Below are 70,407 nucleotides of genomic sequence, written 5' to 3' on the forward strand. Positions count from 1 at the left end.
AGTAGAAGTAGTGGTTGTTGTACGAGGAACAGTGCTAGTACTAGAGCTGCCTTGATTTTTGGTGGTTGTAGGAGTAGAAGTAGTGGTTGTTGTACGAGGAACAGTGCTAGTACTAGAGCTGGAGGCAGTGGAAGTAGTAAGAATTTTTTTCGTGGTAGTGGTGGTAGTTGTAGTAGGAGTGGTTGTGGTAGTAGGGGTCTGGGTGGATATTAGGACGGAACTAGATCCACACTGTTCAACACCATCAATTTTAAATGATACTATGTCTCTATTCCCTCCCTCGTTATAATGCACTGTGTAACCAGTATAGTACTTGCCACCATTTAAACACCACGGTTCGTAGTCATTTGTGAATTGCCAAATTTTTGAATTTAAAACATTTTGCACATCAAATCTACATTGATAAATATTTAATGGTTGTGTCAATGCTGAAGCAAATTCTATTGTGATTATGGCTGTACTTGGGTTAGTTGACGGTCTAGTAAACCTCAATTCACCGTTATGACCTGCAACACAACAAAAAAGGTTAGGAAAAAATATTTTAAAAAATACTTTTGCTAATCAAAAAAAAATCAAAAGACGTCAAAAGACGTCATGAAAAAATATTGGTCGTTTTTAAGTAAAGAGTGTTATTTTTTTTAAGAGTTTTAAATTTCTTAAGAGTGTTCTGCTTTAAACTTCATAAGAGAATTCTGCTTCTGATACCTGTTTGAACTTTATCACTTAAAAAACAGAGCACGAGGTTGTTTTTTTTAAATTTGTTAAAAAGTTGTTGAGGTGTTGGAAATTTAAGGAGTAAACGAGGCTTTAAATAAATTTTTTTCACCTGTTATCCACGTGTAAACTACAGTATTTACGTTTGAACAATCTAGACATTCACTTTTATCTAAAAACGCTCCGACGAAAAGGACCTTCAACAACAGATATTGAAGCATGATGGGAGCTGACAAATTTACTCAGCTTTTAGTTTCTTTAAGGTAAATGAGCTTAGAGTAAAATTTCTGATACCTCTTTTATAACGATGGCTTTTTAACACCAGTCAGTAGAAAACTAAAGAGATATAATGCTATATATCAACATTTTGTTGAAAGTTTTCATTGACAAAAGAAACTTGATATGTTTTTGTTAACAAAATCAATAGAACGGGATAACGATGGAGAAAAACATAAAATAATGGTTTTATTTTAAAACTATTAAAGTAATCTGCGCAACAGAGTTCAAAAAACCATTTTAAATATACGATAATCAAAAGTATTAAGCTTGTAAAATGGCTAATAAAGTGTCCGGATGTACAAAGTATTAATGAAGTGTCCAAATTCCACGATATGCAAAGGAGATATTTCGACATAACGGATGGTTCAACAGTATACTTATGAGAAACTCCTTTATTCATTTAAAATTGTTCTAGCTTAAATAATAAAGGTTTTTTAAATTCCTTTTAAGAAACTTGTTTTACATTTATTTTATTAAATAAAAAAGAGTTGATGCTTCTGTTATTCAAGAAATGGTTAAACAAAAATGGAATTGGAAATTGTTCAAATATTCAATGAATGCAATGGCTTCTTTTTTGAACATAGAATTCTAGAATTTCAATTTCAAGTTAACTTGTTGATGAAAAAAGAAAATATAATGGAACTAGTATGGAGAGCTATTTGATGGAAAATCCGCCTCATTTCTTGTGGTAAAAAAAATCATATGCCAAAAGATTTATTAAATGATTACAACCCATTATTTGCAGAAAAATAGTAAGTAGTAGAAAATTATAAAAAGCAAAAAAATTCTTTTACGAAACCAAAAATTAATAAAGAAATGCAAAATTTAATTTACAAAAAGACATTTGGGACGTGGCTTTGTAAATGACATAAAGAAGTAATGATGTCCTTTAGACAGCCTAAGCTCTGGAAATCTTTTGTAAATGCTGCGGTTTGGTTTTCAAAAATATCATCGAGTTCAGGTTGCAATAAAACATCATCAGTATGTCAGTAATTAATGAAAACACTATTTTAGAAACCCGCAAGGGACTTCCCCTCCCTCGTAAATATCGATAGGAGGGAGTATATTCATATACCTAGTGGTATGTGAAAAATAAGTACAGGTTATTGCTGCAAACTCTTAATGATATTTCCACTCTCCTTACCTCTATAATTTTTTTTGGGATCGTGAAAAAGATTTTCTCACTTATTTAAAATTTGGTTTTTGTAAATACAATACCTTTACTTGATTTTTTTTTACTTTATAAATACTTATGAGCTTATATTTTTAATTAAATATATTTATAAACAAATATATTTATTTATGAGCTTATATATTTATCAGAAATAAAAAAAGAAATTTGAAAAGGAATTTTTTTTTAAAATTTCCTGTCATAAACTAGAATAAAAACTTATTTGAAAAATAAAATTTAAAACAAAATAAAACTTTACCTAAAATTTTAGAATAATATTTTAAATAATAAAGACATTTTTGATTATTTCAAACAATGATCTAAAAGTTTAAGGGAAGTTTTATTTTGAAATTGAATTTTTAGAGGATCCTAGAAGAACGTTTAACATAAAAAAATTACAATAATCATTATTAACGATTGTCAATAATTAAGAAATGAAATTAGCGATGCTAACGTAAAACTTGTCTTTTTTGTAAACTTTTTTAAACCTAAATTTTTTTTCTCTTTAACTTCATTTTTAGCTTTCTGATTACATTATGCATTTGGCAAGTTTAAAAGCTTTATCTATTTTGAATTATAAATAATAAATAAACTGCTACTGTCTCGCTTCAAATCTCCATATATATATATATATATATATATATATATATATATATATATATATATATATATATATATATATATATATATATATATATATATATATATGTTTTTTTGTTTTAATATATATATATATATTAAAACAAAAAAACAAAAACGAAAAAAAAAGAACAAAAAACAAAAAAAACATTTAAAGCTTTGATTTTAACTCAACATCCTGCACAACTAACAATCGCACACAGCAAAATACAAACCTGGATTTGATAAAGCAACACAACTTTATTTACAATCGCGGAAGCGTCACAATTTTTATTACTTAAACAGCATTGGCTATAGATCAATATGATTCCACTATTGTTGTGAAAAGTATATTTTTCTTTGATCGCCAATGAAAACATAAAAACTATTTTTACATTTTTTACTAAAAATTGTTTTGTAGTGGAGGGAATTAAAGGCAATTTTTATAGCCAACTTGAATCTTGTTTATTTTAATTGGATTACATACCTTAAGATATATCATTTTAAGAATGGTTTCAACACCCTCTGAAGCTTATTTAGCTCAAAATATGTCAGGTATTTTAATGCTTTCAATACCTGGACTTGAGAATTACTTTCTTAAAAAACTCATTAAATTTTTGGCACCGAAAACTTATTTTTAAAAAAATAGATTTTTTGATATCGTTTGGGTTTTGCGGAAAAATATCTTTTTATTTCTGCGGTATTAACAGATTTACTTCAAAAACTCAACTAGAAATAAGATGATGAATCCAAAATTAATGAACAAATTCATTAATATAAATTTCTTGGAGTTTACAAACACGGACCATTAAATGATTAACAGCAAATATGTTTTAAAATGTTTTAAGATAAAAAGAAAATAAAATTTCATTTTTCAATATGTTAAGTGTAAACAAAACTTTGGGGAGAAAATATAAATTTAAATTAATTTTTATTTGAACTTTTTTCACTTTATTGCTAGAGATTAAAAAACAATTTTAAAAACAGGTTATAAAAAACATTTTAGCTGGATATACCAACGTATAACAACATACAAAATATGTGTGTGTGTATATATGTATGTATGTATATATAATTTCCTTCTGTATGTTTGCTTAAGTTGTCGGATAGTTCGAGGTTTATCTAAGGACACAATCAGGTGATCGTGGAGGCCTTAAAAAATCGGAATTTCGAGAAATTATTCCAATCTTGAAACATCGCAGTGGCTCAAGCTGTATGTGGAGTTGCAACATCTTACTGCCACCAATATCCTGCTATCTCAGGCTGAACAAAATTTACCAATATTTCTATTTAGCCGCTATTGCAAGTCTAATGATTGTATAAATTGCAACAAATGAACTTTGTATGAATACATGTTCAAACCTCTTTGAATCAGCTGCATTTTCTGTGTTCTTAGACATACGTACTGAGACCTCGTCCAGGTCGAGTCCTATCAGCAACAGAACTCTTTTCTTGAAAACGCTTCACCAAGTTAATTATTGTAGGCTCAGTAGGAGAATGCCTAAAATTGAAATTGCTCATAAAGTCAGTCTGTTAGAATAAGTGTTTATCTTAGAAATAAAATTATCTTCACACTTTCTTCGGTTGTAACTTTATTAATGGTTAAATTTCCAAAGATTTTATCCTGAAAAGAAAAAAGAAATTATTTCATAACAAAAAAGAGATTGTCTTATGCGCCACGCTGTATATATATGGGTTTTAGTTCTTTGACATCTACATAAAATCATATTTACGTGAATTACATAAAATATTTCTTTTTTTAACTTAGAGGTCTTTAAAGAACCCTACATCTGTAGAAAAAAGACGGAAAATATTAGGGGCGACTGAAAAAATTTTCCCTCTACTCTGTCTAAGGGATTCCAGGAGCCACTGAATGTTAATGCCTGGTTATGAAACTTTTAAGGCCATAACATTAATAAGAAAAATGGTAAAGGACATCTTAGAGTTTTTCTCCTACAATAGTGAAGTTAGAGATTTGACCAGACCTGCCTAAAATCACTTCTGGTTCTTAAACCACGAAAAAGTAAATCCATCAATTTAATTTTATAAAACTTAAAAACAAAATACTGAACCTACTAAAAGAGATTACTCATAGGAAGACAATATATAAAAGAATAAGCTATTTACTTTTTCTGGCACACATTTATGAGGGTTTATTTTCTGACTAGAGATGACAGGCAAGACTTTGTATTAAAACAATACAAAGTAGCTGAAGTAGCTTACAAAAGTAGCTGAAGCAACATCATTTGTAATTACTGCTTTCTGTAAAGTTTATAGTTTTCAAAATATAAAAGGGCTAAATGCCCTTTTGTCATTATATCTAAAATTCCAAATTTGTTTAGTTTGTAGTTATCTACTAGGAAAAGTCATCACAGTTTGTTGTAACCAAATTTCAACCACAAAGTTAAATAGTATTTACAAAAGTAGTTAAATTTTCTAATGTCTAAATCAAGACAACCTAATATGCACATGTTTAAAATTAAACTTAAAACCTCTAAGGAAAACCCTCCAGTTAAAAAAAACCTCAAATAAAAAAATGAAAGAGATTGATAGAATCAGCTGAATTGAAATCAATGTTGGACATTTTCTAATGTTTTACTAACAATTTACATATATAACTTGAACCTTTTTTTAAAAAAATATATTCAACTTGATACTTGAACATGTATAACTTTGCACCTGAGGCAGTTGAAAACTTTCCTATTTCCTTGGAAATTCCAGTTAGATCAAATTTAAAGAACTGTTTCCTCTTTTCAACTATCAATTCAAATTTAACATCAAACAAACTTAATTCATCTGCTGGACAGTTTACAACCATTTTAACATTTTCAACCACTTTTGTGATGCATTTTTTTCTGCACATACAGTATTAAGATCAAAAGTGACATTATATATGGCATTGTATGCAGGTTGCATTATCATAGTAGTGGAAACTTGCTAACTTATTCATAACCTTGTCTGATTTCTCAGAAAGTACAATTCTTTTGTTTACAGAAAATGGTTATTCACAAATCTTTTGCACTGACAATACTTTCTAAAATATTTCATTTGCTTAACATTCAGGGCCTAACTCATGCCTCTTTGCAAAGTTTTTAAAGTGCCAAATTCATATAAAAGGTTAAATCAACATCCACAATAGGTTCTTCTGATTGAATAGCTCGATGTTCACATCTCAGCTTTCTAGAGCTTGTTAAATGTAGTGATGCACTTTTAATATTGTGTTCGACTCTGAAAGGTTTAGATAGGCATTATTTGTAGAATTCTATTTATCTTGAGTAAAATGTTTCTGTTTAATACAGAATCTGTTTGCACTTTGTTGTGGGTTTTTTTTTTTCCTGCTTTTTTTTAGTTAATGCCATTACTACCCACCTAAAAGAAAACAAATACATAACTAAAAGCCACATATGTAGTGAGACGTTTGCAAATTTCTCATATTGGAGAGTAACAAACCTTAGCTAGCTGCAAACCTAATGAAATATTAGCCATTTTGAGTGAAAAAGTTGACAAATAAAGGTATATTTGCACTTCAAAGTGTTAAAGATCATTTGTGTCAATTTCAGAAGAATATTTGGGTAAAAATCAAAATTACCTGAAACTGATAGGGGATTGCAATGACTAACTAAAATTATTAGATGTAAAATATATCAAATTTTATGTAAGAAAGATTGAGAAAAGTATATATTTTCTTTAACAAAATATTATAGTGAGGGTTTTAAAGTAATATTTTTATATAACTTTCCTACCTTGCTTCTTTGTTAAGCAAATATCAGAAAAAAGAAAATTCCGAAAAGTTTTCATAATAATGAATTCCACTTAGCTTATGAAAGCCTCGATATTTCCTGACTTTTTCAGCTTAATTTCACTGAGTTCAAGTTATCCGATTTAAATAGTCAATTAGGCGAAAAATGCGTGTCGAGTGTTAAAAACTTCGAGTTAAACAGTATTCAATTAATTGCATTTATAAAAAGATTCTTATGCATTAATATAAATATGTTTGAATACGAGTTCTAATTATATAGCATTCGAGTAAAGCGGATATAATATTACGTAACTGATGAGTATGTTTATAATCATCTGAGGAATTTATGTTAAAGCTCAATCTTAAGAAAAGTTCTTATGTTTTTAAATGGCTGTTTACATTTTAACATCAAAATAAAAATTACATTCTGAAACATGAAAATATTAAAAATAAGCAATGCAACATTCGAACATAAAAATAAATTAAAACTTTGACGTAATAAAGCTGCAAGCACCAAAAAGGCTGATTTAAGGTTCATTCAAGCGTATTATAAAGTTTTAATAATAAAAAAAAGCTGAATAATAAAATTGCTAAATGACATACCTTATATTTCTCTTTATTTCTAGTTATTGGAAACTCGTAGAAGGCTAAACTAAAAAGAAGTCTTTTAAAATGTTTTTAAAATGCTTATATTCAAAGGCAAATATTTTAAAAGACCAATATTGTCGTCTTTATAATTATCTTTTAATTAAAATTTATTTTTCATAGAATACACATCAATCGAGTTTATCTAGTTAACTTAGCTTAATTTATTTAAGTTTTAGTTTTGAAGAGGGAACGAACCCAGCAAGCACACAACGTTGAAACAACGTTGAAATAACGTTGATCAACGTCGATCAACGTTATTTTAAAGTTGTTTCAACGTTGTGTGCTTGCTGGGAAGAAATCTATAATATATGAAATAGATTTTTAAAGTTACATATTCTTTTTAACTATAAGAAAGCAACAAGTTGCTCTTGTGGTGCATCTTTTTGTGTTATTTTCATAGAAGTTTTTTTTTAAAAACGAGAAGGAACTAATCAGTGCCGGTTTTAGCACTACCAGCGCCCTGGGCGAGATTTCCACGGCGCCCCTAGCTCAATTGAACCCCATACAAAAAAAGGCTAAATTTCGCCCCTTTATATTCGGCGCCCTGGGCCATCGCCCAACCAGGCCCTACCCTAACGCCGCCACTGGAACTAATCTCAGTTTGCAATTATACATGAAAGTATATTTTTTGATTGTTAATTAGATATTTAGTACATTTATGATAAGCATGGGAATTTCGGCCTTCGAAATCGACGAAATTAAACGAAATTCGTGTTTCAATTTCGGATCGAAATTGAGAACGAAATTTCGATTTTTTGGATTGTTTAATTTCGCGAAAAAATTTCGTATAATTTCGGGTCATTGAAAGTAACGAAATTGACACGAAATTAAACATAAGTTTTAATTTCGAAATTCGTGAATTTGTAATGTTTAAAAATTTCGTCTTTCGAAATTCAATATAAATTTCGATACGAAATTGAAACACGAATTTCGTTTAATTTCGTCGATTTTGAAGGCCGAAATTCCCATGCTTAATTTATGAGGATATCATAAGTCTTGCTTTATAAATCATATTTTAGAACACTTTGATGTTAGTATCATTTACATAGACTTTCCAAGAGAGATTTTCTTCAATGAGTACCCCAAGTTATGCTCATGCCATGTGACTTTTAAATTATATATAATTCATTACATTTAGAGGGAAGAAAGGGGTTGGAGTGTGGGTTGGAGAGTCGGTGGGGGTGGATGCATATTTATATCTGGGAGAAATATATATATATATATATATGTTAATAAAAAACATCAAATAATACGAATTCTCTAAATACAAATATTAATTTATGATGAAATTTTCGCTGGATTATGGTTACCAGCATCATCAGCTCGATAAATTATTTTAAATAATTTATCGAGCTGATGATGCTGGTAACCATAATCCAGCGAAAATTTCATCATAAATGAATATTTGTATTTAGAGAATTCGTATTATTTGATGTTTTTTATTAACATAACATACACTCTTATACAAGATGTCAACATTCAAATCATATATATATATATATATATATATATATATATATATATATATATATATATATATATATATATATATATATATATATATAAAACAGTGATGAAAACAATCAAAGACTTCAGTTAGATTTTTATATGCTACTTTTTTTAAAAAAAACTAAAAGCAATTTAAGCGACTACTCAATTTTTAAAATTCGCTCAAAAATGACAAAGATTCGCCTTTGTAAAGTTTTATCTTTAAGACTCGTGCAACTAAGACTTTCTTAATTAAATGTTCTGACATTCATAATCAGTTTGAGAAAAAGCATGGTATCCTCATTAGCTATAAATTGAAAAAATTTATTAGGATTTCTTGAAATGTTGACTTGTACGGAGAGGTCAAAAATGTCTTGGTTTGGATGAAACAGATCTGGTCAAATACAAAATGAAGACATAATCTAATTTAAACTCTGATGCTGCAAAAATTTGTTAAAAAACTGTGACTTTCAGAAAAAAAATCTTCGTGCACCCATTTTGACCAGTTAAACTTTTTTTTATAAAGAATACCTTATCAAAGGTAGCTAACACTAAAAGGTTGAGGTTTAAAACTTTGTTTTAAGCTGTGGACAATGTGATTAAATTTGTTTTTTATGAAACCTTCAACCACTATATTGAATAAAAATAGCTATTGAATATGTATGTGAGTATAACATGTAGAGTGATCGAGCTATTTTTGATAAAAAACATTAGTTCTTCGATCCTAAATACTTAAAGACTTAGGTACACTAAATCACATACATATGTGATATGTATGTGATTTTGTATATTTAAGTAATTTTTTTTTTTAATTTGATAGCATGATACTTTTTGGTAGTTTTTTGTCATTCTATAGCAAAAAACTTTAAGTGCCAAGATTTTAAAATAAAAAGGAAGAATGAGGGTGGGGGGGGGGGGCAATTTCTCCCTCTCTTCAGGGAATTAGTATGAATACTTCAAATAAGTATAATTGAACTAATCAGTAATAGCAACTAAGATTTCGCTGACATCCTTTTATTTTCCAATGTTTTTTTAAAACAAATAAATTAAACAATGAGAGCAAAAAAGAGATATAAAAAAAGAGGTATAAAAAAAGAGATATAAAAAAGAGGTATAAAAAAGAGGTATAAAAAAAGGGGTATAAAGCGCTTCTTGTTTCTTGTGAAGGAAAAGAAAAAGGAAGTCTGAGTTTAAATATTGAGATTGATCTCAAATAAATATGATTTCCTCATTCATTAAATGCAGAATGTCGCGAAATCAGCAAAATCTTTTTTGTATATTTGTCAGAGGATATGCTTGCAAAATTCTTACTCAGTTGACTTCCGAAAAAAATTCGTTAAAGTTATTTTGCAAATTAATGAAAGACGTTGATTTTTAGCTTTTCATGAGTTCATAGCATAAGAAATTATAGAAATAATTTTACTTCAGTATAATATTTATAATTTAAAAGTTAATGATTTAAAACTCTGGTATCTATTGGAACTTAAATTTAGTTTATATATAGTTAAGAACTAAGCATAGTTGATACAAAAAAGTTAGTTTGAGAGACAGAGTCAGACAGAGAAATGTAAAAACAAACAAAAAGGGAAACAGAGAGAAAATATCTATTGGAGCCGCTATTTACAGCTTTACGAATGGTAACAACTCAGTGGAGATCGAAAAAACGAAATAAGCGATAAGTATTTTGTAAATTTACGTAGCAGTATCTATTAGTTACATTTTTATCTTGTTAGCTATAAACTTAAATGTCATCTTGTTAACAGCTTAATTCCATTTCTTTAAGAGTAATATAATCTAAATCCATTCTTATTTTTTTTACATGTTTTTAGAAGACGAAACACTTCAAAAAAAAACCTCGACTCCAAAAATGTTAAAGTCTTTAAAATGACGTTGACGTGTAATTAAACAAATTAACGTTTTAATCTTAAAGTTTTTTCAATAAATTGTTGAAGTTTTTAAAATTTCTTTTTTAGTTCATTATATGATGGATTCTTAAAGTTGTATAAGAGCAATAATAGGTATCTACAAAATCGATCAAGCTTAATTAAAAAATACTCTTAAAAACGTAAAATTAATTTCACCAAACGCGCTTATCTATAGTTCTTGAGTTTTTACGTTCAAGAAATCAATTAAACGATATTGGTTTTTGGATTAAATTTTTTACAAAAAAACTTTGTTTCGCAGACCTGTTAAAACATTGAGGCTTCAAAGCACAATAAAAGCTTAGTGGAAGAGAAAAGCTGAATGGTGGTCAGACGCTTGAATGGTGGTCTTTCCTTTTGAACATTTTGTTAAAAACGCAGAAAAGAGTAAATAATTCAAACTAAACGTAAATTGAGTTACGTTGATGGGCTTCGTGTTTGTTGATAATCAGGTTACATGGCTAATTCCACATCTTTGATATGCTATGTTACATTTGGCTCGTATATCGGTTTTTGTTTTTTTTTATCGTAACCTTTTTCGCGCAAATTTCGTTTTTTGTTCTTTTGGTTTTAGTTAAACGGTTTGTTATACGATGTCGCTCAGAGCCAATTTGTTGATTTTCAGGATGCGTTCCTAAGGACTCGTTATCTATTTCCGACTAATAAGAGCGTGCTTGTGTGCATTTGAAAAACGATCCAAAACGATCCAAAACGACCCAAAACGATCTTATCTTTTGATTTTTTAGAAATACGTATATTGAGTGTGTTCAATGATTTAAAATAAGTTTAAAAACAATATTTCATACTCTTTCATTTCTTTACTACTTTTATCAGCAAATTCTGCTAAGCTTAAATATTCCAAGATGATTTTAAAGTTCTTATTTGTCATTAAAATCTAACAATTCGATATATAAATCTTTTATGGAAACGCTGTGTCGGTCATTAAAACTGCTTCCGTCATAATCTGATACCGCCAAACCATATTGCTCTCATTTGAAGCAGTCATTTCTCTGGTAAAATCTTGTCGAATGATTTCAATGGGAAGTTTTTATTTAGGTTTTTATAATAAAAAAAAAAGCTTTTTTTTTTATTATTTGTTTGTTTTTTTAACCTTTCAAAAAGTTCTCCGCTATAAAATTTGGTTTATGAACCTTAAAGATTGTTATGATTTTTTTTTTTTTGAGTCTGTTTGAAAAAAAAGCTGAATCTTATTCCCGTTATTTGCCATTCAGTACATAAAATATTTACTTTACATTTGTGGCAAAGTCAATCGGAATTTTTGAACTCAAGGTGTGATAAACAGCAAAAGTGACGTCATTATGGTAGGCAATCTTTCAAGCGAAAACATTAATTAAATTACCGTCTTTAATCCACAATAAAGTTCTGCCATTGTTTATTTGCAACTGCACTTATATAGAGCTCACAATTAGTTGGGCTTTATTTTGCACTCATTATTTGCAGTATTCTATCTTAATTCGATTAGAAGTGATAGATATATCAATGTTCGTTTATTTAATACAGATCAGTCATTGATAGCGTTCTTAAGTGGTTGCAACTGGTCAGATATTTGTGAAGCGCGTGCTAAGTATTTTGTTATCAGATTTCATCTTGGCTGGTAATTTTTTTAGTAAATGTTGCAGAACTAATTATGAAAGAGCTTTGCATTTTGATGGTTCTTGCAATATATTTAACTTTTATTGATACGTGTTCCCCTCCGAGATCACGATTTGGAGATTTCTCGCTGAAGAAGTTGAGCTTGGTCAAAAGAGCACAACAGGCCGATATGGTAGTAGTTGGAACGGTTATTGGAGTTTTTCATGATCGTGTTCGAAGTTCAGTTAAAGCCAAAATTGCTGTCCACATTCAGTTGAAAGGGAATCACACCTTATCAAATGTCATCGAAGTTTTCGGTTTCGGGAAAGACACAGAAAAGTTTGGAGCGTTTTATACAAGTGCGCACCTCGATTGTACAGACACAAACGTAGCGCTGTACGGAAGTTATATCTTCTTTTTAAAACTCAATCGGCATAAACTATATCATGTGCAAGAGCTAGGGTACCAGTCTGCCGTGACTGAAATTTCTTGTGAAAAACAATTTTCAAGTAAAATACAACGAGTGTTTTCGGAATTCCGGACACAGAACTCGAAGGAACTTCGTTGTTATGACTCAAAAAATGCCAGAACTTATTATGGCACAAAATGTACTAGAGAAAAAGTGTTATCAAAACTCTTATATGAATTCACTTACGGCCTAATAAACCCGAGGACCATATACTGCAATTTGCAAGGTAAAAGGTACTTAAAGAGCTTACCAACAGTAACAACATTTTCAAATAATAAATTGCGTGATGAAGCTATACTTAAGTTATCGACTTATTCGACAACAAATATAGACTATAAAAAATCAGAACGTAAGAATGAAACACCGACGGCACCTCGCCAGGCTGTAGGACGTTATACTGTAAAAACAGACTTACTATTTACGCAAATGAAGAAATTAGTAGTACCAGAGGACTTACAAAAACTGAGTTTAGAACGATAGATACACTACTTTAAAACCTTGTATCATATATTCTTTGGAAAGTGTTCGACTCATTGCCCTCTTGTTGTTTATTGTTTTGTAAAAATTTCTATTATAATTTGATAACAATTTTTATATTTATAACAATTTTAAAATATATAAAACTTTAAATATTTATGTTCAGTTTAATGTTAATAATAATTTTAATATTTAAAAAAGGAATTTTGTTTGTTTGCAACCTAAGAAAAAGAAAGTTTAGACTAAATAAAAATAAAAAGCATGAAAAGACTAAAAATTATGGACAAAAAATTATATATAATTAAATATATATGATTAAAAAAACGTCGCTTGTAAAAAGAGAATGTTTGCGCGGCAGATTATCAAATTATTTTCAACGACGATCAGGACTAATTCTCTTCGTTCACTTTTCCTTTGATCTCCCCACTTATTTGTTGTAAGAGATTTTTACTGAATGAAACTTGTAAATAGATTACTAACTAATTTTATATTTCATGAAAAAAACGACAAATTTATTAAACTTTAATGAAATTATTTTCTGAAGATGAAAAAAAAAACCCCAAAAAATAGTTCAAAATGAAAATTTTTCTCAAAAAATTTCTTCAAAAAAACCTCGATAAAAAAAAAAGGGAAATAAATAATAAAACAATATACTGACTTGCAACACACGCACGCTTCGGTAAATATATACACTCGCACCTACTCGCGCGCACGCGTTCTTGTAAACTAACAGTCAGAGCCAAACGGGCTCTGACTGTTAGTTTATAAGAGCGTGTGCGAAAAAAATTTTTGCATTTACTTTCAAATTTTTTCTAAATTAATACCAAGTTGAAATCGCTTTAAAAGAGGATATTTCTTGCTTGGTATGGTTTCAGTAGTATGGTTTCGTTTGAGATCGAAAAAGCATTTCAATCCTCTGAGGGATTGCACGACAATGAATTATTCTCTTTTTAAAAGAGCGCCATTTTCTCTATTTTAACAAAGCGCTATTTTTCTAATGACTTTTTTAAAAACTTGGAGTTACTTTTCACTAACTGTGCATGTGAGTGCAAATTGGCATTAAAAGCAACACCGAATTAGCAAATGATTGGCACCGATTTTTAAAATGTGAGTGTACTCTTGAATATCTTAATTATTTCCAAAAATATCTAAAAAAAAGTTAATCGGTTTAAATTTCTAATCCTTGGAGCATTTCTTCTACTACTTCGAAGTGTACACGTCATCAGCTCACATACAAAACTTCTTCCTGTGCTACATCGGATTCGAACAAATTAAAGCTCGATTTACATCTTGGATTACTACTTAATTCCCATTTTATTCCATAAAGATCGCAGACAAGTGTCTGTTGTATTTTATATAGGCGCGCGTTTGCTACATGTGGTTTTTAAGCGATTAAATAATCCTCTGAACATAATTGAGTTTATTAAAAATTATCTCTTTCTAAGCCTTCTGCGAGTGCAACCATTTTAGAAATCCAATTCGATTGGCACCACCGAGATTTAGTTGCGCAGCTCAAACCAACATAAAATACTTTCAAAAACACCGAATATTTATTGCTAAATTTTTTTCAATAAAATCCCCTGGCTTCTTTTCAATAAAACAGTATGAAGCAATTACTTTAACATGAATACAGTCTGCGGAAACTATTGAATACAGTCTGCGCAAACTACTGAATACAGTCTGCGCAAACTATTGCCCTTCTAACAAGTGGCAGTATCGTTTTGTAGAAAAATGATTTTTTTTTTTTTTTCTTATTTGGTAAACCAATCTTTTCACTGAAGTTATGCTTTTATGGGTAAAGAAATAAAGTTTTATCTAAGAACAAAGTCGTTTTTACAAAATCTTCGACCAAAATCGTTTGTCAAGGAGCATCTTTATTGCTTTGGCAACACTGCAGTTACAAATAGTTGCTATAACAACAGTGTAATTTTTAAATCTTAATGTTGTAGTTCGTAACTTTTCGTAACTTAAGCCAAAAAAGAAGTTTGATTTCATTTCAAGTGTTTACTCGCTACTCCAAACAAAACTTTCTCCGCCCTTACAACTTTATTTCAAGTGTTTACTCGCTACTCCAAATAAAACTTTCTCCGCCCTTGCAACGTAATATTGACATTCCATGATAATTGACTTTCCAATAATCATTAGTTAGCTAATTTGTGAGATAATTTACCACAATCACGTCTGAAGATGAAATAGAATTTTGAAATAGTTAAATTGTTTCAAGGTTTTAGGGACAGCAACATCTCTGAAATTAATTACCGTTATCGCGCTAAACAAGAGCTGCAATTGCGTATTGTTTAAAAGTTAATTAGGCAAGAGTTACCAAAATCTTGTGCTTAAGGAATTTTTTTAATATATTTATAAATAATTTATATATTTATAATTACTTTATCGTACTTGAGAGTTCTTAAAATGGCACCTATGTGTTCTCAAAGTTGTATCAGCACGTTCATAAAGTTGTAATTTTTTTTTTTTTTTTTTTCAAATCTGTTCAATTAATTGAAACGAAGGTAATTTTTATAAATATTACAAAGAATATTTTACAATGTCAACTTTTCTGTTGTTTCTTGTTTTTTTTTATCCTATTTCCGGGAAGTACTCTTGTTGCATCATTTTTTACAGGGGGTTTTGTTTAATCATTATTCGATAAATATTTTTCATTAAGTGTTTTGGCCGAACTTTACTCGGACTGCTAGAAAGTACTGTTGCTTGCAAGCTACTCATTTCTTGGGTGTAGACAATTTTGGATTCGAAGATATTTTTGAAATAAGAACTCTGAAATAAAATAAGTTGTTTCTGATTTAAACGGTGTCTTGAATTCAATGACGGTCTAACGATATTGGATCTACGAAGTTTTATTTGAATTGAATTCTTATCAAGTTCATCTTTGTCGTTTTTGTTTTAAGGGAATACTTCTTCCGGTTTATTTGTTGATAAAGGACTTGAAGCAAAGTCAGGATCATGATAGAATAATTGATTAACTGGCTTGTAAAACCGACAGTTGCGACTTTCTTTTCCTTCAATCTTCATATTGTGTATTGACGTCGTTATTCATCATTTTTGCTAGTCAAGTATTCGGTCGATGTAAACTTGCATCAGACCAAAGTTTTACCAACCGTAAAAATGTAGTTTACTAATTTTGCATCCTGGTATAAAAAAAATTCTTAATTAAAAAAAAAAAAAAGAGGATTTGGAATATTTATTGACGGATTATTTTATAACTTGGAGGAGGTTGGGGGTAATTGTTCAAGGGTTCAAAGGTTGTATTGACCGTCCTCAGTAAATTATATTATGCAATAATTCTCAGCATAATGTTCTATTAATGTGTAGTGGTGGTCAGCTTACTTTTTTTATTCCTTACGTTGATAAAATTACTAATAATATTTTCTTATTCTCCTTGAAGTGTCTTATACTGTATATGTACAATCGCTTTTATCAACTACTCTTCTTTTGGTCTTCTTCTTAAAACGAATATCTCTTTTTTCTTTTTCTTAATTAGAAACGACAAAAACTTGCGCTTACTTTTCTTTAACTAAATTTTTTCTCTGGTTTCTGTTGAGCTCTGCTTTTTCTATTCATCAAAAAGTTTTCATCATTTTTTTTTTTTTCTTTACCCACAAAAGCTTCTTGCTCATCCATAAAGTTTTTTGTTCATCCGAAAAACTGTTTTAACTTTATTTTTGAAGCTTTTATAGTTCTCTATTATTACTTGCTTTTCTTGCTAAACCTAACTATTATTTATTTACTTGATAGGTAAATAAGTCTTCGTGTGTCCGTGTGGTACGTCTTTTCCTAATCACTGTTTTTAATTTTATTCTCCCTTCTCACAATATGATCAACAAACTCATCTTTCACAGGCTGGGATAATGGTTTCAGGATTTCATTTCTTTTTGATGAATGATATCTTCGAGATGTCTTCTCTCGAGGATACCTTTAAGCGTTTGATACTGTAAATTTTATTTCTTTTGCTTTCACATTTTTTACATTCTTTTTTTTTTTTATTCTTCTTTTAGACTTTCCCATACTTTCTAGAGATTACTAACACACATTCTTTTTCCCGTGTTAGTTTTTACTTATTCATCAAAAATGAAGACAACAAATTTATAAAATAGTGGTGCAAGTTTTAAAATAATCGTAAAAAAAAATGAAAATTCACTTTTCTTATTTCATAAATTCGATTTAAGAAATTAGACACGAGAACATGATGCTTATTCAAAAAGAAACACAGCTTAATTGATAAATAAAAGTAAATTTATATAGTGAAATACTATCAAATTTTAGCATCCAGTTAATATTAGGTAAATGTATTCAAAATTTATATCAAACATTACTTTTTTTTAAACATCAACCTGCTTTTAACAAATTGATATAAAGTTCAAAAAATTGATTATAAAGTTCAAAGTTCATGCATTAGGTGTTTTTATATTAGTAAAAAATATGAAACTTACGATAATTTGTGAAGAGATTTTACGAATAGCAAAATGGGCAGAACAGTTTTATTACTCAACATGGATTTCAATTTCGATATCTGAACAACGTCCTGGACTTTGGTTGAACACCATTTTAAGCTAACTGAACAACGTCTTGGACTTTGGTTGAACACAATGTTTAGCTATCTGAACAACGTGCTGGACTTTGGTTTAAGACAATGTTGAGAGCCAAAAGAAAATTTCTGATAGAGTTTACGTCTCGCTGACGAGCTCATAAACTTAATGGAAGAACTGGACGCTAACTTCGAAATAAATCTTTAAGCACGTACATCCGATAAATAATACAACAGCAACATTGGTACAACAAAGCAGTATTTTAACCTATTTTTAAATTTCTGATGAATGGGCTTAATTTAGAAAATGTGGCCATAACGAGATCCAAAAAAATGGGAAGCACACAAGAAATTTTTTTGTGTTTTGAGTCATTAAAATTTTTAAGAAACGGTTCAAAAGCTTTTACGCTTGGAAGATTTTATAATGAGACATTTGATAAGAATTTGTGAGACATTTGATAGGAATTTTTTTTGAACCTCCAGGGAGTAAAAAGCTTAAATTTTACTGGATAAACTTTTTTTATATCTTTTAAAATTTCCTTGATTTTCAAATCAGGTATTTGGCATATCTGATCAACTAGCCAAATTTGTAATCAACAAATTGTTAACGAATGAAAACACGGAAAAATTAGTTGTTTACTAGTAGTTTTTCTCCTCAAATATTCGATAAAATGAAATATTTTTAAAACTGCTAAAAAATTGAAAAATTGTTTTTTTTTTGTTTAATTTCCTCGAGTAAAATATTTCTTAGTTTATTGGATTTTATTTGATTAAATATATTGACCTTTTCTTAATCTACGCTCCATTCTACCGTTAACTTTTCTATATCTACGCTCTGACCTACCGTTAACTTTTCTATATCTACTTTCCGACCTACCATTATATTTTCTATATATACGTTCCGACCTACCGTCAACTTTTCGACAAACAAATTTAAATTTATGAAACTTTAAAAGACATTTTGCTGCAAAAAGACAGAAATGAAAGAGGAGGTTTTACTCGGACGTCTTTCGCAGACATTCGTTCAATGCGACAGAAATTTTTCAATCGCTGGCATTAAGGCAATGCCGCATTGAGCAGATAACGTATTTTAATGAGTTTTGTAACTTTCGTTTTATATTATATTTAGGCTCTGAATACAAACATTAAAAAAAATATGTAAAAAGGTTGTTTAAAACACCTCACATTTTGTTGTGTCAGCATTACCTCGTTTCGAGAAACTTCAAAAGTGTTACGAAATTCTTTGAATATCAAAAACGTTTTGAAATATATTGATATGTTAAAACTAATAAAATAGTTCCGTTGTTTATATGTAGTTCATGAAGCGTCGTTTTAACTATCTGCTTCAAAACCCCGGGAAGCTATACTCCCATGGTTTGCTGATAACAACTCTCTAAAGATTTGTTGTTATTTACAAAGATCACTACTTAATGGGCATGGATGAGCACCCCGTTCACGTAAATAGTATTTTTTCATCAACAACTTATAACTGCATGCCGAAGGTTGCGGGTTTATTTCCACCCAACTGTGAAACTCATTAACGCCTATATTAATTTAAAACCTACTTTTTCAAGGAAGCTACAAATTTTTATTTTAAACCAATCACTGTTTTTTTTTTTGTTTTTCATAGAAATTATAGAAAAATATCTGTATACATTTTTAGTTTGGAAGGCTTTTTTTACACCGTAAAAATATATTGTATATGCATCAAATTTTTATAGATGCGGACATCTTTTGTATTTCTTGTATTACTTGCATTGTGGTGCGTGTCTGTAGAGAGCAAAAAAAAGGCACCTGCTGTTACTTCCACCGGTGATTCGGCCACAATTAAGAAAGTTGCAGGAAAGAAACCAATTAAAACTGGTAAATAACTTCTTTTAATTGAAGAGAGAGCAATTTCATTTGAAGCTAGTTTTACAAAAACAACTAAAAATAATTGTAAAATTATTGAAATTTAACTTGCAATATCAGGGCATAATGTTTCCTAATCTTTCGTTCGGTCCCAAATTTCTGCTCAATAAAAAGCCAGTATTTAGAATGAGTTTTGTACAATTTTTTATTAGGATTTCTTTGTTGTTGATTGGAAGTTTAATATATCTTTTTTGATTAATCGCTGCTAATTGTTCTTTGCAAAATATTCTTTACTAATTATAATTTTTTAACATGGAGTTGAAGAAACTGAAACAATAGAAGGTTCAGCAGCATCGGGAGATGAACCATCAGAGACAACTGTGCCAACAACCAAAGAAAATGTCCCAGAAACGAAGAACACACTAACATCTATTATAAACAAAGTTGCAGATATAAAGCAAGACAAAACAAGTCAAAAAGCAGTATGGAAGACAAAGCTTCAGAAAAAGATGAATTCAGAAAAAGGCAAGAAGGACAAAAAAAAGAAAAACCCAAAGAAGACAGCCACCACCGCCTAAATTCAGATAAATTTATAGGAAGCAATGTTATTTATAGACTAAAGTTATAAAATTTGCACAATGAATTTTATTTATTAGCACTGCTTTCTAATGTCTCTTTTCATTTTTTGCATCTTTATTCCTGGATTAAAAAAAGTCAGCTCCCTGTGTCACCAAATTGTGCTGCATCTTTAATTTTAAGTTTATCCACTTTTTTCGGTCAGATGCTCAAAAGTGCAATTTTGTCTATTGCTTTTTTTTTTACTTTTTAAAACCTTAAAAAGTAAACATACAATGTTTCATGAAATACTACAAATTTTTACCAATTCACATTTACAAAAATTTTACACTTTTACTGAAAATAAAACCAAGTTGTTCACTTTGTAGAAAAATTGTCTTACAAACTTAAAAATTTTTAAAAATTTTCTTAGATTTAGTAAAGTTACAAAAAACAGCATAAAAAATAAAGATGATATATATATATATATATATATATATATATATATATATATATATATATATATATATATATATATATATATATATATATATATATATATATAATAACAAGAATTATCCACAATTTATTTTGGGAACTGGGCTGGAGTCTGAGAAACGAATTTTTTTTTTTTTTTATTAAAATGAAACATTAAGATAAGCATATCAGATAGGTTAGAAATAGCTTTGAATTAAAATACTATGAAAAACTTATTATCTGTCCTTTTTCACTTGTTTATTTATTTGCCCACAATCTCTCTACTCACCCACCACTCCCACCTACACACCCCACACAAACGCACACCTTTCCTTGTGAACAACTAAAAACAAGTTTAAAAGTGAACTGAAGAAAAAATTTTTATATAAAAACAATAACATGTTTGAAGTTGAATGATCGAGTCTTTGATATAAACGAGCAAAACATTAAGTGTGATGAGAACAGCAATAAAAAATCTCATAAACTGGAAGTCTACGACAATATAATAGATGGAGTTGTTCCCTGGACAATTGTGCTTTAGGTAGCTATAAAACTAGTTGATATTTTGTGTTGTTTATTATATCTCTAGTTATACATGTACTAAAGTATTTAAGTAAATGATCTCAATTTCTATATCATCATCAGCGTTATTTCTTAAAATGTTAAGAATGTCTAGCTTATAAAGTTAAGCTTAAAACTTGGTTCTATTGCTGTTATCCTTAGTAACTAAAAGGGAGTTGATGTGACTGGTTAGACGAGACCAAAAATTTTCAACGAATCTGACAGACTTTAACATAATTTAATTTTTATTGTTTAAAACAAAAGATTTGTAACAATGCGCAACGAGCATGGTTCGCAAAAAACATATATCGTTGCACGTCCATCTCTTATACGTCCATGCTATTGCTGAATACAAAATATATCACTATATCACTACTTTCTCTTTTATTAATATTCCTTAAAACAAATAGAATATATCTTATCTAAATAACTCAGTATAATAATCCAAAAACGAGGATGGAGATTTAATTTTAATTTTTGAAATAAGATAAATTCGATAATTTAACGACTGTAGTTATTACATTGTTCATGATATTATCATATAAATATCTATATGAATACTATTACGTAACTGTCAATTATATAATTATCTATCAGTTGGAACTTTTAAGTTCTAAGTTTCTATGAAAGTTGCTATGAAAGTTGCTTTAAATTACTATCAGGAGTGGAAAATACCTTAAGCCAGGTTACGCCACTGAGTTAACTTGGTTGATATAAATTTCTTTCATCGTAATTTCATTGAAGTAGACTTGTTAATCTTTGATTCAAAATCGATGTTCTCATCGAGATAACGTTCGATCAATACCAATCCATACTTCTTTTTTGTTTTTGATTTTGAGTTGCGATAAAAGTTTTTAGAAACTTCAACTTACAAAACTTCGAGCCAGGTACTGTCAGGTGCTGCAAACTAGGTGGTGCTTTAGACTTAGAGAATCTGAATCTGCATCTGAAATGGACAGTGCAGCTGTGTGTTGATTGCTCGATACTTATTTGTTTTCGACAGAAACCTCTACTGATTATGATACCGGTTAAGAAACGTGGATATCTTACTATATTTACATTTGCATCAAATTTGAGATATGCTTTCTATGAGGAAGGTTTCAGGGTTAAAAAATTATAACAAAAAATTTTAATTTTGTTAAATTATGGTAAATTATGTTAACTTTATGTTAAACTTAAAAGGTTTTAAACAAAATGATTTTTCTTGCCAAACACTTTTTATATATATATATATATATATATATATATATATATATATATATATTCCTTTTTTTGTGCTCAATCAGCAAAATAAAAGTTAAATATATTAATAAAATTTTTAGATACTAATTTCTCAGAATTCTTTCACCAAAAACTTCTCTGAATTTTTAGATTTATAAAGCATCAAAGCAAACAAACAAATTAAGTACTGAGACCAATAAACAAAAAACCTCCACAAGCATAACCATCACCAATCTCTTGCTCTACGTTGCTATCATTATATCCTTTTTTACTAGCTCTTAATTTCTCTCATCTTTGCTTTACAAACCCGCTTGATTTTCGGTCCATATTTTTGATATTTGTTGCACATTTTTATATCGCTCCACTATAAAGAATTCCCATTAGGATATCCATCATTGAGCTGTATTACTGCTGAATACACTGCTATTTCTAGAACCTTCTTTAAAACAAAGTGAGTTTTAGAGCATTTTTCCCAAATTAACTGGTTCAACGTCTCTTTGGTGTTTTGCGTAAGAAAGAAGAGATATTTTGACAAGAGTTTTACATCGCAAAAACTTTCTTTATATTTTTAAATAGAATTAATTTATAAAATTAATATATATTTAGAATTAAAAATACTTTTTCCTGTTAGTTTGTCGCATTTAAATTTTCACCAGTTTATTAACAATTTTTTTATATTTACACGAGTTTGTTAACAATTTTTTTATATTTACACCAGTTCGTTAACAATTTTTTTACATTTACACCAGTTTATTAACAATTTTTTTATATTTACAGCAGTTTGTTAAGAAATTTTTTTTTGTAAAACCCTCTTTGGTATCTTGTTATTATAAAAAGTTTAGTTAAAAACTTTTAAATGTAAAAACTTTTTCAAGTCTCAAGCAATCTTCTTTAATTTCAAATTTTCTTCAAAAAAAAAAAAAATTTATTTTATTTTTATTTTATAATTTTACCCTGGAACTATCTTCTGAATAATCTGAAACTTCCACATATCTTTAAATGTTTATTAATTTTTTATGAGAATAAAGTGGGGTTTTCTTCCATAAAAAATTATTTAAAATTTGGAGTTCAACGTTGAAGTTCGTAAAAATAATCATTTCTTTTTATTCCATTTAATCAGCTTATCTCTGAGCAAAGAAAACGTTACTTTTTTGTAAAAGGTTTCTGCAATAAACCAGCGCCAAAAATTACTCCGTTAACGTCATTATTTATTACATTAAGAAACACTTATTCCTTTGATTCAAAAGATCAAAAGTTTAAAGTCATTAATTAAAAGCCGGAACCGAACCGAACCCGCTCTACAAAGAATCCGAACCGAAGTGTGACTTAAAAGTTTGCCTCTTTCCACGCTTTGATAACAGGCTTTCTGTAATATTTTGTTTCAAAATACGAGACAAAAAATGCATAATTGAATTTCGAACAGAAAGAAGATCTTATGGCAATTTTTATTTACAAAGGAGAAATAACATTCCGAGAGGATTTTTTTCTCACTTTGGATTTTTCTCTCTTGTTTACAAATGCTCTCCGCTGTTGTTTTACACTCCGCTGTTGTTTTACACTCCGCTGTTGTTTTACACTCCGCTGTTGTTTTACATCAATCAAACTTCAATAAATTTTGCTATGTTATGTAATAATTAATCAATAAATGTTATTTTAGCAAATTAGCTATTAATTGATCTAGACATATAAGTCAATAAAAATATTCGCCCGACAACGCTTAAGTAATAACAATACAAAGAGTATATATTTTTTTGGGTGCCATTTTAACGAAACTGGGGACGGGTTTGAAATAAAATTGTAAGTATAAGAATCTAATTATTAATTTCTCTTTTCTCGACTGGAAGCAACATTTTAAACGTGCTTTTTTCAAACGTTCTTTCTTCAAGTTCCTTAAAGTATTTCTGAAAATGACTTAAAAATGAAAACACTTTCTAAATTCAATTCTGTCGTTAGCAGGTTTCAACTCAAGATTTAAAACCAAACGTTTCATTGCTTGAAACTTTTTTTGACGCACACTTATCGGATGCATTTTTAAGTGCACCAAGCAATAAATGTTGACAAGAGCAGAATATCAAACATAAAAAGTACTAAGTGTTTGTTTTATATCGTGTGATAAACATGTAAATATTATTTAAGAATTTCGAACTTATTCAAAACATCTAAAGTGTTTTTTAAACATCGTTACAACTAGTGATAGGAAGTGCTTGATCAAGGGTAACTCCGAAATTTCTTGCAACGTCAAAGACGGACGTCAGCCTTTATCGACCTGAAAATGACCAGATATCTAAGATAGACAAACTGGCTGAAAAATTGGCACTTAGATTTCAGAGTGCTATGTTAAACAGCCGTAAAAACCATATTTTATTAATTGATTGAAAATGTTCACTTCATAAAGAAAATGACTTTTTGATTGCAAAACTCAATTCAAAAATTTATCGGTGATATTTGTTCGTAATTGATTTAGAAAAAAAGAACGAAAAAAAAAAATCAAAAAATTTACAGATATAAAACATCTTTCACACCACAACAAAAACCACCTGTTAACTTATAAAAAATAGAAAGATATGGAAAAAATCAAAAAGTATTTTCGTGCATTTCTCTTTTCCATTCGTTCTTGTTTTTAATTGGTCTAATTTTTTCTGCTTTTGTACCTATTTGTGATGTGCCTGGGGCAAATTGTAACTATTCTAGTTGGCTAGAATATGATGGTGCTTCAACAGTGGTAGGGCATGTTCGTGGAGTCAAGAAATCGATTCGTTATTTCATCTCTCTTGTGCACTAAGTTAGCCATTCATTAGAAATGAATTTTTGTTACTGTCAACGCAACAACTTTGTTGGTAAATCAACTTTTTGGCGACCATTTTTAATGGAAACTAAAAAGATAAATTTGAAAACTTTCTTCGCTCCAAATTTTATGTCTGAAAGAATCCAAGTTGATACCTTAAGATTTATTGATTTGTACAGTAAAATTAATTTAGCATTAAAATTACATTTTTTTGTTACGTCACCCTTGAAAGAGATGGCTGTAAGTGCAGATGGAAAACTCTAACACCATACGATGTATTCAAGTATCGTGTAACTCAAATGCTTGAATTATTAAGTTAATTTAACGTAAATATTTTCATTCTATTTCCAACGAAAAATCAAAATAAACTAAGTTCCTTAATATGTTTGCCAGAGAATTTCAAAGGAAATTTCTAAATCTGGCCATTTTGTATCTCTTCTCCATCTTTTCTGCAGAGTTAATTTTTTTTTTGTTGAGGTTTTTTGCTTGTGACGAAGAAAAAGTTTATTTTAAAAAAAAACGTCATATAAGAAACCATTTTTTTTCCTATTAAAAAATAAATGTATATTTACAAATTTATCTATTAGCAAAAAACACACCTATCATACAAGGTCTTGGATTTTTTTGAATGTCACTCTTAATGAGGTCACCCCTTGGATTGATGAAAAAACTTTTTTCGTCACTCTAAATGGAGGACCCTCACCAAGGGTGAAATCCCTGTCATCCCCCACCTCCCGAATGAGTCTTATTGCAACTATATAAATATTGCTAACGAGTTTAAAGCTTTTTATTAAATTATGTTGTGTGTGATAAGCAAAATAGAGCCAAATAGTGAAGTTAAAACCTTTTTTCTATTTAAATGAAAAATTTTTCTCGAAAAATTTTTCTCGTGTAATTTTTTGGGGACCTAAATTAAAAAAATATATTGCAGATGATAAATTCAATGAAAAGTCAAACCGATTTGAAAATTTTGCCTAGCAGATCCTGAAGAATTTTACATATAAGCTTTCTGAGTAATCTAAAAGCTCCCCCCCTCCTGCCCCCTCCCTACAACATAAAGATTGTTGGTGAACCATTAGAGACATCAAGAGTGAACCATTAGAGACATTGAGATGGATTTTAAAAATTACGCTCTTAAAAAATATTCCTTAGGGATCTCGATTTCTGCGTGGAGATCCTTGGTGACTTCAGAAACAAGCATGAGAACGTGTGCACCTACATATTTCTGTAAAGAAAAGGCATGCCATGGGAAGTGGGGCTTAAGATGCTAATAGATTAGGGTCAGATGTTAGTAAGAGATTTCTTTAATTAAAATTTTTGTATTTGTTCATAAGTGTATGTCGGAGAAAAGCTACTTGCGAACTTCGAACTCAGCGCGAATAACATATCAAATTAAAGTATAAACTTATCAAATGAAAATGTAAACATCTTAATCTATTAGAATGTGATAATTATATTTTAATTTGACGCGTGTTAACGCGGCTTTTACATTTTATTCTTCGGTAATTTTCTCGGTGTTTTAAAATTTCATTGAATAAAACCCGAAGTACATTTGCTATTCAGAAAAATGCAAGTCTTTAAAAATACGGCGTACAAATCTCGTTTTGTTTAGGCGTTAATTACTGCTTCGAAAATCTGCAGTAAACAGATTCAATTCGTAATATCAAATGATATTTACTGTGGTTCTTTTTTTTTAAAAAAACAAAAAAATTTGAAGCTAAATTTTCCAGCCTCGTTGTCGTTATTATTTGTGTTTTAAAAACCCTGAAAATGACGTCACTGGTGATGCAACACTAGATTAAAAAAATATTGAGCTTTTCTTTGTAGCGCTATAAAAGTAATTAAAAAGTAATTTAAAAAGCATATTTTTCGTTGAATGAGTCCAAAGTTTCGTACAATTCTTACAATGGAATTCCGTCTAAGGACGGAACAAAAGTAAATTTAAATCGCTTACCATACGAATTAAACGCAGCGTTGATTAAATGTAAACTTTGAATGCTTAAATAAGGTATGGAAGATCTTGAAGAGGTAAATCTTGATAAAAATAATAGTGAAAGAGGATTTCTTAGCATAATTAATCCTGATTTCTCATACTTCTCTCAAAGGGTTGGATTGATTAAACTAGCACAGCTCGTAACTGTTTTAATGGTTGGCTGTCTTTTGCCAAACTCAGTCGGCGTATTTTTCTCAGTATTTTCTTTTTATGTATTTGTTACGTGGACAAGTTTTATGTATATCTGCATTGAACTTTTGGTACATGTAACTTTAATTTGGAAGCTAATCCCGAAATCTCAATCCATTCCAACTCTTTTATTTTACGTTGATTTGATCGCTGGTGTTGTCTGGCTTATAAGCAGTTGTTTAATTGCTGGCGTGACGGACATATTTCCCGACAGGCGAAAAACTCTCTCTGCTGTAGCTTGTACGTTTGGCATTCTTACAACGTTTTTGTTTTTTGTTGACGCTTACTTTCAATACTTAAGAAGCGGTAACGAAAAAGGTGCCAAAGAAAGCTCCATAGCACAGAAGGGTTTGGTATCGAATCAAACTGACTGGGCCAGACCCTTTATATCGAGACCAGTTGGAATTGATGAAAAATGCAGTGTTGTAATAACATGAAGCAACTTTTTCGGCTAAAAGTTATTTTTATATATATTTACAACTGTGTCATGAAGGTCTGTAGTTTTAACTATTAATCCAAAACCATAGTAAAGTTGAAATGAATGGGAAACTTAAACTTGAACGACATATTTACATAGTTTTATGTAAGTTTCAAAAAAATTTTTTTGTAAAATTTGAACAATGTTATCAAATGTGCACGGATGCACGCAATATATGTGTATATATATATATATATATATATATATATATATATATATATATATATATATATATATATATATATATATATATATATATATATATATATATATATATCGTCGGCTTACTATAAAAACCTCTTAAGTCCGATTTTTTCATTTTTGAGGTTTTGACTTAAGTTGGCTAGTTTTCTTTATGCGCAGCTCTATGCAAAATTTGTGTATTAATTATTAGTAATTACACTTATTAATGAGACTCAATTTAAAAAAATCATTTTGGTGGGTCTATTGTATTTATTAGTTTTTTGTGTCTCCTGTAAAATTTGTAAAAAAGAACATAGAAGGTATTGATAATAAGCCGACGATATATATATAAAAAACCTGGGATAGGAGTGGTTCTCAAGTCTGAGCGGAAGCATCAAGTTTGTTGAGTGTCGTTACTGTTTCGAGCTTAAAGACTTGAAAACTTGAAAGTTGTTACATTGAAGAGAACCTTTTTATTGAAGTGGTTTTTTTTTATTTGAAGGGGTAGGAAATTATATCTCATTTGCTTAAACCTTGCTAAACATAAACGGAGAAATATTCACTTTTAAAATTAATTTTTCAAATTTACACGAGCTATTTACAACAAAATTTATTTTCTACAAAATATTTGCCAATCTATAAATTCATCTTCAGTCCTAAAACTCACAACGGATGATACCATAAATCTGTATCCAATTATAATCGAATTTTTTTTTTTCTCTTCTGTTCCAAAATACTTTTTTGAGCTCTTGTTTGCGATATGAAATGGATTTATGGCGATTTCAGATAAAGCAACTGGTACAATAATTTAAATAAATGTCTACCATTTTTTTATTTATAAAATGGCCAAGAATTTGGATAACTTGATGGAGCATTGTTATAATTGTTGCTATAGTGATGATTATGACCACTATAAGGGTCAGGATAGAATGTAGGGTAGTTCATATCAATAGGAGAATTTGATGGCAAGTATGTTGGTCTGTTGCAATATGGTAAACACACATCTGAAGTCACTTGATTGTTTTGCACAAGCACTGGTACATTCCGAGATTGGAAATGCAGCCATTCATAGGGCGGAGGTCTGGTACGACTCTCAATTGTCTGTTTTTTGCATTTGTAACGTTTATTTTGAAACCAAATTTTGACCTGAATATTAAGGCAAAGATAAAAAAAACCAGAATAAAAATAAGAAAATAAGAAAAAAAATTTTTTGTTGAAAATAAGAAAAAGTTTTCCACTAATTTAAAAGCAATTAGTTTTAAATTGATTGAAGTATTTTTGACATTTTTAAAAACTATACTCTGAAGGTACTGTCATAAAAAAAAACCATCCCGTCAAATATGAGACAAATCCAGCCTTGGAACATTTGTAAAAAAAAATGTTTTGTATAAGTTTTCTTTTGAATTAAATCTTTTTATCAGATTTTATCATTTTATTATGCTATTGAAAGACACCTGTTTTGTGAAAAAATGATGTAGTAGTAGACTTTTGGAATTCCAATGATATAAAAACTGTTGGTATAAAAAAATCTAACAGTTAAATTAACATAAAATATAAAGAGGTTTTTTTTTTTTTTTTTTGATAGGTTGTTATAAAATACTCTAGAGATTTTCCCAGTTAGTCACTCCTTCCCCTACCCCTCGCCTTCTCCCACATCCACCACATTGCTTTTAGCCGTTTCCACATTTTTTTTTTCTATTATGAATGCAAAAATGAAAGAAATCTTTAAATTTTTTTGTGGATTATCGGAAAATTTCACAATTTTATACCAAAAAATATTTTACAGAGTGTAAATATTTATGCTTCTTTGTAGAAACTTTCTAAAAATATTTGAAAAAAGGAAACGTCTGTTGATCAAGCTGACAAAATCGCGCTCTTTTAGCCACACCCTAATTTGTGCATTTCCGTTTTTGAAAAAAAAAAATTTTTTTTAAGAAGTTTAAAAATTGCTTTATTTTTGTTACATTTTTTAATAAATATTTTTGTTTAAATATTTTCGCTTCATTATTTTTTATAGGAAATTTTCATTGAAATATTTTTACTTAAATTTTTTTGTTGAAATACTTTTATTGAAATATTTTTTAAGACCAAAAAGAAGCATTTTTTTTTATCTCTAATAACCAAAATAAACTTGGTGCAGTAAAATGTGATGCAAAAATATTTACGAGTCAGCCAAGATAAATTTCTTTTGAGAGAATAAAAAAATAATATTCACGCAAAAGATTTTACTTTAATAAGATTTTAAAGGTGATTAATGCTATGGCTATTTTCAAAATAGTTGTCAATTTGAAATTTTTCTTTCTGTCAACACAATTCATCTGTAAACAGAAGTGAAAAAGAATGATTGGGTAAAGTCACGTGACACCCTGAAGAAACAAATTATCGAAGAGTATTTTTGATTTAGTTCAATTTTTTAAACATTTCTATTTTTGACGATCTTCAAGTAAATTTTATAATTTTTGCTCGATGTCCTCTTCATATCACGGCTCTATATGACGACAAATGCAGATATTTGAAATTTTATAATTTTGTTTTGTGAGATTTGTTCTGCATTAACGGACGTTTAAATGGCTGAATGTTTTTGACGTCACGTTCTTTTATCAGCAGTTTGAAAAAAATATTTGTAATGAAAAAAGTGGGATTGCGAGAGCCAAAGGGTTCCTCAGGGTTTAATGAAAGCATAGCCTTGTTTGCATATCGCGTGAACTAATTTACTCTTTCATTGCTAAAAATTTCATTGAAATAATAAGCCATTTTTCAATTTCATTGAAAAAAATTAATGAACCAATAAACAAACCTGCGTTGGGGTGAGATTTAATTTGTTAGCGATTTGGTCTCTTTCGGATGCCGATAAATACTTTTGATCTTTGAATTTCTTTTCTAGCTCCATAACTTGAGATTGTGAAAATAAAATCCTCGGTTTTTTGCGTGAGGATTTTCCGGTTGAATGATTTTGTTGAATAAGAGATTCGGCGGTGACATGCATGGCGTCGCTCGAGGCGTTGTGATATTCAGTTTTAGGAATTAACAACGAATTAGTCGGCGATTCACCTAACAAATAAAAATTGATTGAATATCAGATTTAACTCTTAAAGCACGTGACGTAATGTTCAGCAAAAAATGTATGAATCATTTTATTTCTTAAGGGTAACTTTATTCCGGCTGAATGCCAAAATACAACCGCAAAAATTTCGTGTGTTTGTTTGGTTGTTTTTATAATTTCAATGTTTGTTTCAAAAACGACATTAAAATAACAACGGTTTCCTCAACGAATTTATTCCAACTGAATCATCGAGACTAAAACCTAAATTGGAAATTTTTTTAAACACTATTTACCTGGTTTTTACGTGTTTTAATTAATTTTTTTAAAGCGACACTAAATTTAATGCGCATTTTTGATAAATGTATAACTAGTTTCCTTTTAAAAAGATATTGGGATTCTAAAGGAGCTTCTATTCGCTCATTTTATCATTTTATTCAGCGTTTCTTCTAGTGTGACCATAACTCGTTGCTATGGTTTAAGTTCGAAAAAATTTTACTAAAAAAATCAAGGTTTTTCTTTTACATGTGTAAAAGATATTGAGAATTTTACAAACGATGGAGTGTTGTTAAAACAACTTTGTAACTTATTTATTTCTCCTTTTTTCATTTTCTAAGTTTCCCGTAATCTTACACCAAAAAATTCCATGATATATATCTTTTAAAATTAGTTCATTTTGTGCATGCTTTATGAAATATTTTATTTAGAGAAGAAAGGAGATATCGTATGATGACACTACAGGGAAAGGAACGATTACTTTAGGATTTTTCAAAGCAAAATTAAAAAACAAAGTTAGAAAAATCAGAAATAATATTTGCAAGGTTTCTGAACAATAAAATAATTTTAAGATGATAAATTGAATTATAAACAAAGTTTTGACAAGTTGACATTTGACATATGAATGATGCGATCAAAGTGATGTTGAAATCAAACTATTTTGCGGTTAGATGATAAAGTGAATGAAGCTGCTCGAGGAGGTTCTTGTTTTAAGTGTGTTTTACTTCGTTAACCACAACTGTTTACATTTGCTAAAATTTTTTATCAACTTCGTACAGTTTTTCGTACAGATTTAAAAATAATAAAGTTACTAAATAATATTACAAGTATATATAAAATAATAATATTAAAGATAATAATAATAATAATAATAATAATAATAATAATAATAATAATAATAATAATAATAATAATAATAACAATAATGTAATAATAATAATAATAATAATAGTAATAATAATAATAATAATAATAATAATAATAATAATAATAATAATAATAATAATAATAATAATAATAATAATAATAATAACAATAATGTAATAATAATAATAATAGTAATAATAATAATAATAATAATAATAGTAATAATAATAATAATAATAATAATAATAACAATAATGTAATAATAATAATAATAATAGTAATAATAATAATAATAATAATAATAATATAAATAATAATAATAACAACAATAATAATAATAGTAGTAGTAGTAGTAGTAGTAGTAGTAGTAGTAGTAGTAGTAGTAGTAGTAGTAGTAGTAGTAGTAGTAGTAGTAGTAGTAGTAGTAGTAGTAGTAGTAGTAGTAGTAGTAGTAGTAGTAGTAGTAGTAGTAGTAGTAGTAGTAGTAGTAGTAGTAGTAGTAGTAGTAGTAGTAGTAGTAGTAGTAGTAGTAGTAGTAGTAGTAGTAGTAGTAGTAGTAGTAGTAGTAGTAGTAGTAGTAGTAGTAGTAATAATAATAATAATAATATTAATAATAATAATAGTAATCATAATAATAATAATAATAATAATAATAATAATAATAATAATAATAATAATAATAATAATAATAATAATAGTAATAATAATAATAGTAATAGTAATAAGTAATAACAAAAATAATAACCACAACTACAACAGAGTAATTTAATTATGCAAAACTTAATGTCAGTATCAAATATTACATCAATCATTAATACGAATTATTTTTAAAAAAATAATCATCTTTTTATTGCATAATTATGGATTGGTTGCATACATTATGTGAAATGTGTAGCGTAAACTTTATTTTCTGACTTCAAATGAACCTGTCATATAAAAAAGTTTATCAATGATAATTATATTATGCTGAAATAATTTTTGAATAATTTTTTTTTGTAATATTACAAAAACTTTATAAGATGAAAAAAGTAATTAACGATCAAATAAAGTAATAAATAACAAAAAAATGAAGAAAGTTACAGCAAATTTAAAGTAAATTTTTAGCCAAGTTTTTTGTTTGTTTCAATGGGCCTATCAAATACAGCAAAATAAAATCTTGCAATTAAAATTAGAACTTCGCCTAAGTAAAAATTCTCGAAAAGAAATCTGCAAAGATTTGCTTATACGTGAAAACAGATCTGATTCTCCAGCAGATTGATGCTTAAAATCTGTTTTTAGCTTTTTTATATAAGGTTAATTATGTTTATAATTATGTTTACAATTATGTTTATAATGCACATTAAATTTTTTTTTTTTTTGGTAAACTTTTAACATTAAATCTTTAATCGCATGTGAACTTAACATTGAATTTTTAATCGCATGCAAACTAATTCACAAGTTTAGCCTCAGTTAGCTACATGGTTAACCATTAATGTTCGCAAGAAACTTATTTAGAACATGTATTTGCAAAAAACTCACTCATTGATTTCTAAGTTTATTAAAAAATAGAAGATGACAATGCCGCAAATAAAAAAAGAGCTTTTAGAAATCTTACAGTGAGGAGAACTTTCACAAGAGATGGTGTCTCCTTCCTTGCTGCGAGCGTGCATTTCAGCTTCGGCAACCATGCAACTTAAACCTTGGAAAGAATGTTTGTTGTTAACTCTTTTGTCTCCAAAACTCCACGCTCCACACTCCGCGTTTGAAGTCATGTCGTAAGATAAAGAAGATTTGCTGAAGTCTTTCCCATTTTCGGGAACGTTTCGAATCATTTGAAAATTTCTGGCTGTTTCTTTAACTTTGTGGATACCTTCATTGTATGTGGGAAACGCAGTGGAGAGTCTATTTTTTATTGAAATTTCATCCGACAAATCCGAAACCTGAGAGAAATGGCTCTGATGTAACTTATTATCATAGTGTCGTCTCCTTAAAATATCGTCAACTAAAAAAGACGAAGTTACCGGTAAAAATGATGAAGTTACCGGTAAGATACTAAAATCCATGTGAAACGTAAACTGATAAACTTCAAATGTCCAACTCGCTACAACAAACAATATGCCATTAGAAAAACATGCCGTTTGAAGGTGGGTCACCTTACAAAATAGAATTGAAAGAATTGTTTGTATATTTATCAAACGTTCTCCCATAAAATCTTTAGTGGTACTTGTCTGCTCTGAGTGTATTTGGTTTTCATACCGTGTTTAAAATAGTTACGTCACATGGTGAGGAGAGGGGGAGAGGTTTTAGGTTTCGTAAATTTTTTTACAGTTTCATTAGCTACGAAATAACTCCTCAAAACAACTATCGATTTGTAACCATAACGAAATTTTTATTTTAGTTGAAATAAATTTAATGCTCTAATTTTTAAAATTTTTTTTAAAATTCAAATTGATCGAAACAAAGAAAAATAAATTCAAAAAGCAACAAACATCTTCAATAACTTTAAATATATATATTTATATATATATATTTTTTTTACGCAGTAAAGTGCCTAACTTACAAACTATATTTACAAATTTTTATGTAAAAAGTGTTGGCAAATTGTTTTTTAGTTCGGTAAAAAAGGCTTAACGTAGTTAATACCCATGCGAGTCCTCGGAAAATAAAACAGACTCAAAAACAGACTTACGCTGTTAAAACCGGCGCTGATAAACATATCTAGCTTGTTCTTAAGCAACCGCAATATATCTTTTCGAAGTTAGAACCTCCCTCATTGATTCATTCGATATGCATAAAAGCTATTTGTTTCTGTTTATCATTGCTATCATCGATTTATTTAGCAGTTTTATAAATATTATTTATAAATTTGTTTTAATCGTTAAATATTTACTTTTTCTTACCTGAGGTTGTAAATTACAGAAACGAAATTTATTCTGTAAAATAACAAAGCAATATTTACTCCCATTTGAGCGTTAGTGTTGCGTAAGCGTGAACTGTGAGCCGTCGCTCAAACTCGTTTCACTTTCCGTTTAACAAGAGAGATCGTCTTTTAATAGATTTTACAGATCGTAGTTTTTTGCTTATCGTAGCTTCGATGCTACTTCCACGCAACTACCACGTTGTCACCACTGACACATAAACTTTTAGCGCAACGTGAAGGGATTTTGATTTAACTTAACACGAACCTGAAAAATACGTAACTTAAAATCTGCGCCACTAACCTCGATTTTTACCTCTTTTAGGTTCTTATGTTTTGTTTTCCGCAGAAATCTTTCTATGTGTTCGAGCATGAGATTTGCTGGCGTTTTTATAATGTATAGATTTATTATTTGACGCCTATTATATGCTAAAAGAGTCAACAAAGTTATGGAAATGAATGGTTTGTTTGTAGAAGGTGGGATTAAACATGCCAACATTTAACAGCTGCAAAGCCCAATGTATCCAAGTCAAATTTCGTTTTTTTGCAGAACATGCTAATATTTAACAACTATGCAAAGCCCAACGTATCCAAGTCAAATTTCGTTTTTTGCAGAAGACCTTCATAAGTAAATTCCACGAATGCAAATAACACAATTTAATAGTTTGCAGCGATGTTAGACCTTGAGTTTATGTCTTGGCTTCTTATGATATTTCGAATTTTTTTTGGAAACAGTTGAAAGTAGTTTTGAAGCAAATCCGTCACTGTAACAGTTGAAGTAGTAGTAGTAGTAGTAGTAGTAGTAGTAGTAGTAGTAGTAGCAGTAGTTGTTGCTGTTGTTGTTGTAATAATAGTTGTTGCAGTAGTAGTAGTTGTTATTGTTGTAGCAGTAGCAGTAGTTGTTGTTGTAGTAGTAGCATTTGTTGTTGTTGTTGTTGTTGTTGTTATATTTACTGTCACATGTCAAAATAAATTTTTGAAAGCTTAAGAATAAAATATCAGAATCCAAACGTTTAAAAAAATTCTGCTTAACCATTGTTGTTGTTGTTGTTTTTGTTGTGTAAAAAAATTTCACAAGTCAAATTTTTTCTGACTTAAAAACGAAACAGCAAAATCGTAACTTTTTAAAATTCAAAAGAACTTTTTTTGTTTTTTAAAACGGTGATAAAAAATAACAAAATAAAAAAATAAATAAAGTGTCAGCAAAAAAACCCGCCGCAGAGTCCAAGCAGATGATCAATTATATTTCTTAACAATCATACCATCTGAGATATTAACAAGAAGAAAATTAATCTATGTACAATTATAATCACCCCAATCTTCAATCAACTTATGTGAAAACAGAAGTCGACGTCATTAGTTTGTCAGTTCATTGTCGTCTGATAAATGAAAAAAAATGAAAGTATTTTACTACAGTTTAAAGTTTCACTCGAAGCACACTTAGTAAATAAATTTTAACAAATCAAAATATATTTTATATCCTATTATTATTGTTTCTCTAACTCTTAAAGGAGCACGTGTTATGTACAATTGTGCGGTGTGCTCCTTATTTAGATGTATGAATTATTTTGTTACACCCTGATCTGATTTTTGATATTATGACATTTAAAATTCTTCTTTTTTTTTCTCCAGTAAAAAAATCTTGGTTTGAACTCAAGGGAACTCGTACATTTGCCTTTTCAGGGTTTAACACTACAACGGTGGTTTTTCAAGTATAACCGCCTAAACTGTAATATATTATTTCTGCACATTATCATAAAGCAATTTTTATAATTATTTAATAAGAATACCATCCCTCTCATCCAGCTTCACAAATCGAAATGTTTTACAGCTTTAACCTTAAAATCACGTAAAAGAGCTCTGCAAAAAGACGAGAGCTTTAGCATCATACGTTAAAATTCTGTTGGTGGTTACGTTATGGTGGTAGGGGTTAAGTTGGTGACTTCAAATCAACAAGTAAAAAAAAAAGATATCAGAAGGAGACTTTTATTAAACAAATAATTGATCGAACAAACAATAATTAATTGTTATAAGTAATTAGAACTTCTGATCATATTTCACAGATTTGTGAATGAAAAAGGGAGTTTTAGTATGTGGATCAAACACGCAGCATTTGTGAAACATCTCCAAACGGTGTTTCTTTATTTCGCGCCAATTTTCCCTTTTACTTTTTCTCAGAGGAGCTGGCACTAGCGTAACTATGTTAACGCAACCGCGCCACGTATTGAATTAAAGGGATGGAAATTTTAGTTAACTTATCCAAGAAATGAAATTTGTGGTTAAAAATTAAATCAGTGTCTCAAAGCAATATCTTGATTGCACTTAAATAAACGTCACAAAATTCCTCTTGAATAAATGCAGAATTCTCTTGCTAAGTTACAAAAATTTTCAAATCGCCTCTTAATCGTTTACATGAGAAGTACAAAAAATTAGAGAAAGAAATATTTAAAATGGTGAAAAATGCAAATAAACTAAATTTACCTGCAGATAATCGGAATTCGAGTCTGTTCATTTCGGAGGTGATTTGTTTGGATTACACAAATCCAATACTTCAATTTAATTAATGTTTTCTATGAAATATGTCATTGATGGACTTTTTAGGCATGCGTTGGACTTGTAATAACATACTTTTCTAAATCCTACTGTTCCACTACACCGCATTGTTTTCATGGAGAATTTAACGCACTTTTAAGCTGGTTTATATTTAGTTTGAAAGGAAGTTTGTCATGTCTGTTTTTTTATTGATTGATTTAAGAAAATGTGTTTTAGTTATAAAGCAAGTGATTGAATTGACTTTTTTTTTGTTTTTTTTTAAAAAAAAAAAGAAATTTAAAGAGAAAACGAAATAGAAATTGAACTAAAAAAGAAAAGAAAATGATTATAAAAAAGAAAACGACTTAAATGCTACAAATAAACGATAAGCATTAACAAAAACGAAAAACAGCCCCCCATCCTCCCGATAAATAAAGGGCATAATACAAACTCTATCATAAACTTTCAACCAACCTTAAATAGTTTAAGGTTCTAAAATAAACAAAAAAAAAAAAGAGGTCTCAGAACTTTTTTTTTAAACCGTTAAATCGATAAAATCATCGCTTAACGGTTAATTCTATTGCTTAAACGAGTTCATTGACCACAAATGGATGGTTTTTATGAAATATAAATGTATAATGAAATATAAATATAAATGTATAATGAAAATATTTATTGTGGGTACCGTATTTATTTAGAAAGGGAAAAAATCTTTTCTGATGTATAATGGATATTTGTACAAATTAAAAAACCATAAGAATTTGAGAAAAGTGAAAATCAACAAATCATTGATAAACATCGCTCATCTTAGATTCTACCATAGCTATTACCATCTTCCTTACTGCACAAAATTAGGATTTAAAAACGTCTCAGCAATTAAAAGGATTTGATTGTGGTTTTAAAAAATCTTTTTGATAAGTTAAAACAGACAAGCATAAATTTCTCAACAGTTTAGGAATTTAGAAAAAGTACCACCTCATATTTAGAACCGAGTACTTCGCTGATACAACCGAATAAGAAAAGAGTTAAAGTTTGCAATAATTACCAACGTGAGAATAACAACATGTTTAATTGAACAAAAAGAGTTTGATGGAAGAAAATATAAAACTTCCATTACCAATTTCATCAACTGCTTAACTTATTCGCGCTTTTGGATTATTTCTTTCTGTTGTGACAGATGTTATGAACTTTTTTAGAAAATTTGTAAGTCAAATTTAAGAAACTCGTAACACGAATAAATAAATGTTTGAAGGCGTGGCAGCAATAGGAAGTGAACTGGCAACAATCGTATGTCTTATAAACTCATAGATTGGCCTAGATGTTTTTTTCCCGGGCATTTTATGCAACTTCTTCAATCCCATTAAATGACTCGAAAAAAGACCTGTCACGGTTGTACTTACGTGAGTGTGGTAGGCGAAAATTGGGTTTGACATTCCATTTTTCATTGCATAATCCAGTACAAACAATGCACACTCAAACTAAGTCAATATCTCAACGGTACATACTTTGTATTCGACAAGTTGTTAACATCTCATCATCAACAAAAATGATCTTCGTAACGTAGAAAGGATAAATACCGAAAAAAAAAATTGCTAAAAAAAGTTGATTCCAGCTCTAAAATAAACAGTTCAGTGTATCTCTTCTTAAATAAGATGAAGCACTCGATCGAAACTCTTTAGTCAACTTTCCAATTTAAAAGACTATATTTTGAGATTTTGAAAGGAAATACTTGATGGTAATATAATAACAGTGATTCAACTTTCTAAAATGCACTCTCATCTGAAAAGTCATCCTCGATTTACTGCATTCTACATCGAAGTATTTAGTTCTACTTCACCAGTGGGATGAATCTGCAAAGTGTTTGCTGCAGTAATAAAATTGTTAGCGTAATAGCTGTTAGCTTAACATCTGGTGGAGTCTACTCTTTTTGCTATTGCGCTCTATCAATCAAACAGTTAAGGAAATTCTTTATCAAAAACATTAGAACTCGATGAGTCAGCGTGCCTTATGAGTTGTGCCCTTGTTGTAAGTAATTTAATGTATCAAATAAATTATATTTAAGAGTTTTACATTACTTTATTGAAACCGCAGTTTTAAGCAAACCAATATCAACTAATAGAAAAAAGTCAGCTCTACAACAAACATTTAAAAAAAAAGATAGAACCTATCTTGTTAGTTTGAATTAATGAAAACTAGATGTATCAAATGCAATCAAATTGACCCTTTTTTGAAACCAACCATTACTAAAGTGAATTGTGAACTTCACTAAAAAGGACTATTAAGTCAATTCAGTGGGACTGCGAAGGAATTGTGTGGTGCCATTACCAAGAAAAGAATAAATTCAGATGTTAACTGTCAAAAACTGAAAATGGAGGAAGCAATAAAAGAAAAATGACCGAAATTGGTAAATTGCAATTTGGTAACTAGTATTGGAGCTTGGTTAGAAGATGCCCTGATCAAGCACCACCAGATTGCTACTTGTTTCGAAATTAACTCTTTAAATAGTATAGAATAAATAATAGCGAAATAAAATGGTGAAACTTATGTTAGTGAGGTCCACCTCAAAGTTGAGCAATTTCTGATTAAAGGACCATAAAACGATGAACGGGGAGTTATAAAGTTACCAGGAAGATGACAAAAGAAAATGGAAAATGTGTAAAAAAGTTCATTCTCTGTATTAAAAAAAACTGAGTTTTAAAATTTTATTTTTTTTATAATTCCACACTGAAAAAGCGAAATAACATTTTTGCAAATCCAATAATGACTGCTTTAAGCTAAATTAGTTAAAATTTAGCACATCAGTCATCCTTACTATTATATTTTCTATTTATCTAGATTAGATAAAACTCAATAACTACTGGCATCCCTCCAAAAAAAAAAAACAAAAAAAAAAAAAAACTCATAAATTGGTCCATTTATTCATCGTAACAACGGACATACAAGAATCACGAAACAGTCAATTTCAAACGAAGCTTCGTTTCATTCTATAAACCGCGCAATCACAGCGCATTGAATCCGATGTAATTTATATTTCGAGACTTCAACTTTGATAGTTTTGCTGATTATAAGTTTGCTGCTGTTGCGGATAAGCTTGCTGTTGATAACTTTGTTGCTGTTGGTAAGCTTGCTGGCCCCCACTCTGTTGCATTTGAGCCTGATATTGCTGCATCCAATAGTGATAGTATTGTTGTTGGTAGTAAGGATGGTATTGCTAAGAATAAAAATGAAAAATATAAAAAAAAGACGCATGAAGTTCATAACTGATTTCTACTTAAAAATCTTTTGTGTTTTCTAGAAATTTGAATTTTATTATGTTTTCTAGATATTTGAAGTTGCCAGCGAACTGTTTCTACTATATTTAAAGATATTATATTGGACCAGCTCAAGTGAAATGTGCGATTTCAAGGAATACAAATAAAAAATAAAACGAGGCACATTTTTCTCACTAAAAATATTTAAGTTTGTTAAAATTTTTAACTTTTTAAAAATTAACACAACTTAATTTCTAAATGTCAGACACTTAAAATTATTCAACTTTTAATTTTATTACTCATTCATACAAATGAAAGAAAACCAGCTCTCATACAGATAACTAAAGGTAAGATAAAATCAGTAAAAGCTTAATATAAAAGTATTATTAAAACATGTGCAATGTTTATTGCATTTATACTTTTCACACTCACCATGTATTGCATATATTGTTGTTGCTGCTGTGGTGTCATTTGAGCATACTGGCTTTGGTCTTGCATACTTTGATAGCTCGCAGCGCTAGAAGAGTAGTGTGAACTGCTGTGATTAGTGTAACCGCTGCCACCATGACTAGATTCAGGTCCACCATCTTTACCCCACCAGCACTTTAAAGGAACAATCAATATTTAAAACTTAAAACACAATTTTCATTAAACTGTTTTAAATCTTTCATTAAAATAATCACTTTTTTTTTGGAGTAACAGTGACCAGGGTTTTTAAGTAAAAATCAGACAATTGAAAATTCTTCTTTTATTTGTAAAGTCACCAGAAGAGATTAAGATTATAAATCGAGCATGTTATTCAACAACTGGATAACTTAACTGATGCATTACCATGAAATGCCAAAATAACAGAAATAAATTGCTTACTTTAAGACAAGAACCAACTAATTCAGTACCATTAGATTTGCATATAGCTGTTGCAGCATTTGCGTGGGTATCAAATCTAAATAAGAATAATAATAGAATTTAAGTAGGAGCAGATTAAGATAATCACACAAAATTAAAAAAATTCAGTATGTCATTATAATTTATTTAATCACTGTTAACAAAGTTAAAAGTCTTACTTGATAAAAGCGTAGTTTTTTGCAGCAAAAATGCGTACATCAACTATTTTACCATAGTCATCAAAGTGGTTGCGAATCTGCTCTTCTAAATATTTTAAATAGCCTTGAGTGAATGCTAATACTTATATATATAGCCTTATTTATTATTAATGGACAACACTAAGACATCATCTAGACCAGGGGTCTGCAAACTTTGGAGAGAATAATTTTTTTTTTTTTTTTGGAGAAATAAAATTTCACCAGATTTATCTTATATTTTACTGTTTAAACAGTTATCTTATTTACTTAGCTTGGCTGCCTTACCATTAGTTTCAATCACATCTATAAATATTTAGCCATGTTTAAAAGTTAACCAAATTTTAAAAATCAAACTACAAAAGCTTTTTCAAATTTAATTTAGGAGCATCAGTTTGCCAACGACAGTTTGGTGATTTCTTATTGAGCATGTTCGAAGTAAAAAAGAAGCAAATTAAGTAAAAGCAAATCAACCAAAAATACTTTTCCATAGCTTTTTAAAGTTTCCATTTATATATAAAAATTAATTCGTTAAATATTTTATATTTTTCGCTCTAAACAAAAAACAAAACAAAAAAACAAAACAACAAAAAAAAAAAAAACAAAAAAAAACAAAAAAAAACAAAAAAAGAAGTAAACATGTAATATTTCATTAGAAACAAAACAAACAAAAAATTTCATATGACAAAAGTTATGAATATGGAGAAAAAAAAAATGCAGAATTTCTATAATTACATTAACATACAATATAAAAAATTAAAACTTATAAATTTTAAGTTTTTATATCGTATATTAGCTTTCTACATTCAATTCATGCCAACATATACAATACAAAAACTTAAGTTCAATAGGGTTCAAGTTGGGTGAATGAACTGTTGTTTTACACTTAGTGATGTGTGAATCACTGCATGATCTTGTCTAAATCTTTACTAAACATGATTAAAATGTCTTTGAAGTGCTTTACATTTATTTTTATTGTAATAAAACACATTGGAGTTTTTACGTGAAAATGAAAAACTCCAATGTGTTCTGCCACATGCTAGCTTAAAATCTTGCATCTTTATGCTTTATTGTCAATCATGGTTTTGTGATGATTCTTTTTCACTATAATCATCATGATTTTGACTCTTGAGTTTGCTCCCAAAGAGTGAATTATTTTGTAATTTTCACATTAATTTATAAAAAATTTCACTGAGACAAATCTTTTGATATTGATTGGAACTTGTTGATTGGGCAAACCCCCTCATCTTTGTAAGCAACAACTTTGGCTTTTTCTTTCTACATTAACATCATTCCATTTGACATTGGAAAATTTAAATGAATTTTAATTCAAGATACACATACGTTTCTGGACAGAACATACAAATTAAAATCAACTGATGAAACAATGGAAATTTTATTCATACTTATTTTAAAAACTTTCTAGAAAAACTTTCTTTTATATTCCTCAGAATCACATAAAAATTCTCAAAAACCAATTTGTCAATAGTTCAGAGGTCTAACAAAAATAGTTCAGAGGTCTAACAAAAATAGTTCAAGTTTAACAAAAATAGCTCAGAGGTCTAACAAAAATAGCTTTTTTTGATCACTAAATTTACAACTGAATGGAATTATGGAAATTCACAGAATGTAAATGCAAATATACTTAAGTTTCGAAAGTAAGAATTCTTATTTAATAGTCAACCTGTACAATTGCTTGGTATTCCACCAGCATAAACTGTTGTGTTATCAGTACTCGCACCTTTATAAACCTCATCATAATCCTGCTCTTCTAAAAAATGAAAGGAACCTTATACATAAAAAAAATCTAAATATTTAATAACACATTAAAAATGCATGGAACTGAGGATTATTAAATAACTTAGGTTATTTTTTCACTAATTGTAAAACAATACTAGAGGTTCTTCATCGCTTAGTGTTACATACCTTTTTTTTGATTTTGGTTACGGGTTGCCCAATTTGTTTTGATAGCTCTTGTCTTTAACATTGCTCCATGCATTTCCCTGATTGCTTTTTCAGCATCCTAAACAAGATTAAGTGAATTCAGGTTAAGCTTTTTATTTAAACAAAGAAAAAGGCAAAATTGGGATGTTTTAAGGTTAGCAAATAGCCAATTTTATCACAAAATATTTTTAAAAAACTTCCTAAAAACAAAATTAACATGAATATTTAACAAACAAAATTTGAATTAATTGAATAAATCTATCGTACTTTAAGTGTAAAAAATGATATTTATCAAATAATTTAAATTAAAAAGTGATACATCAATTCTCTAACTAATTTAAATTTGAGTTTAGAGCCTTTTATAAAAAAAACTAACACTCAAAATATTTTAATTTTACAATTTAAAACTTATTTTACACTAAACATAAAATTAATTTTGAAATTAAAAACTTTAAATTCATATTTGATGAGATAAAATAGTTAGAACCTGTAGGTTTAAAGACTATAAAGCTGAAAAAAAAAAAAAAAAAAAAAAAAAAAAAAAAAAAATTCAAAATACAGATGTTTAAGTGGGTTATATGATTATGCTTACTAAATAAAATTCATAAAATGGAATAAGTTTTTTTATAAAAGAAAAGTGCAGGTGAAATGTGACCGGCTGGGAGAAAAGGTACCAAGAGTATGAGATGGAGTTAAGAGTCCCAATACGTTCACTGTAGTCATTGGCGTTAATGTAAAAAAATTCACAATGACATTCCTAGAAACTCTGGAGATGTTAAATTTACAAATAATACTATTCAAACATGCATTTTTTGCAAAAACGGCTTTAAAAATGTAAGATAATTTGATCAGCCATAACTTCAAGCACAATAATAATTAGTGTTAAGTAAAAAATCTAAAAAATTAGGCAAAACATGCTTTATAGTCCATACAAAGCAAAAACATCAAGAATGAAAATAGCTAAAAATTGACCTCAACTTGTATTTTACTGATTTTCTCTTTATTTAGTGACCGCACTTATTGTATCCTTTCTCCCGGTCACATGTAGTTCTTAATAGCCGGTCACATACAGTTCTTAATAATGTCTAAGAATTTATGTAAATTATCGACCAGTTATTAACCAACTTAGCGATTAATGCTTTCTTTTAAATTTCAGGATGCCATACCACCAACAAAAATATCACAACCATAACCAAGAAAAAAAAGAAGCTTATTCTATTAACATAGAGATCAGAAAAACAACCAAAAAGAAAAAAAATTAAATTGAATGGAGATAACAATAACAGAAATATTTGTAACTAAAAATGTTTATAACTAGAATTAATATTTAATACTTATAACTAAAAACCATATTTATATTATTTATAACTAAAAGTAACATTCCAAAATAACACATTGATGAATAATATCATGCAGTTACTAAAATAACAAACAAAAAAACCAAGACCTAGAATACTTTTTCTCAATTTATCTTTAAAATACTATTAGATTTAAATACTCATAATTTATGTTTTAAGAAATGAATTAGGTTTTAAAAAGTAACTTTGAAATTATAATGTTTATTAAACTAAAAAAAAATCGAAATGTTATTGTTTTAAAATCCAAGACCCTTTTAAAAACTTTTCAAATTATATTACAAATAAAGAATTTAAAACTTACAGGTTTGTTTGTGAATGAAATGAAAGCGATATTTTTACTGTGATTTGTCACAGGATCTCTCACAACTTTAATGTTACTAAGAAAGAAAAATTGCAAAAATAAAATAAAAACAAGGAGAATTTAACAACAAAAAATATCTAAAAAAATAAGTAGTTAAGCTAAAATAAAAATTATAATTATCAACGTCACTTGTGACATCATATTTCATTCTTGCATGGGTTGATCGGTTGGAACCAATGATCCAAGTGGATCATGCGTGATTTCTTTGTTCAGATAACTTAGTGTTTTTTTTTCAAAAAAGAAAAAAAGAAAAAGAACAAAGAAAAAACAAATATATAGGATTTACTCTCTTCTTTTTGCCACATGTCTTCATTAGTTTGGCGGGATAAGCCATCTACAACAACATTATATATCTGTTAAACATTCCAAATCTGAGATGTTTTTCGACAGTGAAATAGGCAGGCTTAAAAAGTTAATGGCTACCGCAAATTTTAACTCTTCTTAACATTTAACAAATTACTCTTAAAAAAACAATGGGCATCTTTTTAAAAATAATTTCTTAAGTACAAAAGCTTAATGCTGTTAAAATATAAGAGGTCTTTTTAGAATAATTAAGAGGCAAATAAATTGGCAAAGAAGAGTTCTTTTAGAAAACAACTTGATTTACATTAAATTAAAAAAAGAAAGAAAAAAAAAAAAAAAAAAGAAAAAAAAAAAGGAAAAAGAAAAGATAAACAGAAAAATATATTAACAACATTATTAACATTGAAATCTTGCATAATCATCAGACGGATTGCTGGATGAAAAAGAACCAACGATTAAAATTAATCATTGAACTTTAAGATAATTTAAAACTGAGAAACTTTAATACAATTATACCAGCTTAAGTTTTTTTTTGCGAATCTCTTAATTGTAAGGAGCAAATATTATTTAGTGAACTTACAGAATTTCTCCGAACACCTCAAATGCAGCTTTTAGATCCTCTTCGTCAATTGTATCATCCAGATTTCCACAGTATATTGAAACACTTGCTAAAACAAAATAGTATAAAAAAAGTAAAAAAAAAACCAAAAAAAAAACCCATGTTATCTTTAAGCAGCAGCAACCTTTCAACAAGTGGGTAGCAAGACTTAAACTCTAAAAAAAACCGGGCTATTTCCTAGGACAATTTTATTGTGCATGTCAAATACTTCAATTCAACACTATTTACTAAAACAATTTACATCTCTTAATGCAAAACAAAATTTTCCTTTTTCATTTAAAATTAGAAATATTTTTCAGTCCTCTTTTTTTTTTTTTTTTTTTATATAACTTCTCCCCACCTAGTACAAAAAATAAAAAATGCAGTTGTAACAGCAGAACCTTTGAGTAATATCACATATTTGCTGACATTAATTGCTATCATAATGATAATACTTTACAATACATCATATTACAACAAAATGGGAATTTTAAAAGTGAAAGAAAGAATATAGCTTATTAGAATAGCTATTATAACAAGCACTATTTCGAATAGATTTTTTTTCAAAGTATAATTGCCAGTTCATTCCATCTATATTTAAACTAGATTAGTGACATTGTTTTTTGGCTGTGTAAATTTTGTTTACTTTAAGCTTCAAAGTTTTACTTACTTCCTATAACTTTGGGCATTCCATTAGGCGAGTTTGTAGCCCAGTTCACTTTTACTTTCTAAAGAGTAACAGACCAATCTTGAATCACAATTTATCAAAAATAATAATAGAAAATCAAATAAATGAAAATCTCACCTTTCCACAAAATTCTCTACCGTTAAGAAAATTCATTGATTGCATAGCTGAAATATTGTCTTCAAATTGAACAAAGCAATAACCCTCAGGGTTGTTCTAAATACAACGAGACAAAGTGATTTTCTATATCAAAATAAATTTTAAATTATGAAACAATACATTTTAATAAAGAACAAAGCACATTTAAGTGAGCTTAAGTGAAAACTACTTTCACTTTACTTATTCTATAAAAAAATAAAGCATTATAAGAATGAAATAAATGTAAATAATTTAAAAGAAAAAAAAAATTATTAAAGCATTCATTTTTAATGACTGTGATAATATTTATTAAACTGACTTTGAAATCTTAATTTAATTAGATCTAGAGTCAATTTTTCAAAAAAAAAAAGAAAAAAGAAAAAAGAAAACATGGGTTATGAATCAAATTATTATAAAAAAAAGTACTTAAAAGCACCAATACTTCTGATGAAATAAAATATTTTGATAAAAATTTGACTGATCTTTTTCTCTCAAAAATCAAAATTAAATTCTTCTTTAACCATACATGAACATACCATATCCCCTGGGAACATGCTTGCAGAAAGAACTTTTTCTTTGATATGAGGTAAACCGGTCCGCAATATATTAATCATCATGGTATCAGTGACACGTTTATCAAGATTCCCAACATAGCTGAAAACAAAGAGATTATTTTCAAGCAACTTTAAAAAAAAAAAAAAAAAACAAGGTTAATTTCCTTAAGTAAATCTAATCAACAAAAACTTTTGAAAGGGAGATATTTGGGTTAAGGGTGCATTTTTTTGAAGTAGCAGAAATTTTTTTTCTAATTTAGTTAAAATTAAGCACAGATTACAAACAAAAGTTTCAAGCATGTATATTATTTTTTTCTTATTTACACCAGAACTTAGAATTCTTACACATAAAATGACCCATGTATTGGAAATAGAGCATACCATATTAAAATCATAGAGATACAAAAATCATCTATAAATAGAATAACAGCTAATTTATTAAACTGTCCTGCTAATCAATTGATAAAATTGATAAAATGGTTTGAATTCTCAAATTACAGATTGTGAATAAATAATTTACAAAATAATAAATAATAGTAATAATAAAAAAAAAGTTTTTGAACAATTAAAATTTTGAATAAAACATCAAAAAATTCAAAAGTAAATTATCTATTGCTTACTTGAAATTAATAAAACTAATAAAAGTGGTAACTAAGAAATTCCCTAACCAATTTTGTAGGTTAAAAAGACCACATCATAGATCATTAAAAAGATCAGAATTTACTTAGAAAAAAAAGGAAAAAATTCAACTGATAAAGCTCTAATATACAAATATGATATGAATGCAAAACATTTAATGACAGATAATAACTTATTTACTTATGAAACCATGAGAGTTATTATGAAAATCTACCAGGAGAAATTCACCTTGCACTTACAGAATGATAGCTCTTACCAAAATTCCAAGGAAAAAGTTTAGTTTCCTGTATAAATTTATGAAAATACCAAATGTATGCTGTTGATCTGGTGCTAATAATGACCTTCTTATTTTTTAAAAATAGTTTACCTAAAGTGTTCTTAAAAAATACCAACAATTAGACAAGTAATTTTAAATAGCAAAAATTTTTTTGGACTAGTTTTCAGTTTAATTGACAGATTTGTCTAAGGTGACTAATCCATTCTTATCTACTATAAAGCGAACTTAATATACATTTATAACAAGACCGAATGAGAGACTTGGTTTAAGAGTTAGGAAACAAAAATGAAAAACTTTTAACTTGTTTTTAGAAATTGATTATATAGAATATTACTGAGATGTATTTAAAATGAGATATATTTGAAATTCTTAATGGCTGCAATTAGAAGTGATTTCATGTAAGAGAATCATTTAACAAAAAATGTTGCAAAACTTTTTGCTGTCATAACCACATTTGCTTTATTTTGAATTAGCAAAGAAAAACATTCAGATTAATATTTCCAGTTAATAGTGCCCAAGTAAAGGACAAAAAAAAACTTTGTTACTTGCTTTTTCCTAGTTTATTATGTTATTTCAATTTAAAATGTCTGAAAAAGACTGTCATAACAATTCTGGTGCTATGACAAACTGTAGTCATTATTATTTCAATATATTTTGAGCATTCTGTAGAGTGTTCATATTGTTTAATATTTACTTTTAAACTCCAAGACATTTAAAGTACAGTCACAATATTAATTTAATACATTAAGATTTTTTTGCAGCACATTTTAGAGGAAAGTTGCAGACATTTAGAAAAAATTAATTTTCTTGCAATCATTTTAGCGAACATAAAAATGGTTGCAGAATGCTTTATTAGTTACTAAAAGAAACCTTATTCATATGGTTTTTTACACCAAGTAAAAGTGACACCGGATATCAGTAAGGTTTTTATGCAGTGATGTCATTATATCAAGCTACACAATTATTGATATCAAAGTATCAATATCAATATACTTCATTACAACAAATTCATTAAAGTAGAAAACTTTATGCATTTAAACATTCTGCAATACTACTTATACATTTTTAACAACTTGGATCAACAAGTTTAACAACTTGGATCAACAAGTTTAATTTCAAATACACGTTAAACTTGTTCACTATTATTACATGAGAAACTAAATAAACTTGAACTAACTAAAGATAAATGAACAGGTGAAAAGTAGAAAAAAAAATATGCTCACAGAACAGTTGCATTTGCATCGGGGACATCAGATGGCTGCAAAAAAGAAGATAAAAGAAAAGATAATTAGCTATAAACTTGCAATCACAAAAGATGCGAAACTGACTAGCACAGAAATCTAAACGTTATTTTTTAACCCTCATTCTTTGTCGTGATGTTAGAGCAACAGAAAACATCATACAGATCTACATATATTAATCTGTTGTTACATTATTACGTAACTACAAACCTCCATATCTTGTATTTATTAAGTTATAAATTAATCGACTATTATTTAGATTTTAAGTTGTTTCGATCAAAGATAGATGCCAATATGCTAGAGATTTTAATGACAAGTGGCGTGGCTGATGGATACAAAAAAAAAGTATATGGAGCGCATGCGCAAACTAAGCTTTTTTTTCATTGATCTCCAGCAAATGGCTTTTACTTGCTCTCTTCCGCGTAACAAAATAATGCGAAAAAAATGTTGAAAAAAATGTAACAATTTTTTCTAAGCCTATTAATACTTTTTCAAATACACCGTTTCATAACGAGTTTTAAAATTAGAGCGCAGAGGAAGAGAGGATTAAAACTTAAGTTTTTATGAAACAAATTCAATGAAAACAACATTTATTTGCCTGTAAAACTTCAAAATTGTTTATTGCATCAGATACTCACCTTGAGCCACACCTAATATTTATTATTCTTACCTACACCTTGCACAAAATGTTTTATTTGAAAAAGAATTAGATGAAAAGGTACCTTTTCATCTGATTCTTCTTCAAATAATACATGGGTAAACAAAAATGGGTATCACAAAAGTTTACAGTTTTACTACTCGGTATTGCTGGACATAGTTTTTTTTTACAAATTTTTTTTTTACACTCTGTTCGCCAAAAATATGAGAAATTTAAAAGAAAACGTTTTTCCAGTTAGAAAAAATTTTTAAAATAATTTTAAAACAAATATAACTTAAAACCTTTGTTTGATATTGAATTTATTTATTTTATTGATAATTTTTTACCACAATTATTTTATTTGATATTGAGTTTGTGAAACAACTTGATGATAAAGTAAAGTTGCATTGTAGTTTTAAAAATGAAGAATTTCATCAAGATCTTCAAACCACCTGGTCAAAAGTAATACAAGATGAAATTTACAATCTTATTGAGTCTATGTCTCTTAGATGTGCTAAGGCTGTTAAGAATAACAGATATATCATTAATGATGTCATCAATGATTGAGTTGATGGATATATCATCCATGTTAACGGATATATCATCAATGATTGAGTTGATGTACAAAATGCAACGCTATTTCAACGTTGAAACAACGTTGAAATTACGTTGATCAACGTTATCTCAACGTTGTTTCAATGTTGAGTGCTTTCTAGGCTTAGTAGTATTCTCTTTAAAGTTTCGTTAATTTTTAAGTTAAATTAATAGTTCATTTTTCTTTCTTTAGTGGTTTGTTCTATTGCTAAGAAAATATTTATATCTCTCTTGTGTAGAATATCTCCCTCTTGCATAGAATAGATGCTTAGACTGTATTTTATTTAAACCATTATTTTTTGGCATTGAAATTAACGTAGTAAGAAACGCACTATAATGTGTTTATAACTTTCATTATGTGTTCCCTTAGTTTTGGTGGAAGGTGGATGTATTTACAGTCTATGTTTCCTTTGAATCCTCAAAGATTTTTTTTTCAGAAACAAATACTAATATGACTTCTAAGGTAAAATAAATCTAATAGAAACTGATAAAACAACAAAGTTGCTTTTTTTACTTTGCGTAATTTTGTTATCTTTTGTTATAAATAAACCTTTTGGTTTGGAGAAATCTAATTTTTTACCACAAATATTTATCCTTGAGGTGACCAGTAACAAAAATAGTTACAATATTAATAAAAAAAATTCAAATTGGGTCAGAGCAAAAAGTCTTTTCTCTAAATAACAAAAAATAAAATGAATTTCAAAAGATAATGTTAAGTCATTTCCAAATAAATCTTTAACCAAATAAAAAAAAAAAAAAAGATTTTGAGAAGAAAATTCAATATTAACTTTAAAATATACGTATTCTTTTTAAAGTTTCTACAGAATCTTCATCGATACATCGATAAAAAAAAATAATAATAATAACTCTAGATTTAATAATTATTATTTGATTCTTTTGTTGTTGGTTAATGCATTCATCGTAATAGTAACTCCTAAACAGTATTCAACCCTGAGAAACAGATTAATTTTTACGTCATAAATAATAATTTTGCAAAAGAGAAACATCACAAAATTTCAACTACAAACGCCCCCCCCCCTCCCTTAAACTGTCTTACAAAAACAGAAAGCTTAAATTTTGTGGCAAAGGTTTTGCAGTTCACCAGAAAATAGTCAATAAGAAAACTGTTTAAAAGTTTGATAAAAGATATCATTGGTTGATAAGTAAAACTCATTAAGTACAGTTTTATGGTAAATTGACTTTTATACACTATGATGCCCAAATATTAACAACATATTTCAAGAAAAAGTTACTAATTGCGTAAATCAATCCGAATTAGTAGTATTTTATCTAGAGATACCACATTGATGTCTCGATAAATGGAATTTTAATAAAGTAAACTAACTAAAACTTGATTATCTCAAATTAGTTGCAGTGTCATTTAATGAGTTTTACTTGTCAATAGACGATTTTGTTATCCAGTAAAATGTAAAAAAAAAAAAAAAAAAAAGAACACACCATATAAAACCAAACCAGGATCTCGGAATTATGATGCAGTTATCTTTGATGCAATTTAATTTCGTTTATTTAAGCTTTAAATTTTATCTTTGATAAAATTTAAAGTTTAAATAAACGAAAACATCTCCATGAAAATCTTTTCAAAAAATCGGAAATATGCTCCTAAGAGAACTTCTTTTTAACGACTTTATTGAAGCGTTTTATAAAGATAGTTAATGGTCACTCATCATCTCCAGAAAAAAAAGATTTTGTTTGATTTTTTAAATTTTGCGTTTTGCTACCAAAAATGTCCGTCTACACAACATTTAGCTGAGACCAAGGGACGGTTTCAACAAAGCTTTGTACTTATTTCGGATAACATTTTAAAAAATCCCATTAGTAATATAGTACTTAGTAAAATCGCGAGGTTAGAATTATTTTGTTCTATCTCCAAGTTTAAACGTTGGGAGAAAGTTTTTGATTTTTTCTAAAAGTAAAAACTGTTTAAAGTTTTAGCTAAAATTTTTAAAAAAATAATAACTTATGCTTTAAATAATTTATGTTTAAGCAAATTATTTAGAAAAAAATTTATAAAATAATGCGTATTTTAAAAGTTATTATTACTAACTAAAATTAACAACTCATTTTCTCCCAACTTTTAAAATTGGAGATAGAACAAAATAATTCTAACCTCGCGAAATGCTACCTCGCCTTCATTTATCATAAAATACTTCGTGCTAACTATAGAAAAATGTAACATACTCTAAGAAGAAATTTGGTGTACATCACGAACATGAGATCATAAACATGACATCATGAGTTTTCAAAAGTATTAACTTTAAGTGCAAAAATCAGAAAAATTTCATCGCATTTCATAGGATTGTATTTATCTTCAAGTTTTCAAAATTTAAAACGCTAACAACACGCTAAAAAAAACAACAAAAAAACAAACAAACAAACAAAAAAAGAATTGTAAACAAATCATATATCATTTTAACAGATAATTTACCCTTAAGAAAAAGAGTTATAGTGTAACCTTACAGACAACCATAGTGTAATCTTATAGCCATCAAATCATTTTATGCACTTGTTTAATTTAATTTTATTTTCACTTGTTTTTTTATGATTTAATTATTAATCTTCTTTTCGTAAATTTTATTTTCGGGTTTTAAATTTTTTGAAATTTTAAAATGCGAACTAGATATGATTGTAAGAATTATTCCTCTGATACTGTTTGATAGTGTTCGGCACAAATTCAAATAGTTTGATCAAATATGCGTCAAATGTTTGAAATGGCCAAATTCAAATCTTCCTATTTTGAATTTAGATCAAATTCAAATCTTTCCAAGATTTGATGTATATTTGAACGTTATTTAACTTATTTCATTTATTAATTTTAGTTATCTGAATCTATAAATTTTATTCATATTGCAGCATTTGTTACTATTTCTCACACATTACAGCTTCTTTTATTCTTTTTAATCCAACCAAGACTTCAAGCACTGGCAAGCTTGAATGGTATCTGCAGAGAGAAGATTTCTTTTGTCAGTAATAAGATTTTTTCCTAATGAGAAGAGCCTTTCTGATGATACAGATGTAGCAGGAATGGCCAGGTAATCTCTGGCCATTCTGGATAGGTTTGGATATTTGTCAGATCGAGATTTCCACCAAAGTAATATGTTGCTATTATTGCCGCCATCTATCTTACTTGTATCATTACAATAGTTTTCAAACTCATTACATGGGTTTGATGAAACACGCGATTTGAACGGGGTATATTTTGAAACGTTTTGAATGCTTGTAGCAGTTGTACCATTGCTTGGGGCATAATTGATTTGATATTCACAATTGACTGTGTCCATAATCTTTGTATACGACTCGCTGTTTGCGCCCTTATCATTTTTGTAATATTCAATACCAAATCTTGGGTCCAGGACAGTGCAGATAGTAAAGCAGTCACTAGTCAAATTATAATATTTTGACATTTTTGCGAGCGCTGCAACTGTAGAGCGGTGTAGATTATCTTCAGGGTTGGTTTTTGTGGTCATCCATTCAGTAATGTGATCCAAAAGAATATTGAAGAGAGGAACCACCAAAGACAATGTGGAATATGAATCACCACTAATGAGCTGGGTAAATTCCTTGAATGGTTCAAGATACAAAACAATTGTTTCAAACCTGTTCCAAACATCTGCTGAAATTGATAGACAACAGTCTGGATTGTTTGCAGTTGAGTCAAAATCGCAAAAATACGCAATGAAACCAACTTTTAATTCCATTGCTCGTTTAAGCATATCAGCTGTTGAGTTCCATCTTGTAGGGACATCAAGTATTGGTTTTAAGGTGCAATTTGATTGCTGGAAATCTTTGAACCTAGAATATGATTGAGGACTGGATCGGATTTTTTTAATTCCTGTTCTAAGTTTTACAAGATCATCTTTCAAAACATCCAAACCTGCTTGCGCGCCCAAATTCAGCACATGAGCAAAACACCGGATATGCTCAAAGGTGGTTTTAATTTCGTACTTGGAATTTAAAATATCCATAAATGAATTATTATTGGAAGCATTATCTAAGGTAATGCCCATTCCTTTGCTTGTAAGACCGAATTCAATCAAAACTGACAAGAATGCATTAGATAAATTTCAACCTGAATGGGAATCAGGCAAGGATTTGAAATCAAGAGTTTTGACATGTAGGTTCCAGTCTTTGTCAATGTAATGAGCCGTTATGCCCATAAAAGCAATGTTGTTGGGTGATGTCCAGCAGTCAGTGGTGAATGAAACCTTTGAGTCAAGATTCAAAAAAAGGGTCTTTAGCAATTGTTTTTTGGTGTTGTAAGTGTCCATTATCTGGCTTTTTAATTGGCGCGCACTCATGATTGACAAATTTGGTTTCAGTAGAGTGAGTAGTTTACGAAAGTGGCTGGACTCTACCTCATTAAATGATTGATCATTCTTGACAATCCAGCTAACTAAGTATTCATTGAATAGATCTGGAGAATAAACGATTGGTGTCATTATCATGTCATCTAAACGTCGTTGCTTTGGTTCTCTGTCCCCAAGTAATTTGCTTTTGTGTTGAGAATTTAAATGGTTCATTAGATTTGTTGTCCCACCTTTATTGTAAGCATACTTGTTCTTGTGCTTTGGACAATGCTGGCATATGGCCTTGGTTTTGTCATGCTCATCAACTGTGAAATGATCCCATACAATTGATTGTGAACGTTTGGTGGTTTTTGTAACAGAAAAAGATTCGGGTTCTGGATTATCCGACATAATTAGGAATGTAATATATATTTCTGAAATAGATACATTTCAAGGTTGTTTACAAATAGTAAATATACTAATATTAAGTAAACACCTAATGAAAATGATTAAAATAATAATGGTTTAAATAATAAAAATAATATTAATAATAATGATAACAATAATAATAATTATATATAAGTCACTTGTCTTTATAAATACAATAGCTACATAAACAAAGTTAGACAGTTACAAACAGTTAAAACTGATAAAACGTAAAAGTAAACAATGACAAATAGCAACTATTATAATGAAAAATAATTAATGAAAATAAGAATAACGAATATTAAAATAAATTTGAATTTGAATACACGACGGAAAATACAAACAATAGACAAACATACAAGACAATATACAAACACGCACAGAAAATTAATAAAATTAAAAAAAAAATTCTTTGCTTTCAAGCAAGCCATTATTATATTTTTTTATTATTTTCTTTTTTCGAATGATTGTTTCTTTCAATGAATGTTTTTCGATTCGTTATTATTTTACTTTTTCCATTTTTATTGTGGTTAAATTGTATTTGCAATTTTTTCTTTTGATTTTTACATATATTTTTTTCTACGTTTTTTCTTTTAATCTTGTACTTTGTTTACATTTCTTTTCTTTTTTTCTTTCTCTATGCTCTTTACTTTCTCTTTAATATTAACAAACTTTAATTAAAAACTCTTTTTTTTTTTTTTTTTTTTCCGTTATTGAAAGGCGACCGCCATTCCGGAAACCACTGCAAAGACCCCGGAATAAAGTGATATATATGTTTGCGGGCCTGTAAAATTTGGCGTTTTTTTTTCAAACGCAAAAATTGAGAACAAAGTGAATATTTGAAAATCAAATCCAAATCCTCCAGATATTTGTCAAATCAAATTCAAATCTATCCCCTCAAAGAACAGTTCAAATTCAAATCTTTAAAGGTTTGACGTATATTTGATTTTGCCGAACACTACTGTTTGACAATAATCGGATGTTTTAAGTGTTCAGGTGGATTTTTTAAGCCCAGATGATAAAACCATATTCAGTTTAAAAAATCAGATTAGGAGAAAATAAATTTATATTTGGATTTTCTGATCAAATAATTTTTTTACAGGGGATTTTTCTAATTTTATTTTTACGAATAAAATAAAAAAAGGAAAGGAAAAATTTTTTGAAGGAATTAATAGTTTTATCGTCCTCATTTTTTATTATCCTTTTTTTGACTTAACTAAAAAAGGTCAACTTAAAGAAAACAACTCCGAACCTAACAATCGAAAATAGAATTATTACGCAAACCATTTTCTAAAGTGCGTTGCAACTGAATGCCACGCTATATAGGTAGAATAATCGCTTATTGTCATGTTTTGGACATCTCTCGTATACACACTCTCTAATATTTTGTGCACAACCTTCGATGTTAACAAATCCTTTTCGAAAATAATTTTGTTAAGATACGTCATGAAGTTGAATTTTTGAAATTCACAATCTGAATGCCAACAATGTATATGAGGGCTCTCCCAGATCGATTTTTTGCTGCACGATGGGGTATCGAGTTCGTTGAGGTAAGAAGCTGAAAAGTCTGTAATGAAATGATTTAACGCGAGTTCTGCGCCGTACATTGACGAAACTGGTCGCCACCATTTCGGCCATTCACCTTCACGATTTTTTGTAAAATCAACTGTTTCAAGTCCGGAAGAATTGGGAGTAAACTCATTTACGAACAAATACGCAGTCAAATCTATAGTTTTCTTAGAAAGCAATATAAATAGGTTTGTTTCTCCGAACCATGTTGATCCGACACAGTGAACGCCTCGGTGAGTTAAGCCTAATTTTTTTGCAATGAATTTTAGTCTACCTTTGTTGAATTCTGCACAGTAACCACCGTGACCGGCAATAATGCGCTTGTTTGGTCGCCATATCATTAAGGCTGGTGTTAAAAATACATCAAAATCTGTTCTTAGAATATATTTGTACGGTTGCATTATGTCATAAATATCTGTCCTGTTAAACATTACAAATGAATTTATTGGGTTGTATGATATATCGATTTCGAGCAGCTGTATTATAGCCCAACATATGCGACTTTTTTTACGGTTTTCATTTTCGCGGTAAGGTTGGCACACTGTCTCTATATCAGGGCATTGTGATGGATGGCAAAATACAAGTAAATCGATTTCCATCAAATTAGGTTCATTTCGTGGGTCGCTGTATATAAACTTTTGGTGATCTTGAATATATTTCCACGACCCAAAGAGCAAAGCTAGAAAATAAAAGACCTGCGATTGACCACGGGGCACATAACATACGACTGCGATTCGATCCTTCCGAGGAGCTTCAGGGGTAGCCAACTGGTCTGTTGAATTTCTTTTTAACGATTTATAAAAACGTGTGTAAAAGGGGTAATTGATTTCGGACCAATCTAAAAAAGATCCTTTTGTACGCAACAAAAACCTCTCAAAATGTGAAACATCAAAAAACGTTGGGCGCTTATTGTTATATAACAATTTTTTTACCTTGAGCATAATACCGCCAAATAATTAAGCCAGGGACCAGAAAGCAAAGGGTAATTACTAATTTTCGTGGAACCATTTTACTACTTTTGTGGTGACTATAGCAAAGCGGTGCTGAAAAAGAATATAATACCATTTTGTAAAAATTAAATAATAGTAAAAATAGATTATCATGAATTGTAAAATTTTAATTTAAAATTTATGAAGCTAAAAAAAAAAAAAGAAAAAAAGTAGTAAGAATAAAAAATAAAAATAATCGTAAGATTATATAAAAAAATCGTAGAAGTATGAGAAAAATAATGAAAATAAATAAGAAAATGATCTGCTTCAACGTATCGTCAAGAAAAGCATGAACAAAATAAATTCCTGTATTCTTCAGAAAAAAAAACCCGTTTATCTTTTCATATTCGGCTTTATTCGGCGTGCATAGATCAGTATCAGAGGTTGAGTATGTTCTTTTTTAGCTAATTATTGAAAAGATATACTAGTTCCAGTCTTTTGCGTTTAACGTTACATTTTTCCTTTAAAATATAAGGCCTTTTAATACCAACCGTTTAAGTGAAACAACGCTTTGTTCATCTTTTTAACTAAATTTCGTGTAGTCGTTGTTTTCGTTTTGAGAACTTTTTAGGGCATTGGCTGAACCGAAGTGAATTTATGTCATATAGAGATGAAAATATACGCGAATAAATTGCAAGATTGCAAGAACCGACAATGACTCCAAATTTGTATTAAAAACTTTTGTTGTCGCGAAATTAAAAGCAAATAGTATGAAATACTTGCTTTTATTATCGAACTTTTTTCCTTCCTTTATTCGAAAAAGGCATGATCGAAGTTTTAAAAAAAATTCTCATTAAAGAAACTTGAACAAAACTGTAGATAGCAGTTCTAGGAGCTTGGCGATCAAAAACAAAAAAATATATATAGAATGGATATCAGTTGTCCGATTGCTAATAAGAGAAGTGGAAATATTCTTAGATAAAGTTCCGACCAGTGGCGGAAGTTTTCTTTATCATATTTTATTTCTATATGTGGACTAAGGTTACATTTTTTTAAAAAATTTTAATTAATTTCTAATTTTAAAAAAATACATTCTTCAATTTTATTTTGTGATTTTTTGGGTATAAATTAGCGATATCTAAGGAATTTATATAAGTATAAAGTCCCCATCTTGCTCGTTTTTTACCGGCTTCCGAATTGAAGAAGTTTTTGAATAGTGGATTCTAATTTTGTTATCGGTAGCGTAATTTCGGACAATATTAGACGCCCCTTACCCAATGATATATTATATATACTAGATGTCTAACTTGCAGGATTTTATTAGACGAAAAGTGAAGCCGCTTTTTTTGTTTACAAATTAAATCCGTCATTTGTAATAAGGGAAAAAGCTATATCCGACGTGCGAAATAAAAGTTAGCAATGCATGTTTTTGCCCGAATTAGAAATGGCTTCCACGGCTTCACTTTTCGGATCGAAGTTAGACATCTAGTATATATAATACATCGTTGGCCTAACCTGGCCCGTTTATTTGGCTGATGAGATTTCGAAATCGTATAAATTCTTATTAAATTGTTTCCTTTTTATCCTCCGGTAACGTAACTTCAGGTCAAGTTAGGCAAAACATTTTTGCGCCTAACCTGGCCCGTTTATTCGACAAAACCAAACGAGAGTCTTCTTTCTTTTGCAGATTTTAAAAGAAACATTCAACTGACCAATTTAAAACGTTTTTTTAGCATGTCTTGCATTTCTATAAAGTCTTTCTACAGAGTCTGTAAGAAAATTAATTGAGAACGGTTGTATTGAAAATCTACGAACTGTTTATTCCGAATTGTCCTTGAAGATTCATTTCCTTCACAAACCAGATCTTTATGACTTGTTGACTAAAATTGCCCCTCGTTTGAAGGGGGCTCCCTCCCCCTTTAACATTTCTTGACTAACTTCTTTGAAAAGCTAAACCCGCGCCTGTGTATATCTATTATAGATTTTTTAAAATTTTAATTTGTTTAATGAATACTCTAAATATTTAAACTCAAATTTATTCTTTACTTTTTAAATATTAGTAACACGAAGTCTAATTCAAATCAAAAATCATTTCAGCCCTAATTTTTGAAATTCTTGCCCAAAATGTCTGCTCACGATGGAACCATTTTCCAACATAAAATTTCTCAACAGTGGAAGTACTCTTCTATGTTTTCCTTAAAATTAGCATCCAAAATTCCTCAAGATTTTTGCAAACCTCCATTTTCTATGCTTCCGCAAATGTTTCTTAAATAGCGATGCTACTTTTCTCCAGATTTATTTACACGTGTGTCCACGTCTCGACTAGTTAGTAAAAAATACCAATAATAACCCAACTTGTGTTTTGGCTATCTCGCACCTTCTTTAATTCGATGAGTAGTATGTTTGAATCGAGAGAAAATTAAAAGCCTATGTTTTTTAACGTCTTTCATTTCCCACAATTCACCCGCTAAAAGATCTGCAATATTACGGAGATTGAGAAATAAAGTCTCTTCTGAGACAAATGCTTATTTACTATATCGCGTACAGATAGACGTCAACAAGCATGCATAATGTATATTATCTGTGTATTTTCCAATAATCCGGTAATTTTCCTCGCGTTCAATTTCCTCGTGCTTTCTTTGAATTGGTTCTTCGGTTTGGCGCTCTTTCGGCTTTATAAGGTTTTGATTTGTTCAATCATAATGAAGCGTCATAAGTTCTCAATGCTTTGATGTTTATCGATATTGAAACAAGTTGTTGGCATCGCTTTTGCACAACTGCAAATCAACTGGGTCAGAATGGCTTTGCAACGGTGTTGACAGTTCGTTATATTTTCGACTCAATGAGCACGATAGCTTTATGTATAAATCCTTGAAAACCGAATAATATTACCAACACCACGAAAACTTGCACTACCGTTCTTAAATATTGGAATGACATCGAGATTTTTTTAAAAAAATCAATTTTCCCTTTGTTTACTTTTTACAATATTGGTAAACCATGGCGATGTAAATGTGGATAGATAATTTAAGTAAAAAAATTCAGAAAAAAAAAAAAAATCATAAACTTAGCAATATACGCTTTCATATTACTTCAAGTTGTTGTTTATAGTTTCTTTAAATGTCCTCTTTAAGTAAACCATGACAACTTCCATGGTTTTCAAGACCATTGTTCATGTTAAGTTTACAAGACGCTATTAAACGTAAACATTCAGCTTTTCCTTCGTATTACATTTCAAAAAGTAAAGTTTTTTCCTGAGTGAAGTTCGATGATAATTGTAATTTTGTTATCTTTATTAAAGTTGATACTTTTAAATGAAAAATGGCAATAAAACGTGGATTATCAGTTCGGAACACGTTTAGGAATTTTTACTTTGCGGCAAGAAAAAAATTCAAACGGACGGTAAGGAATTATAAAAAAGAAGGAAGAAACTAGAAGTGTGGTCAGTAGGAAACAATCAGGACGTCAGCGAATTACCTTTGCTACTGAAGGCAAAAGAATCGCTACCACTAGTAAAAGAAATAGACTGTTAACTGCCCTAGAAATTGTAAACAGCATGAATAGTTCCCGAGAAAATCTAATATCTGTGGCAACAACTTAGTTAAAAAAGGAAGTCTAAAGTGGGGAAAAAAAAACACGAACAATGGATGATTGAAAACGTGTTCTTTGCTCAGACGAGTCAAAGTTCCGAATTTTTGTTTCGAAGAGAAGAGTATTTGTTCGAAGAAAAGTCCCAACAGTAAAATATGCTGACCAAGAGCGTTCTTCAAAACTTTGTAGGAATCATTTAAGTGAATAAGAAAATTACAAAGTAATTGAAAGAATGAACTTTTAAGGGGTGAATTTTATCAAATTTAAAAATTTTATGGCAGAAATATCAAAGTATTAGTAATAGTAATAACGAATACATTTCAAGTGATTTTCTTTTTCTTTTCCCCCCTCATTCGAAAGTAAAACGTTAAAAACCTTAAAAAGTAGTGTTATTCAAATGTTATATTCAAGTGGTGTTTATTTTAGTGGTGTATATGTTATATTCAAGTGGTGTTTATTTTAGTGGTGTTTATTTTAGTGGTGTTTATGCTATATTAAAGTGGTGTTTATTTTCTTAGTTATGACGGAAAATAAACTGGCTGCATATCGATTGGGCTCAAAACTTTCCAGTCGGATATAATTAGCAATAACTCAAGAAATACTTAACGAATTAATTACAATTTTTTTTTTATATTGAAGTTTATTGTATCATTTAAAGTTTTTAGTCAATTTTTACAGATTTCAAAGGACGCTTTGAAAGTAATCGAATTTTTTTTGTGAGTAGGTGCCATCATAACCTAGATTTTGCTTTCAGTGGCCCTTTTCGACGCTGCTATCCATTTTTGCTTAAATTCTTCATCTTTCCCTGATTTGTTGCTTTTCAAAAAGATTCCTTTTACAAGTGCTCAGTAACTGTCGATCACGTGCTGCTCAGGGCAGTTTGGAGGATTCGCATCTTTGGGGATGATTTCGATGCCATTTTGATTGTACCACTCCTTTGTCTTCTTGGAGTAGTGGATTGTTGCCAAATCCGACCGAAGGATAACTGCTTTGCTGTGTTTAATAATAAATGGCAAACGATGTTTCTGAAGGCATTCGGTGATGCACAAATCAGAAGTAAAAATCTTTCGAGTAACGAATAGAGGGAGCACTCTCACGGCCATAAGAACAAATTGCTTGCTACACAAGAATTTTCGGAGCAAACTTTTCTCTCTGAAAATACGTAAATTTATTGCTGATACCTTTTGACTGATAATAATATTCATGGCCGGACAACTGCGAGAAATCCTTTTTGCAGTACGTTTTGTCACCCTCAATAATGCATAAATTTTCTCAGCTGAAAAGTTTGACGAGCTTCCTTGCACAGAGGATTGCTTTTGATTCTTCATCAACTGATCATTTTGGAATTTTTTGTTCTTGGTATAATCATTCAAACCCTTGTTCTTGAGTACTTTTCTGACAAGGAAACGACCGCATTTGAACTTTTCGGCGAGATCTCTTTGGGACTGGCATGGATTTTTTGGAATTGACTGGATGATCGAATTCACTTTAATCTCTTTTTCTTTCGATAGTTTGAGACTCCTTGTACCTTCTCAATGTCTCCAACAGAAGATTTAGCAAATTTTGACAATTTTGCAATTTTTGAATGTGAGGTTGCATTCTTAAGAAAAACTTCCAAAACTTTTTTCCAATCATTCAGTTTACTCATTTTGGACTGATAAACTGATAGAATTAGTAAAACACCAATACAATTAAATATATGTATATGTTATACAAAAAACTTGGAATTAATTTTGTATTTCTCGAGTTATTGCTAGTTATATCCGACCAGAAAGTTTCGAGCCCAATCTATAGATACGGTTATAATAAAACCCATGTAACCAGCGCATAGAAAGGTTTTATCCAGGGTGAACTTTATAACTGGATACGTTTCAACAAAAAAACTTTGTCGATGAAAGACCTCGTGAACCTGTGTTTTACGTTTAAACCAAGTTTGATTCTTAAACCATCTTATCGCAAATCTTCAGGTTTTGAGATTTTTTGATTTCATTTTTAATGTCATGTTGCGATGCTTGATTCCATTTTTGACGATGTCATGTTGTGATGCTAGGAAGTTTAAAGTCTTCTCTGAGACGATTGTATCCAAATTTTTCTATTGGATAAATTTTTCATATTCATGATAATCTAACTAACGATTGGATCAAAATAAAAATAACTAAACATCGTTTTACACAAAAATTAAACACCTCAGAAGTGTTGCAAACAGGTACAACAAGAGTTTAAATCAAACATTTCTTAGAAGTGTTATCACAAGTGATACTAAAGTTGAAACAAGGCTGATTATGTATTTTTATTGGGTCAGAAAAATATTCAGAGAGGGAAATATAATGAATTATCAACATCGTTCCAATAACATTTTTACCCAATTGTGTGAAAGTGAATTTAATAAAGACTCAATCCAATATGATGTTAATAAACATCAAACCTCTCAAAACTAATGACAATCTAGAATCATTTCACATCTCACGCCCCCCCCCCCCCCCATTCATCAAAAACTACACAACTTATCAAACGTGAATGAGTGTTATGATAAATTCACTAGAGGGGTGTTTATTTATGGCTTTACGAAAAAATATATTTACAATGCATATAAAATATATTTAGGTTACATATAAAAAGTATATTTCGTTTAAACAAGAACACGAATTAGCTGCGAGTGCTCGCTATTAAAAACAAATTAAAAAAAAGACTTATTAGCACCTTTCGAACACTTTGTACAAATCTGGTAGATTTGCAACTTCAAGAAATGTTCCATCATCGGAAAATTTCTTTGTGGGTAAAAGAGATGTTCTAAATGCTGGATATAAAACGTGTTCAACTGTCCATCTCCAATTTTGAGAACTTTGGGAGCTTTTATTTTCACCTTCGTCAAAATTTTTTTGTCCGAAAGCGTAAAAGAGACTGCACTCTTGTGCAAATGTTTCAAAACATTCTTGTTCAGTATCCCAATTCACCTTTAAAAAGTTAAAAAAAAAGTAAATTATTCCCGATATTTTGTTGTGCGCACAATAAAAAAAAAAAAAACTCATCCAAACATCTGAAGAGTATTAATCAAAGAAGTCTTAAGAAATCGATATAAAAAAATAACGCTGAATTAATTGAAACACCAATATCCATCGAATCAAAATATAAGAAAATCATTCTACTATTGAAATTATCAAAACTACTTTACCTCTGTTGCAAGCCGTAACAAAAACATTGGCAGACCATTCCAATTAGGTATGTACTTATCCAAAAGAAGCGGTATGCATTTTAGCTCTCCTTTATCATTAATCTCCATCGAAAAATAGTCCAATAGCATTTCAGCTTTACTGGACAATAAGTCCACTACATATTGAGCTAGCTCTGTTTTACGACCGTCGCTTTCGCTCCAACCGCTTTGAGGAGAATCAAGTGCTAACATAACGAGATCGTAGATAGGTGCAGGAGAAGAAAGCTCGATGAAGCTGAACCGACCGAATCTGAAAATGAGAATTTGGTAAAACAACTCCTCGCTTAATCGTCTTGTATTCACTAGATAGAGTCTTGTCAAATGTTGAACAAGAGCTAGGGACGGTTTAACACAGCCCACAAATATATGATCTTCGAGAAGGTTTTTCAATCCTAAATGCTCATTGTCATCAATGATTTTACACAGGTTTTGAACGCTGGTTAGTTTAATAACTCGCTCAGATGTATCTATGGAGACCTTCCGCTTTCGGTTTGCTAAAGTGGTCTCTATAATATTTTATTGTCCAGTAAACATGAAAATTAATGCTAATTGAAAACAAGAGAATATCAGTGACAGAAACAGAATCATAGTATTTGACTCTATTCCCCCCACACCACCCCCTGCTTTAATTATAATATTAGTAACAACTAAGATACAACCTTGAGTATGTTCTTTCAAAATCGAGTGCTCCGAAACCCCAGGGTAGGTTGCTACTTCATTTCGGCTCTCAGAGGATCTATTCAAAAGGGATTGAAGATTTAGGTTACTCAAACCAGACTGTTTTTAAATTTTTTAAATTATTTTTCTTATTTGTCAGAACAATATAGTAACAATAAAAAAAAAAAAAAGAATGATTTCTATTCAAAACAAAATATAACTAAGTAGATTTCAGTATTAAAGAATTTCAACAAGATTAACATGCAATGCCACATTCATTTTCAAAATCTTAAGTAATTATATCAATATTAAAAGAAGCAGATTATTTATTATTCATAAGTTTATCATTAAATTCTTAATCTTTGGTTTCAAAAATTGTAAATTTAAAAATCTAAAATTTTGTAATTATTTCTTTGCAATGAACATTGTTGTAGTTACCACACTTAGTAATAATGAAACAACAATGTGCAGTTTGTTACAAAGAAATGGTTCCAATAAAGAGCTTTAACTTGAATTCTTAAGGAGACTCAAGTAGATCTACTTTAAAACACAAGATACTTCCTATATACCGCTTGTACTAGCAAGCCTGAGCCTGGCTAAGTAAGATGTTTACTTAGTTAATTACCAAGCAAAAGAGAAACAACTTTTTAATTGCATATGAGGCTACTAAGAAGACTTTAAGTCCATGGAAAGATTGACTTCTAAGTAATTTGATGGTTGACTATAAATGTTTAAATGCGCTTTCACTATATTTCAACCTGCAAAGATAAAGTTGAAAAATAAAGAAAACCATGATCAAAATGAAGATGAATGCAACTCTGGATCTGAATACTTAATTTGTTTACTACACTTTTAAAAAGGATGGGTAACAAAGATATCACATAAAAGGAAAACTCACAACAGGTTTGCTTTTTTGAAAGATTTAACAAAAAGAGATATACATTTAAAATTATGAAAAATAAATATTATGTCTATTTTAGCAGTAAATATTTTTATTAAAATCAAAGCTTTTTTCCTTAAATGTGGTTGAGTGCAGTTAGAGTTGGTGCTCTGTTAATTTTAATGTTAAAACTAACTTTATATTTTACATTGTACTTATCACACTAATAATATTTAGTTATAATATTGTATTCACAATGATTTTTTTAAATATATTATATTTATTGGTTAGACTTTAACCTGCACCTGCTAAACATACAAAATGCATTAAACATTTTACATTTTACCTTTCGTTTGTGATTTCAGTTTCGTTGGCATCACAATGGATTAAAGAGGATGAAGTAGAGAAAAATGCTTCAATTTTCCTTTCCCTAGAATCTGTTCTCACCAGTTGGTGATCATATACTCTTTTCACATCTTTTGAATCATTTTTGTTTGGAAGAATATCTGAAAATAAAGCAGAAAGAAAGATACCAGAAGTTTGAATTTAATACACTCTAAATATTTAAAATTTAAAAACAATCTTGTATTGCACCTGAAACAGGGCAATCAATCCCAGCATCTACTAACTTTGGTAGCAAAGTTTGTGTATAATAGTGTCGAGACTTGTTTGCACCAAGTAACTCCATTTCTATACATTTTTGTACTTCCTCAATAATGGCTTCTTCATGTAAAAACTTGACTTCATGTTTTGTGGGATGCACATTTACATCAACATTTGCTGGATTTAATTCTAAACTCATGTACAAAAATGGGTGCTTCTCTTTAGGGAGATAATTAAGATAAACAGCTTCTAATGCCTTTTTTAAGCTATTGCATTCAACAAGCCGGTGGTTTATGAACAACAAAAAAATACATTTTTTCATTGAGTAGTTAGCATTAGAGATAAACCCATCCATTTTAAAACCATAGCAAGTGTTTTCAAGAGTAACAGGTAGCAACTCACGAGCTATAGTTGGGCCATATATATTTTTTATATTATCAACAACCTGCATGTCAGGCTGAGTGCGAATACCAGCTGTGCTTTCCCCAAACTTTTTTAGTGTAAAAGATACCGATGGGTTATGAATAGCATACTTGCTTATGATATCAGCAATTCTATTGTATTCTTCATTTGGATTTTTAAGGGCTTTTCTTCGAACATCAACATTGTAGAATAAGTCTTCAACTACTATTTGTGTACCTGCAATATTTTGCAAAAAATATAATATACATAAATATCTCTTCCTAAACTTCACTTTAAATCCCAGATGTCATTTGCTAAAAATCAATTAAAAAATTTTTCAGCTAAAAACTTTTAGAAAATATAAACATTAAAAATATTTCCATTCAAAACTTATACTAATAGACTTCCACCTTTATTTCCTGCACAAGGACGAACTTCAGCAGCACCACCTTGTTGCAATGGAACTATTTTCCCATCCTCATACATTGCTTTGTATGCACATTGTGAATCAGCTGTACGAGATGTAATAGTTAAATGAGCTACATGGCTAATACTTGCTAAAGCTTCTCCACGAAAACCATAGGTACTAATTGATTTCAAATCATCAAAAGAACTTAATTTACTTGTAGTAAAGCGTTCACAAACGATACTCATATCCTCCCTGCGAATACCACATCCATCATCTAATATTTGGATAAGTTTTAGACCACCATTTTTTAAAGTTACCTGTATAGACTTTGACCTAGCATCAAGACAATTTTCAATCATTTCTTTGATGGCATTAGAAGGTCTTTGGATAACTTCCCCAGCAGCTATGCGATTTACAACTACTTCATCAAGTTTTATAATTTTTGGAGCAGCCATGACTGTTTATAACTCTTGGAAACTGCAGTTTTTGGGTGATAAAGAAATATCATTAAAAGTTAACTAAAAACAAGATCTAAAATCCAAATAATAAAATAGAATTAAATTTAATAGAAAAAAAAATTAAGAATTAAGTTAATGATTTTCAATATAATAGCTAGCTTAAAATAATTTTTAAATAACAAAATTTAAAAATAACTTGTCATTCCAATTAGCAGAAAATATAAATTAAAATAAACTATTTTATAAATGCTATAATATTTATATTACCTATAAAACCTTAAAATTGCAAAACAGTTGTACCTAAAAAGCTTGTAAAAAGTTAATTATATTTTTGCAAATAATCCTGTAAATTCTAATTCAGATTGTGAAAACCTGCAACTAACTCAAACTAGTTATATTTTAAAATATAGAAAATTTTTGTTTAATTAGGATTTATGATTTAAAAAGTAATCAAAAAACTAACTACCAAAAATTACAGAGATCTGAATAGTTGAGATGGCAAAATATTTTGTGGTCACAAAAATATTTTGTGAACCAGCGAATGTAAACAAAATTTTTTAATACTGGATTTAAAGAATTTGTATTTAAAAAATTATATATTTTACAGAAATTACATTATGACATTTAAATCAAACTTTAGCTTTCAAAGGTTGAGGTTGATTTTATTATCATAAAAAGGTACATAAAATTAGAGAGTGTATCTACACAAGGTAGATAAATATTGATTCATAATTAAATCTCTTCCAATTAATGTAGAGTTCAAATTATTATAACAAGTAGAAGATATCGCATATAAATTTCAATTTCAGTGTGGGATAGACTCAATCTCTCTGCAATCTCTTGCAGAATTATACAAAGATTTAATTTAATTATGGTTCATCAGCAAATTCATTTTGGTCAACTAGATTTTTAGTCACGTTTGAGTAAAAAGTCTACAGAGCAGAGTTTATTAAACTAATTCTGAAATATGAATCTGTTAAACATTCAGAAGCATATACTTAAACATTAATAATAATAACTTAAATGTTAACAATAATAATTTTAATAAAAGTGAGTACTATTAATCTTAGTAAACTAATTTTCAATTTTTCATGTTTATAATTTTGTGAACTAAATGAGTTCCAAATTAACTTTATAACTCTTTAAGAGATTCTGGAGGAAAAAATATTAACTTTTACTAGGAATGAATTCTTTTGAGCATAGAATTTTGAAAAATTTATACAAATAATGTTAAAAGCGGAATCAATTCCATTATAGACCATTTCGTTTTCGTTTTAAAACATTTAAAAAATTAACAATAACAGAAACATAAGATAATGATAAAATCTTTTTTTAAACATAACCTTTTTTTCTATAGAGGATGGTCTAGGATTGTCTAAAATCGTTTCCTAAGTTTAAGACAGATGATTCCATGCGTTCATGTTTCCATGTAAACATTTCTTAACTCTTTAATAACAAAAATATTGACCGTTCTGTCTCACTACTAGTATATTTTAATTATTCGCGAATAAATTATGCGAACAACAAACATTGATGTAAAAATTACGTAGCCTACGAATATTTAATATCTCAAGGTGAATATTTGTCGAAGCTTGATTCCCAATTAGAGTAAAGATAATTTGATAAAATATTTTCATAAACAACATTTATCCATATCTTCTTTAGAACGACTTCTCAGATTATATTAATGACTATCCAAAAACTACCAAGCCCGATATAGTAACTTTTTTTTATTCGCTCCGAA

The 70,407-nt window shown here is 29.1% G+C and overlaps 7 protein-coding genes and 2 long non-coding RNA genes across 35 annotated transcripts in view; 3 read left to right on the top strand and 6 right to left on the bottom strand.

Moving 5' to 3' along the window:
• LOC145186641 (uncharacterized) overlaps window positions 1–1,112 on the bottom strand; it is a 2,929-nt gene extending 1,817 nt beyond the window's left edge. The window contains exons 1-2 of one of the 2 annotated variants that reach the window (XM_090096354.1): window positions 1,009–1,112; window positions 1–506 (exon numbers count right to left, since the gene is read on the bottom strand). The exon at window positions 1–506 is cut by the window's left edge and continues 511 nt beyond it. Coding sequence is in view for 1 of the 2 variants with exons in the window: in XM_090096353.1 (XP_089952479.1) it covers window positions 1–506; window positions 827–935 (615 nt within the window). In the remaining variant the exon portion in view is untranslated. Of the gene's footprint in view, window positions 507–826 lie in introns of both variants that reach the window. The other variant, XM_090096353.1, reaches the window with a different exon arrangement.
• A 2,598-nt stretch (window positions 1,113–3,710) lies between these two features.
• On the bottom strand, window positions 3,711–19,070 carry LOC149884410 (uncharacterized). Of its 13 annotated transcripts, XR_016454903.1 has the most exons (4): window positions 6,526–7,113; window positions 6,372–6,401; window positions 4,358–4,406; window positions 3,711–4,283 (listed from the first exon to the last, which is right to left on the bottom strand). It is a non-coding gene; the product is annotated as an uncharacterized LOC149884410 (long non-coding RNA). The 13 variants fall into 13 exon arrangements; XR_016454899.1 differs by lacking the exons at window positions 4,358–4,406; window positions 6,372–6,401; window positions 6,526–7,113 and adding exons at window positions 7,125–7,173; window positions 18,868–19,070; XR_016454895.1 differs by lacking the exons at window positions 6,372–6,401; window positions 6,526–7,113 and adding exons at window positions 7,125–7,173; window positions 18,868–19,070 and having other exon boundaries at window positions 3,711–4,406.
• Window positions 10,693–13,181, top strand: LOC145186826 (uncharacterized). Its single transcript, XM_080063103.2, has 2 exons — window positions 10,693–11,901; window positions 12,101–13,181. Exon 2 carries the CDS (start codon window positions 12,228–12,230, stop codon window positions 13,119–13,121), a length of 894 nt encoding a protein of 297 aa, XP_079919229.2. The 5' UTR covers window positions 10,693–11,901; window positions 12,101–12,227; the 3' UTR covers window positions 13,122–13,181.
• A 180-nt stretch (window positions 19,071–19,250) lies between the features above and the next one.
• Window positions 19,251–20,181, top strand: LOC145187132 (uncharacterized). The gene is made up of 2 exons (XM_090094479.1): window positions 19,251–19,524; window positions 19,831–20,181. The coding sequence occupies exons 1-2, from the start codon at window positions 19,383–19,385 to the stop codon at window positions 20,088–20,090; spliced, it is 402 nt and encodes a 133-aa protein (XP_089950605.1). The 5' UTR covers window positions 19,251–19,382; the 3' UTR covers window positions 20,091–20,181.
• Window positions 20,182–27,000: 6,819 nt separating this feature from the next.
• On the top strand, window positions 27,001–27,785 carry LOC149884411 (uncharacterized). Its single transcript, XR_016455047.1, has 2 exons — window positions 27,001–27,139; window positions 27,217–27,785. It is a non-coding gene; the product is annotated as an uncharacterized LOC149884411 (long non-coding RNA).
• Window positions 27,786–28,514: 729 nt separating this feature from the next.
• On the bottom strand, window positions 28,515–37,708 carry LOC145186847 (homeobox protein Nkx-2.5-like). Of its 11 annotated transcripts, none has more exons than XM_090096152.1 (4): window positions 37,515–37,656; window positions 33,732–34,118; window positions 30,752–31,005; window positions 28,515–29,100 (listed from the first exon to the last, which is right to left on the bottom strand). In XM_090096152.1, the coding sequence occupies exons 1-4, from the start codon at window positions 37,543–37,545 to the stop codon at window positions 28,786–28,788; spliced, it is 987 nt and encodes a 328-aa protein (XP_089952278.1). In that variant the 5' UTR covers window positions 37,546–37,656; the 3' UTR covers window positions 28,515–28,785. The 11 variants fall into 11 exon arrangements, with proteins under 11 accessions (XP_089952278.1, XP_089952280.1, XP_079919260.2 ...); XM_090096154.1 differs by lacking the exon at window positions 37,515–37,656 and adding an exon at window positions 35,017–35,391; XM_080063134.2 differs by lacking the exon at window positions 37,515–37,656 and adding an exon at window positions 34,806–34,926 and having other exon boundaries at window positions 33,732–34,056.
• A 2,756-nt stretch (window positions 37,709–40,464) lies between these two features.
• On the bottom strand, window positions 40,465–50,349 carry LOC145186690 (nucleolysin TIAR-like). The gene is made up of 13 exons (XM_090094968.1): window positions 50,204–50,349; window positions 49,976–50,010; window positions 47,819–47,936; window positions 47,265–47,360; window positions 47,130–47,187; window positions 46,442–46,529; window positions 45,499–45,574; window positions 43,822–43,918; window positions 43,580–43,666; window positions 41,881–41,965; window positions 41,684–41,759; window positions 41,249–41,419; window positions 40,465–40,776 (listed from the first exon to the last, which is right to left on the bottom strand). Exons 1-13 carry the CDS (start codon window positions 50,207–50,209, stop codon window positions 40,606–40,608), a joined length of 1,164 nt encoding a protein of 387 aa, XP_089951094.1. The 5' UTR covers window positions 50,210–50,349; the 3' UTR covers window positions 40,465–40,605.
• Window positions 50,350–57,209: 6,860 nt separating this feature from the next.
• On the bottom strand, window positions 57,210–58,895 carry LOC145187169 (uncharacterized). Of its 2 annotated transcripts, none has more exons than XM_080063486.2 (2): window positions 58,456–58,895; window positions 57,210–58,361 (listed from the first exon to the last, which is right to left on the bottom strand). In XM_080063486.2, the coding sequence occupies exons 1-2, from the start codon at window positions 58,586–58,588 to the stop codon at window positions 57,229–57,231; spliced, it is 1,266 nt and encodes a 421-aa protein (XP_079919612.2). In that variant the 5' UTR covers window positions 58,589–58,895; the 3' UTR covers window positions 57,210–57,228. The 2 variants fall into 2 exon arrangements, with proteins under 2 accessions (XP_079919612.2, XP_089952534.1); XM_090096408.1 differs by having other exon boundaries at window positions 57,210–58,373; window positions 58,456–58,888.
• Window positions 58,896–64,577: 5,682 nt separating this feature from the next.
• Window positions 64,578–70,110, bottom strand: LOC145186712 (DNA mismatch repair protein Mlh1-like). Of its 3 annotated transcripts, XM_090096277.1 has the most exons (7): window positions 70,007–70,110; window positions 68,207–68,682; window positions 67,386–68,033; window positions 67,138–67,297; window positions 65,914–65,990; window positions 65,216–65,760; window positions 64,578–64,997 (listed from the first exon to the last, which is right to left on the bottom strand). In XM_090096277.1, the coding sequence occupies exons 2-7, from the start codon at window positions 68,658–68,660 to the stop codon at window positions 64,737–64,739; spliced, it is 2,145 nt and encodes a 714-aa protein (XP_089952403.1). In that variant the 5' UTR covers window positions 68,661–68,682; window positions 70,007–70,110; the 3' UTR covers window positions 64,578–64,736. The 3 variants fall into 3 exon arrangements, with proteins under 3 accessions (XP_089952403.1, XP_089952405.1, XP_079919061.2); XM_090096279.1 differs by lacking the exon at window positions 70,007–70,110 and having other exon boundaries at window positions 65,216–65,748; window positions 68,207–68,751; XM_080062935.2 differs by lacking the exon at window positions 70,007–70,110 and having other exon boundaries at window positions 68,207–68,751.
• Window positions 70,111–70,407: the final 297 nt, after the last annotated feature.

This window comes from Hydra viridissima, unplaced genomic scaffold (assembly GCF_058129835.1).
Source record: "Hydra viridissima isolate aposymbiotic clone 2 unplaced genomic scaffold, HvirCarnegie_v1 scaffold_8, whole genome shotgun sequence".
NCBI classification, from domain to species: Eukaryota; Metazoa; Cnidaria; class Hydrozoa; order Anthoathecata; family Hydridae; genus Hydra; species Hydra viridissima.

What these genes read in the sequence shown, in the direction of transcription:
- LOC145186826 (XM_080063103.2), top strand. Translation starts at nt 12,228, where the DNA reads ATGAAAGAGCTTTGCATTTTGATGGTTCTTGCAATATATTTAACTTTT.
- LOC145187132 (XM_090094479.1), top strand. Translation starts at nt 19,383, where the DNA reads ATGCGGACATCTTTTGTATTTCTTGTATTACTTGCATTGTGGTGCGTG. An exon ending in AAAGAAACCAATTAAAACTG is followed by an intron (nt 19,525 to 19,830) that starts GTAAATAACTTC and finishes TTTAACATGGAG; the next exon opens with TTGAAGAAACTGAAACAATA.
- LOC145186847 (XM_090096151.1), bottom strand. Translation starts at nt 34,323, where the DNA reads ATGGGAGAACGTTTGATAAATATACAAACAATTCTTTCAATTCTATTT. An exon ending in TTGTGAAAGTTCTCCTCACT is followed by an intron (nt 31,006 to 33,731) that starts GTAAGATTTCTA and finishes TTTATTTGTTAG; the next exon opens with GTGAATCGCCGACTAATTCG. An exon ending in TAAATCTCACCCCAACGCAG is followed by an intron (nt 29,101 to 30,751) that starts GTTTGTTTATTG and finishes CTTAATATTCAG; the next exon opens with GTCAAAATTTGGTTTCAAAA.
- LOC145186690 (XM_090094968.1), bottom strand. An exon ending in AATGCCCAAAGTTATAGGAA is followed by an intron (nt 46,530 to 47,129) that starts GTAAGTAAAACT and finishes ATTTTGTTTTAG; the next exon opens with CAAGTGTTTCAATATACTGT. An exon ending in GAGGTGTTCGGAGAAATTCT is followed by an intron (nt 45,575 to 46,441) that starts GTAAGTTCACTA and finishes TTTCTTTCTTAG; the next exon opens with TAACATTAAAGTTGTGAGAG.
- LOC145187169 (XM_090096408.1), bottom strand. Translation starts at nt 58,588, where the DNA reads ATGGTATTATATTCTTTTTCAGCACCGCTTTGCTATAGTCACCACAAA. An exon ending in TTGGCGGTATTATGCTCAAG is followed by an intron (nt 58,374 to 58,455) that starts GTAAAAAAATTG and finishes TGCGTACAAAAG; the next exon opens with GATCTTTTTTAGATTGGTCC.
- LOC145186712 (XM_090096277.1), bottom strand. Translation starts at nt 68,660, where the DNA reads ATGGCTGCTCCAAAAATTATAAAACTTGATGAAGTAGTTGTAAATCGC. An exon ending in TCCTTGTGCAGGAAATAAAG is followed by an intron (nt 68,034 to 68,206) that starts GTGGAAGTCTAT and finishes AAAATATTGCAG; the next exon opens with GTACACAAATAGTAGTTGAA. An exon ending in ACTGAAATCACAAACGAAAG is followed by an intron (nt 65,991 to 67,137) that starts GTAAAATGTAAA and finishes CCTTTTGAATAG; the next exon opens with ATCCTCTGAGAGCCGAAATG.